Here is a 72089-nt window from a genome sequence, read left to right as displayed (position 1 = left end):
TGACATGCGTAGTCCTCCTTTCCTAAGGCTACGAATCCCTCTGGTTTCTGCATGTAGATGTATTCCTCAAGTTCTTCGTGTAAGAATGCACTTTTTACATCTAACTACTCAAGCTCAAGATCGTGGAATGCCACAATACCTAGTAAAGTCCGAATAGAACTGTGCTTCACAACTGGAGAAAATACTTCAGTAAAATCAACACCTGGAGTTTGACTATATCCTTTTGAAACAAGTTTGGCTTTATACCTGGCTTCTTCAACTCCCATCGTACTTTCCTTTCTCTTATACACCCACTTGCAGCGAACAACCTTCTTGCTCTTTGGTAGCTTCACTAGATCCCATGTAGCATTCTTGTGAAGCGATTCCATTTCTTCCTGCATAGCGATCATCCACATACCAGAGTTTTCGCAGGTAACCGCATCTGAATACGTCGTAGGTTCTTCTTCTGAATCAATCTCTTCAGCCACATTTAATGCATACACAACTAAATCAGTCTCTGCATATCTCTAAGGGCGTCTAATTTCTCTACGAGGCCTATTTTTAGCAATTGAATGTTGTGGAGGTGCTTCTGAGGAGCTAGCATCATCCATAAAAACTGGAATAGGCCCTGGAGTTTGCTCTGGTGTAGGTTTTAACCCAATCTCAAGCTCCACCTCAATACTTGACTTCTGTTGATTTCCCTCGGAGGGAGTTGAAGACGGAGACCCCTGAATCATGCTAGTCTCATCAAAAACAACATCTCTACTGATGAAGACTTTACTAGTCTCAGGACACCACAACTTGTATCCCTTCACACCTTGCTTGAACCCTATGAACACACACTTCACAGAACGAGGCTCTAACTTCCTATTATTCACATGAGCATACTCAGGACATCAGAAAAATTTTAAATCAGAATAACTAGCAGGAGAACTAGTCCATACCTCTTGTGGAGTTTTTTTTATCAATAGCAGTCGAAGGAGAGCAATTAACGAGATGACATGCATACGCAGCGGTCTCAGCCCAAAACGACATCGGTAGCTCAACATTAAGGCGTATACAACGCACCTTCTCCATCAAAGTCCTATTCATCCTCTCTGCAACTCCATTCTGTTGAGGATTATGTCGAACTGTATGATGCCTCACAATACCTTCAGTTCTACATAAAGTATTAAACTCATTAGAACAAAACTTCAAACCATTATCAGTTCGGAGATGCTTCACTTGCCTCCATGTCTGCTTCTCAATCATTGACTTCCACTCTTTAAAGGTAGAAAACACGTCACTATTTTGTTTAAAAAAGAATTCCCAAACCTTCCTAGAGAAATCATCTATAATAGTCAACATATAGAACGCACCACCTTTAGATGGTACTTTAGAAGGCCCCCACAAATCAGAATGAATGTAGTCTAGTGTCCCCTTCGTATTATGAATACCAGCCGAGAACCTAACTCTTTTCTGCTTACCAAAAACGTAGTGTTCACAAAACTCCAGCTTCGTAATACCCTGCACATCAAGAAGCCCTCTCTTGTTCAATTCGACCATGCCATTCTCACTCATGTGACCTAGACGCATGTGCCATAATCTTGTGGCATCGGAATCAGACATAGACAAACTAGCAACAGCAACATCACCTGTAATCGTAGAGCCTTGCAAAACATATAAATTGGCAGTTTTCCTGAGTCCCTTCATCACAATAAGAGACCCCTTGCTGACCTTCACAACTCCACCTTCACCGGTGTATTTGTACCCTTTAGAATCAAGAATACTCAATGAGATCGGATTTCTCTTCATGTCAGGAACGTGTCTTACATCACCAAGTGTTCGAATAGTGCCATCAAACATCTTAACTCTAACCGTACCAATACCAGCAATTCTGCAAGATGCATTATTACCCATCACAACGGTACCTCTAGAGACCACTTCATATGTAGAGAACCAGTCCCGATTAGGACACATATGAAACGTGCATCCAGAATCAAGAATCCATTCGTCGCTCTGTTTCGAATCAATATCAGACGTAACGAGGAGTTCTCCATCATTGTACTTTTCAGCAACATCAGTTTCGCCATATTTCTCTGGTTGATTGCTCTTATGATCCTCACCAACCCTCTTATTCTTATTTTGTAACTTATAACACTCAACAACAATATGGCCTTTCTTCTTGTAGTACCTACACGTCTTATCCCTGTTCTTGGATTTTGACCTACCACGGTTATTGCTGCTAGAATATCTCTCATGCTGTCTACCTCGTGCAACAAGGCCTTCATCCATGTTATCTAAACCAACGAGTTTATGCATCTTTTTTTTCGAGAAGAGTGCATCATAAACCTCATCTAGAGTCAAAGTCTCACGACTATAGAGAATGGTATCTCTAAAATTAGCATACGAAGGAGGTAGTGAACACAATAATATCAGCCCTAAATCTTCTTCATCGTACTTAACCTCCATAGATTCCAAATCAGAGACTATTTCTTTAAAAACAGTTAAGTGATTTTCTAAAGACGTACCGTCAGACATACGTTGGGAATACAAGTGTTGCTTCAAGTGTAGCTAGTTAGTCAGCATTTTCGTCATACATAATTGCTTCAATCTTAGCCAGAGTGCTGCGATAGAGCCTTACGATCAGCTCGTTGCTTTTCTTCATCAGTCCACGAAGACGACATCTTGTCAGCGCCATATAGCGCATCTTCCAGATCCATCTGTGCCAAAATAGCTCGCATCTTCACTTGTCATAACGAAAATCTAGTGTTACGATCCATCAACGGAATATCGTATTTCATAGTGGTCATGATCAAAAATAAAACAAACAAATTTTGCTATGATACCAATTTGTTAGAATCTAAACCACAATAAACGAGAATAAAAGTGATAAAGAAGAACGAACACCAAGATTACGTGGAAAACTCTTTACGGGTGAAAAACCACGGGTAGAAGAGAAGGTTTCACTATAACGAAGATTGTACAAATTTTTGGTGGACAACTTAAAACTGTATAAGAGAAAAGACAGATGTATACTCTATTTTTTGTCTAACCCTAAAATATGATGTAAGTTAAAAGGGGTGAGACCCATTAAGACTACAGGTCCATACAGTGCGGGTAAAGCTCATTGACCCAACAAGAATTCGGGCCACAAACTCTAACACACTCGATCCCCCGAAATCCTAAGAACTGAGACTGGAAGCGATTTTCTCAAGGCAAAAACTTCAACTTTCTAAAATACTTGGTTGGATCTTTAAATAAGCCTCGGCTATGTAAACATCAATATTTTGTCAAGGAATCTCCAAAATATTGTCACAATATTTTTCTAATTGTATTATCATAACAAAAAATCAAACTTTTGTATGTTAATCTTATTTTTTATATGATGATTATATACCAAAATATATAGTATCATTTTGTTCAATAATCTTTTTCTTTGCACCAAACAATTTAATGTTACTCAACAATCATTTTAACAACATAGTTACTTAGCCATTTCCATTAGTTGTGACTATCTGAGTTTCATTTTTTGGTTCATTTTTGTGACACTAACTAGTTGGATTTATTAGGGTGTTTTATATTATTTGTTGATTTTATTGTGGAGACGATACAAAAATTTGAGATAATGTGAGTTTGAGAAAATTGAAGAAAAGTTTGGTGTAGGTTTGAAAAAGATGAAAAAATAAATAAATATGTAACTAGAGAGAGTCAATCCAAGGGTGTGATTTAAATATTTTGTCAAATTAATAACTAAAACAACTAATATAACTATTATTACTTTTAAAATGTTGAGAAATATAGACTTATTAGGTAATAATTTTTTGTAATGAAATCCAATTGATCAATACATTCCCTATATAGTTCGTCTCTCGACATTGTGGATTGTGTTCGATGTTTCATATTCTCTAAATCAAGTTCGCCCTTTTACATTGAATTATAATAGTTTTTATTTTATTTTGTAACTCTTGTTGAGTTTTGTTGGGATGTTTTGTGTTCTTTGTTGGCTATAGTGCATGTGGATCTACTTGAACAATTTAGAGTTCATTAGTCTTTGGGTAGTTTTCTTTGTCTTCGTTGTTATATTTTGGTTCTTTTTGAACATTAGTATATTTTAAATGCATGTTTGAAAGAATGTTTAATTAACTACAAAGTTTGCCTTTTTTACATTAAGTTATAATGAGTTTTATTTTTATAACACCTTTTGAGTTTTATTTGGGTGTTCGAAAATCCAAATTTTGTTTTCTTTAGGCATAATGGATCCTAACTCATCATCAACGAACTTGAATTTGTTAATTCAAAGGAAACTAGCCAAAGTGTGATTGTTAAATGCATGGCCTAGATCTTTTTTTAGTAACAAATCAACTTCCATCACTTAAATTCAATCTAGATGTTCAAACTTGATACCTCGAGATGGTATCCTCTTATTCAAAACATCTCACCACCTAAATGACTCTATGCGAGTTTCGAGTTGTATTGGTATTTGTTTTGAGGAAAAAAGACGAGAAAACTCCATGAATGTATAGACAAAGATCAGACAAGGAACAATTTCATGGGATTGTAAGCCAGCTAGAGATCTCAAGTTAACATCATGCATAAGGAACAAGCTCTTCCAGCCAGACTAGTATAGATGCTTCATTGGGTGCCTACTTTATTTAGATAATTTCTTACAATGTGAAAAAATTGAGTCCATTCACTAGTAATAAGAGGCTATGCTTCACTTGCTAAGGTATCTAAAGGTTCATCCTTATTTGGTCTCTTTTTCTAATCAAGTTCTCATTGCCAGCTGCAAAGTTACTCTCATCACGACTAGAATTCGTGTCCTCAAACCTACAACATATTTAACTTTTGCATTTTTCATTGAAGTTCTTTTATATCATAGTAAACCAAAAAAAAATATTTGAGTGTTTGATATATATATAAAAAAGAAAATGTGTGATATTAAATTAAAGGGGTTTGCTTATATTTCCCTGCAAAGAGGTCCTAGCTAGTTAATTCTTGTTGTTGAAGAAATATTTTTATATTTAATATGCACCTCAAGTAACAAGAATCTTACTTAAGACACCAAATATTACATATTCGATTATCACTAAGACCGTCTTAAATTAAAATGAGGTTGGGCTAACTTCTCAAGAAAAAAAATAAGGTTGTTGTAATTGTAGAACTTTGTTTGGTTTATTAGTACAAATCAGATAGAAAATTTATGCTCGAGTGTGAGGAGTGGATCTATGCATTAAATTAGTTTTTTTGTGTGTGATTCAATAAATTTAGGAAAATTAAGATTAGGGGATTTGAACTAGGTTAGGAGAATTAAGATGAGGGGATTTGTGCGGTCAACAAAATGAACATGTTTATGAATTTAAAAATGAGTCTCCATATGTTTTTTTTAAATGACATAACGCATTTCATTAAAAAAAAAAAAAAAAAAAAAAAAAAAAAAAAAAAAAAAAAAAAAACATACATGAGTTCATGAATTAGAGCAAAAACAAACATTTGCTTTAATTTTCAAGATACAAAAATACAGCAAATGAATTACATCACAAACAAACAACTCAAACAACAATTAGTTTATAATCTCACCTAAAAATGTTAAATTACGTGACTTCATAATAATCAATGCTCCAAGTTTGACACAAACACCATTTTTTCTCATTCTTCGGGATTCGCCTCCAAGTACAAGTGAGGGAGTTGCAATCAACCGTAATACTCCTCCATACATTTGAGTGTCTTGAATTGTAGTATAAGGAAAGAGAATATTGAACATAAGGAAACTATAATTTTTTGGTGTATAATCTTGATTTAAAGAAATAAGATTAACATAAAAGGGAATTTGAAATTTTGATTATGTTAATATTTTGGAGATTATTTACCAAGATATATTGTTGACAAAGATGCAGTCGGACACTTTAGAAAGTTAAAGTCTTTGCCTTGAGAGCATCGTTTCCAGTTCTAGATTTGTATCTGTAAGGGTTTTAGAAGACCGAGTGTTATATAAACTCGTGTCATAACCATTTTTTGTCATGATGTAATTTATGTTTTGGTCTCCTAAAAAATACACTCTTCTTTGGTGGACGTAACCAAGTTTAATCTTGATGAACCACATTGAAAGATGAGTGATAAGGGGAGGGAATTTTGAAGAGAAAATGGGAAAGATAATGATGTGTCACTATATCATTGGTTGAAAAAATGATAAAAGATTAGGAGAGAGAGAAGAGAGAATTTCTTTTATTTTCTCGGTCAATCAGATTGTGCCACGTCATTCTCTCTCTCAAATTCCCTCTCCCAATAATTTCTCACTTTGAAATATGTGTAATTCTTTATTATTTACGTCGTCTCCCGTATTTCCGTTATAACAAACTAGTATTAGAGCAATGTTAATTCGATTGTTTGTTTCTTCAATACAGTTGACAACAATAAACAATAAGATCGATAAGTTTTGGAAGAAAATGCAATGTGGAAAATCAAGATACAGACTCTACTGAAACAACATGGCTTATATATGGGGGGTCACTAAAGTTACCGACATTAGCAGAAATAATCGCTAAGATGGTCATTCTAGAGGAGAAGATGATGTGACAGATCAAGATGCGTGTTCTACTAAAATAATATGAATTATGGCGTCGTTGAAGTTGTCAGCATAAGCAAAAATAACTGTTGCAATGATCATTTCGATGCTGTATGACAGATCAAGATTCAGACTATATTGAAATAATAGATTTATGTGGTCATTAAAGTTGTCGGTAGTAGAATAAATAATTGTTGAGATGGTCATTCTCGAGGAGTAGTATGATAGATCAAGATAGACACTCTACGGAAACAACAGGTCTTAAGGGGTGGCTAATGTTTTCGGTAGAGGTGGTAAGAACCGTTGAGATGGTCATTTAGGAGGAGAAGGCACATTCAACAATATTTTGTGCCTTGCAGATGATGTCATCATCGGAGTTTAAAAAAGAAGACTAATACATATGGGACATTTTAGAGTATTCAAGTAAAGATGGAGATTTTCTAAGTAGACTTGAATATTTGGGTTAACAAAAAAGTGTTGAGTTGTCTTGGAGAAAACTTTAGATCTTGAAGAGAGATGATAGATCATCTAGACCACTAGTATTGACTAATGCATCTAGGTTATCTCTGATATTGACTAATGCATCTGGACCACCTTTAGCATTGACTAATGCATTTGGGTCACCTCTAGCATTGATTAATACATCTAGACCACCTTTGGAATTGACTAATACACATGGTCCATCTTTGACATTGACTAATGCATTAGGGTCATCCAATATTGATAATGCATCTAGGTCATCTGATATCAACGAATGCATCTAGGTCATCCAATATCGACGAATGCATCTAGGCTATCCGACATCGACAAATGTATATGGGTCATCTAACATCGACGAGTACATATCGGTCATCCGACATCGACGAGTGCATCTGGGTCATCCGACATCGACAAGTGAATCTGGGACATCCGATATCGACGAGTGCATGTGGGACATCCGACATCGACGAGTGCATATGGGTCATCCGACATCGACGAGTACATATGGGTCATCCGACATCGACAAGTGCATCTTGGCCATCCGACATCGACGAGTGCATCTTGGCCATCCGACACCGACGAGTGCATCTATGTCATCTGACATCGGCGATTGCATGGGTCATCCGACATCGGAGAGTGCATATGGGTCATCCGACATCGGAAAGTGCATCTCAGCTATCTGGCATTGATGAGTGAATATGGGCCATCCGACATCGACGAGTGCATCTAGCAATCCAACATTGACAAATGAATTTTGGATCACATAGAGAGGAGATAAAATATATGGACATTGATTAATGCATTTGGACACTTTGGAGAATTAAAGTCAGTGTGGAGATTTGTTGAGTTGTCTTGAATTGGTAGTGCAAGGAATGAGAATATTGAACAAAATGAAACTACATTTTTTTGGTGTATAATCTTGATTTAAGGAAATAATATTAACATAAAAGAAATTTGATATTTTATTATGTTAATATAAATAGGAAAATATTGTGATAATGGAGATTAATTACCAAGATACTAGTGTTGACCTAGTTGAAGCTTATTTAAAGGCGCAGTCGGACACTTTAGAAAGCTTAAGTTTTTGCCTTGAGAGTATCGTTTCAGTCCCAGTTCTGTATCTGTTAGGGTTTTAGGAGACCGAGTGTTATATAAACTCGTGTCATAACCATAGTCTTTTATGATGTTATTTGATCTCCTCAATAATACACTCTTCTTTGGTGTGGACGTAGTCAAGTTTAATCTTAGTGAACCACGTTAAAATCCGTGTTATTCTTTTATTGCTTACGATATCTCCTGTATTTCTTTTATAACACCTTAAAAAAACTAAATGTTGAGAAATAAATCCTTGTGGAACCGACCATATTGAGAAGGTCTAGTATCGATAGAGTATTTGAAATTGGGGAAAATATTTGTATTGACAAAATACAAGAAGATTGAGAACGCATTGCGATGAAAATTGTGTCAAAGAAAGCTGAATCTTAATAGGATAGAGAGAAATGAAATATTAACAACATTATCGACTATAAGAAAAATGGAGCGAACGACTCAAAACTAGACCTAATGAGCGTATCTAGATCCAAATCGACACAAGTTCTATTGAGAATCTCCCAAATGTCACCTTTAATTGATGTCTAAAATATTTTATTTTATGTTTGTGTTATTTTATGTTTTGAACTCATAACATTTAAGTAGTGCATTTTATCAATATTGAGCTAAACAAGTTTTTTTTATGACAATTGGTGTCATAACTTGGTCTTGAATAGAATGGAACTCATTACAAATATATTAGACAAGTTTTACCTAAAAGACTAAATGTCTAACTTCGATTCTTATTAAGAACCCTCTAACTACCCCACCAAAATAACCCAGTGATAAGAGACGACTTAAAAGACCAAAATGTCACGGGTTCGATTCAATCTGGAAGCGCTTTGAATTTAAGCGGGACATGATTGTGGAGTGTCATTCTAGTTCTCCTTTAATTACCTAAAAAAAGAACCCTCTAATTTACAAGAGGTCATTATAGTATTCAAAGTCTAGTTTAAAATAAATGACATAGACAACCTTCTTTTTTCATTCAAATTTGAAGATTCCAAGACGATATAACAATAGATAAAATGAACCGAATTTGTGTTTAAAAAATAGTCCATTTTAAGCCGAACATAACGGCCAAACAAAGTGCAATGAAATAAGAACCAATCAATGAAGAGAATAGAGGAATTTACAGGCTGTGTATTGGATAACAAGAACTATCTTTTTCTACTTTCCATTGAACATGGACCATCAATCGGATCACAAGATTCATTATTAGGGACCTCTTCCTCTAATATCACATATATATTTTAAATATATAGATGCTGCTCTCATTTGTAGATTGTTTAAGGCCTTATTTGATCTGAGTTATTTGAGATTGAGATTCATTTCAAATAACAAAATATTTCAACATGAATTCAATCATTTAAATTATCAAACAAAATCTTATTTTTTCTTTAAAAAATATCTGACTTATTTTCAAATAAAAAAAATATTTGATCAGTTGTCAATTCAAATTATCAATCAAAATACTATTTATTTCTTTAATAAAAATACCTGTATACTGAAACTAATAGAGCGGAACTGAAAAACAATAACATATATAATTAAAGTCAGGATAAGAATTATCACAAATTATTAAAAAAGATAAAACATCAATAATATACTAAATTAAAAAAATGCATTAATCCATTAAACACTTCTCAGCCAACATTGTAATAATGAAAATCTCAACGTTATTATCATTTTTAAAATAAAAAAAAATAAAAATCGTTTAAACACAATACCAAAATATGACATAAAAAAAATTATAACAACTTTATCCAATAGGTTATCATACTCGTAGATTCTCAAAAAAATAAATTAATTTCCCGACCGATTCCACCAGCTTTTCAAAACAGATCTCGTAAATCGTTATGATAATAGAATTATGAATGATTTGCATTGGAAAAGACGAAGATTCGACGATTTCTCTACAACCAAATTGTTCACCATAAAATAATTGCGATGATAACTCAAATATATAGAGATGTCATATTACCCGTATTAATCCAAACTTTTCAACAACTATTCAAAGACTTGAGCATGTCCTCGTTGTAGATGTTTTATTGCAATCTAGCATATCCCAACTTTTCTAATACTTGTGTACCATCTTTGGAAATACCCAGATTTTTAAACCAAAACATCTATAAATATATTTGAAAAAATATTTTTTTTTTCATTATTTTATTTGAATATTAATTTAAATAAAATAATACTATGAAATGTACCTTAATTATATATTTATACATTTAATAACATATTTTCAAATGCAATGAGCTATATCATTCTAAACTAATGTATCATTAATTTGTTTGGTCATGTCTCTATCAAAACAAAAGCTTAGGAACTTTTACATTGCAAAGCTTTTGGTAAAATAAACAAAACCTATATACAATATTATTTATGATTCACATTACAACAGAGACATCAAATATTCGATCCATGTACATATTTCTGTATATATTTCCTATGGTCCATAATCTGATGTGGATGATAATGCACAAAAAAGATGACAATGAGTTTTATTGAAAAACATTTATATCTTTAAATAAAGTTAAAAGTATCTGGGGAAAAAACAAAAAACAAAAAAAATTATTAGTAGGAATTTAAAAAAATTGTATTCTAGTTCTTTATAAAATCAAATCATTGTATTATTGTTCATTAAATTTCAACTCAAAACTAAATAAACACATTTATAAATATACAATTCATAATACTTACGAATTTCGATCTAATACAAAAATAATAACCACAAACAATAATACCAGCATTATAAAGATACACATTAAATGTACATTTCTTAATAGTAATACTAGTTTTAATTTCCAACGCAAGTAATACCAATAATATAAAAATAAGCATATATTTTTTTAGTATAGGAAACTAATTGTAATACCAAATTTCTACCATAACATATATACATATATATATATATCTAACTTAGAAATTATAAAAAAAAAAATAAGAAAAGGTATACTAGATCATTATAAAATCAAACCTTCTTTCATTGTTGAACTAAATTCCAACTACAACTAAACAACTTTAAAAAAACTCGAATTATTTAATATATATAATTTAAATCGAAAAAATAATAAATAATTAACAGGAATTTTTATGCAATTTATCACTAGGCAGACACATATATCATACAATCCTAAATCTTTCAATAAAAGACATGACAATAGTTTAAAAACTTGTTAAGTTCAATTAACGAGGAGAAAAGAACCAATCAAATGATAAAAAATAGTTAATTGAAGAAAGAACATAAAGGAAGATACCTTCCCATAATGGATCAGATAGAGAGCTTCATTATGTAATTTTTGGGCCATAGTTATGAAAATTTATTGAGATTGTGATTTCACAATATGGATTTGTTTCATTAATTAATATATGAAATATTATAACTAAATCGTTGATTAGATTGTTGGTCAAAATTTGATAAGTTTACTTAGGCGCAACTAGTTTTACCGGTTAATGTTACGTTAATCTTCTTTAAAAATAATTATGAAAAGAATGAATATAAAATTTGAAAATCTAACATACAAGGCTTAAAATATAATTTGTCACAGTAACTAAGCTTTAGTATATGGTTAAAAGTCCATTTCATGCTAACTAAACCACATTCTGAAAGAAAAAAAAATAAAAACAAAATAACTTAAAACATAAGATTTAAATCTCCTAAATAATATTATTCAAAATAATGTTCAAAAAAGTTTGTGCATATACAATTTGTACAGCTCATTTTTAAAGTGTATAAAATATTAGAATAATTAGTTAGAAACCAAGAGCCACCATAAAACACTAGTAGAATAGAGGTCTTCTGTAACGACTACTAGTAACGGCGCTCGAACACTGTTACTAATACATTTTATCTGTAACGGTTAAATTTAACCGTTACTGTTATCAGAACATCAGTAACGGCTTTCGAGGACCGTTACAGATAAAAAATTATTGTAACGGTTATATAGATATACCGTTACAGATAATAGCAATTTAAAATTTTATTTCTGAATTATGGGTATCTGTAACGGTTTCTCAATAACCGTTACAGATACGCCTGCAGTTAACGTTTCTGTAAAAGGATATTAGTAACGGCTTTATTCATTAACCGTTACCACTGTATAATCTGTAACGGTTTCTCATTAACCGTTACTGATACGCTGCCGTCTTTCCATATTTTCTTTAAATATCTGTAACGGTTATTGAGAAACCGTTACAGATACGCCTTCAGTTACCGTTTTTTGTAAAAGGATAACAGTGACGGCTTTCTTCATTAACCGTTACTACTATATTATCTGTAACGGTTTATCATTAACCGTTACAGATACGCCTTCCGAAGTTGAAAAGACAGTTAACTATCTGTAACGGTTTATCATTAACCGTTACAAATACGCCTTCCGAAGTTGAAAATACAGTTAACTATCTGTAACGGTTTATCATTAACCGTTACAAATACGCCTTCCGAAGTTGAAAAGACAGTTAACTATCTGTAACGGTTTATCATTAACCGTTACAGATAGTCTTAATAAACCCCCGCGTTCTTTCTTCTTTCTTTTCTTTCTTTTCTTTTCTTCCTCCGCGCTTTCTTTTCTTCCTCCGATCTTCTTCCCGATCATCGTCGCCCGTCCTTCAAGTCGCCGCCTGTCCTTTCAAGTCGCCGCCAGGTCCGTTCAACTCGCCGCCGCCCTTCCGTTCTAGTCGCCGCCAGGTAAGTTTCTTCTCTATCTTAATCCTCCGCCGATCGATCAGTTTCTTCCTCCGCCGCCGATCAACGAACTAATCTGCCACCCGCCGATCAATATCTTCATAAAGGTAAGTTCAACTCTCTCATTCCTTGTAAAATAAAGTATTATTATGGACAGCAATATATTGGTTAAACATTTGCTGATTCTGTGTTTGCAATATTGCTTATGCTTAATATATAATATTGAATTAGGTTTTCATTGCTGATTCTGTGTTTGCATTGCTGATTCTTAATATATAATATTGAATTAGGTTTTCATTGCTGATTCTGTGTTTGCATTGCTGATTCTTAATATATAATATTGAATTAGGTTTTCATATATTAATAGAATATGTTAATAGAATTCTGTTTGCAAATCAAAATACTATATAAGAACAAGAAAGACAAGCAAAACCTTATTTTTGGGTTGCTAACAATCTGAAGGGTCGCTTCTCCTTTGATTCCAGAGTTTATTATCTTAAAACCCAGTCAAATTAATATGGACTGCAACAAGGGGTTGAGTTTAGCTTAAGATATGTCTACTACATCATAAACAGACATCATGAAATATTCCTTGCAAAACCACCAGGACATACTAAAACGTCAAATCATTACACATAGAATCCCTTTTCTAGTTTCAATTTGTCATGCTTCCTAGATATTGATAGAAATAGTCTATCCTCAGTGAATAATGATCAAGTAGAATCTTCCTGTATATCCAATCCTCCTGTGAACATAATCCAATTTTTGTTTTGCAGAAATTCTGAATTTCCCGTTGAACTGTTGAATTCGTTCTTCACTACCGTTTGAATGTTATAATCAGGTATTCAATAATGTTACTTCTTATATATGTTGAACTATTGAATCAGGTTTTCATTATCACTTTTTGCGTTTGAACTGTTGAATCAGGTTGCATCCATTTCAATTATATCGGGGTTTGAATTTGCCATTGTCTTTGCTGCCGCGGATTTTAGTTTGCACTTCAAAATTCAGGTTAGTTCTTATTTACAATCAATGTTAGATTGTTAGTAGATTATTCATGTTAGGTTAGTGGATAATTTGTATGTTAGGTTATATAATATTGAATGCTAAATTAGATTATTTGATGTTAGATTTAGGTAAATTATTTGAATGTTATATTATTGGATTTAGGTAGATTAAGTTAGATTAATTTGCATTTTAGATTATTGCATGTTTGGATTATTAGATTAATTGTATGTTAGATTATTGGTTTGGTAGATTAAGTTAGATTAATTTGCATGTTAGATTATTGCATGTTTGGATTATTAGATTAATTGTATGTTAGATTATTGGATTGGTAGATTAAGTTAGATTAATTTGTATGTTAGATTATTGCATGTTTGGATTATTAGATTAATTGTATGTTAGATTATTGGATTGGTAGATTAAGTTAGATTAATTTGTATGTTAGGTTAGATGGAAATCCCAGACAAAACATGGATGACTATACTTCGTACCGATCCTAAATATAGTGAGGGGGTTGACAAATTCATAGAATTTGCTGAAAGGTCTACGGGTAGATCATCGATTGCATGTCCTTGTGTAAGGTGTGCAAATCGAGTATATGAGAATAAGAGTGTTGTTAGATCCCATCTAATTGTATACGGCATAAGACAAAATTATGGTTTTTGGTATTTTCACGGTGAAAAGAGATCAATTGGACGTCAACTTGTAAATGATGTTACCGAGAATGTGGAGGAAGATGAATCAGATGATGAAATTGAAGACGAACCGATCAATGAACCACCAAATAACGCGACTACTATCATGGAAGACGAACCTGTTGAAGTTTGTGAGGATCATGTAATGGAAGATATTATTGTTGAGGATCATCTAATGGAAGATATTATTGGTGATTTGTACCCTAATGTCAACATTGATAATGAACGGTCGAGTGAAAATGAGCCTCCCGTTGATGATGCTAATACGTTTTACAAATTGTTGGACGATTCGAAACTACCTTTGTATGAAGGTTCTCGCATTTCCAAAGCCTCAACTCTTCTTAAACTTCTTCACATAAAGAATGTAGGTCAGTGGACAAACACGTCATTTGATTTATTGTTGAGTTTATTGAAGGAGGAAATACTGCCAATTCATAATCAACTACCGAATTCGTATTATGATTGCAAGAAATTCATTAAAGACATGGGCCTATCGTACGAAACAATTGACGCGTGTAAGAATGATTGCATGCTTTTTCGTAAAGAGGATAAGGATTTGCAGCAATGTAAAGTTTGTGGGCTTTCTAGGTGGAATGTCAATAAATCTAATGGTACAATTCGAACGAAGGTGAATGGTAAGTATATACCCAACAAGTCTCTGCGCTATTTTCCATTAAAACCGAGGTTGCAAAGATTATACATGTGTTCCAAAACTGCTCCACACATGACTTGGCATAAAGATAACAACCCCGAACATGATGTGTTGAGGCATCCTGCTAATTCAATGACATGGAAGACCTTTGATAACTTGTACCCAAATTTCTCAATAGAACCTCGAAATGTGCGACTTGGTTTGGCTAGTGATGGTTTTCAACATTTTGCTAGCGGAAAAACATCGTACAGCATTTGGCCAGTTATTCTCATCCCTTACAACGTCTCTCCTACCACATGTATGGATAAAAACAATTTTCTTCTTTCAATGCTCATTCCAGGACCAAAAAGTCCCGGTGATTGTATTGACGTATTTCTAGAGCCACTTATTGAAGAGTTGACGGAATTGTGGAATACCGGTGTGAAGACATTCGATGCAAGCAGAAAACAATATTTTAATTTACGGGCAGCTCTTATGTGGACTATTAATGATTTTCCGGCTTATGCAAATTTGTCTGGATGGAGTACAAAGGGTAAATTGGCATGTCCGTCTTGTAATCAGAACACCGCGTCTTTGAGGTTAACAAATTGCCAGAAGGAGTGTTACATGAATCATCGACGATTCCTCCCGTCTAATCATCGATGGCGCAAAGAGACCGATACGTTTGACGGGCATACGGAGCATAGAGATCCTCCTGTACTATTATCGGGTTCCGAAATTCAATTGCAAGCGCGAGATCTAAAGGAAATTTGTTTGACAAAGTACCTGCCTAAGAAAACGAAAGTTATACATGAATCCCGAGGTGATAATTGGAACAAATTCAGTATATTCTTTCAATTGCCTTACTGGAAATCTTTGATGTTGAGACATAATTTGGATGTAATGCATATTGAGAAGAATATATGTGATAGTTTGTTGGGAACTTTAATGAATTTCAAAGAAAAGACCAAGGATGGAATTAAAGCAAGGAAAGATTTGGTCATAATGAACATAAAACATTCCTTACATCCGGTTGAAGTTGATGGTGTTCTTCGGTGTCCGCCGGCCCCCTATGCATTGTCCTCAGAACATAAGAAACGTTTATGTCAGTTTTTGAAAGATATTAAAATGCCCGACGGTTTTTGTTCAAATATTGGGGCGTGTGTAAACATGGAGGAGAAAAAAATATCAGGATTGAAGAGTCACGATTGTCACATTCTATTACAATATCTCCTTCCACTAGCTACACGTGGCCTACTTCCCGATGATGTGTACGATGCCGTGGTGAATTTAGCAAAGTTCTTTCGGTTGCTTTGTCAAAAAAGTTTACAACGCGGGCAATTGGAAACATTACATGACGACATTGTCTTGACACTTTGCAAATTGGAGAAGATCTTTCCACCTTCTTTTTTTGATATAATGGTGCATTTGCCAGTTCATTTAGCTTTTGAAGCTTGTCTTGGAGGGCCCGTTCAGTATCGATGGATGTATCCAGTTGAACAATATATGAGCACACTCAAGAAATACCTTCGAAACAGGAACTTTCCAGAAGGTTCAATCAGCGAGAGTTACCTTTTGAATGAGAGTATGAGCATGTGTGCCCGATATTTGGACGATCAAGAGTCAAATGATGAATCCATAAATACAAGTACAACATTCTCCATTTTCATCACTATGGAAGACTTATCTAATGGCACATCCTACACATATGAACCGGGTGATCGTGAGCGTGCTCATTGGTACATTTTAAAAAATTGTCGCGAAGCTGAAGAATATTATAAGTAAGTCCATTAATGTCATTATGAGGTATGATTTAAGAAGGTAATAATTTAATCTGTCATTTGCGCAGCGATTTCGTTCAATCATGCCCTCCTAATATTTCCAATGAGGCTCGGGATAAACAATACGTTAGATATTTCCAAGAAAGAGTAAGTAATCGTCTCAAAAATTTTCTTTTTTTAGTATATGACAATTAGTTTAACAATAATTTGTAATGAATATATAGGTGGAGCAACTAACCGATCAATCCGATAGGACAACGAATCTTAAGATTTTAGGACGTGGGCCTACATTGTATGCAAAGAAATATAACTCGTGCAAAATAAATGGGTACAAGTTTAACACTGAAAAACATGACGAGAGCTTGACTACCCAAAATAGCGGGGTTTTGGTTGTTGGTAATAATGGGACCGAGACAATTAACTACTATGGAGTAATCAATGAAATCATAGAAGTGATATTCTTTTGTGGAAGACGAGTGATTCTCTTCAAATGCAAATGGTTTGATGTTTATCACAAAGATCGGGGCATTAAAGTTGATAAGTATGGTTATGTTAGTATAAATATCAACAGGATTCTACAGACTCAATTAAATGAACCATTCATAATGGCAAGCCAAGCACAACAAGTCTTTTACTCTACAGATATGGCATCAAGGCTTGAATGGAAAATTGTGACACCAATAAATCCCCGTTATTCTAATTAAGGTTGAATTATTTTCTATGAAGGGTTACTTGTAAATTTGTCTTATAAACATTACATTCAATATTTGCAGCTATCATGGCACCTAAAAGAATGCAAGGTAAGAGTTTAAACAGCGCGCTACACGACCTTATACAAAGGACCGAGGAGCATTCAGAAGATCCCGTGCAATTGTGTAACTCTGTCGGGGAAATTGATTTGGACCTTGATGATGTCATGAATGTTGATAGTGTACCAAACACTATCCCCGGTGATGATGATGATGATGAGACACAGCCCCCGTCTGAGGAGCAAGATGGAGGTACTTGTGTTTTTGCTTAAGTTAGTTGTTGTGATCCTATATAATTTTTTGTTTAATTTTAGGATCTATTTCGAGAAGGAGACGGGGCAAGAACAAGAATAAAGCTGTTGGTAGATTGCAAGCGGGGCAAAAGATGACTCTTCATTTTAACCCTGTTGATGGTAAACCAATGTGCGAGAATAGGACAGCTTGGTCGAGGCATATTGGGAGTGTCATTCGAGACTCCAATGCACTACCTCATAGGACTTTGCGTTGGTCGGACCTGAGCTCCACACAGCTAGATCACATATGGATGGCTATCACGGTATATAACTTTTTATATTATTAAGTCCATTATGTATTCAACACAATCTATAATCGTATTTTAATGAAAACTATTTAGGATCGTTTCGTGGCTGTGGGGGATGACATCAACAAATATCGAAGACAAAGCTTATTTCAAGCCAACAAATTATGGGATAGATGGAGATGTCATTGGAACACCATGTACATTAAATCCCGTGAAGGTGACGAGCAAGCGATTAGGGCAAATCCTCCTCCCGAGATCGAAATTAGTGATTGGAATTATCTACTTGATCGTCGCTTTCTCACGCCGGAATTCAAGGTAAATTAATGTGTTTATAAATAGCTCTTACATTAATCATTCATTAAACACAAATGTTTTTTATTTGCAGAAAACAAGTGCTGTGAATGCGCAAAATAGGTCGCATGTTGTGTACAAGAATCATGCGGGCAGCATCTCATTTTCGCAAGTGGAGAAGCAAATGGTTCGTTTTATCATTGAATAACAAAGTTTATAAAGTTATTAAGTTTTTATTAATAATTAAATTTGTACAGGAGAAGACTACCGGTACGTCGCCTAATTTTGCAGAATTATTTCTGCACACTCATACAAAGAAACCGACTCTGCAAGATCCAAATCCGGAGGTTCCCCCTATTATTCAAGAAAAAGTGGTAAGTCGTGTTTATTAGTTATATTTCTTTTATTTATTTTATGTATGTATAAAATCGAATGTAATTTGTGTTTGTAGACTGCCTTGCGAACTGCTATAGAAGAAGACCCGAATAGAAATGAATTGCAGTTGGCTGAGTGCGCATTCGGGTCTCAGGGACATGGGCGAGTTGTGGGTTTGGGCTCCGGTGTCACACCTAGATCTTTTAGACCTGATGCTCGTGGTGGTACTAGCACACAGCGCGGTGACACGCAAAACGCACTTTTACTTGAGGAGATACAGAGGATGCGAGAGGAGCGTGAAGCTGAGAAGCTTCAGTCACGGAGAGAGCGCAAAGAAGCCTTACTCGAGCGTCAAATGGAGCGTGAGGAAGCACAAAGGCAGCGTGAAATGGAGCGCGAAGAGTTATTGATGCAGCGTGAAGATGAACGTGAAGAAGCTCGAAGAGAGCGTGAGAGAATGCGGGATGAGATGCTTGAGATGAGAGCGACAATGAACTTCTTATTATCCAGGATTCCCCGTGATCAACTTCCACCTGCCCCTCCCACTCGAGATGATGCCCCTCCTACTTAGAGATGATCCCCTTCCTCGTGATCGTCGCTTTCCCACTTCACTTCTGGTCAGTTGAAATGAAATTTGAAATACGTTAATTAATGGTTTTTGTGAATTTGTGATATGATTGTAGTTTTTGGATGGATTATAGTTTTTGGATGGATTGTAGTTTGTGGATGATTATTGTTTTGAATTAATGATTGTATTTTTGGGTTTTTAGTTATTGATGATTGTAGTTTTTGGTTATTGGTTATTGGTTATTAATGATTGAGATTTTAAATAGGTAAAAATTTGTAAAAAAAAAAACTATTAGGGTTTAGTAACGGTTTAAGAAATAAAAAACCGTTAATAAAATTCTAACTGTAACGGTTTAAGAAATAAAAAACCGTCACAGAAACAACACCAGAATCTGTAACGGTTTTCGAAAACCGTTACAGATAAAATCACTCTTTTAGTAACGGTTTTTAGCCGGCTAAAACCGTTACTGTTGTGCCATTACTATCTGTAACGGTTTTATAAAACCGTTACAGATACTCGTGTTGTTTCTGTGACGGTTTTTACACGGCTAGAACCGTTACTAAAATTCAATGACTATCAGTAACGGTTTTCGAACGCCGTTACTGATACCTGTGAAGTTTCTGTAACGTAATTTTTTGTAACGATTGGTAACGGTTTTTTGTGCCGTTACAAATAAGTTTCAGTAACGGCGTTCGATGCTTTCAGTAACGGTTTTAGCCCTTACTAATACCTTTTTTCTACTAGTGAAAACTTAATATATATTTATATAATGGAACAACCCAACTAAATAAAACATTAATTTATGAGTCAAGTTAACTTATTTGAATACAGTTAAATAATATAAATGTTAAAATCAAAAGGGGATGTAGCTCAAATGGTAGAGCGCTCGCTTTGCATGCGAGAGGCACGGGGTTCGATCCCCCGCATCTCCAATGTTTTTGTAATTTTTTTTATTAAACACATTTATTTTATCAAGAAAATTTTTACAAACATATTTTTCTTTTTGTCCTGTTAGTTTGTTTCTTATTTGAGTTGTTTTTATATTGTTTATAATGTTTTGTATTTTATATATGAGCTCAAATCACATTTTCCCCCGAACCCCCGCATCTCCAATGTTTTTGTAATTTTTTTTATTAAACACATTTATTTTATCAAGAAAATTTTTACAAACATATTTTTCTTTTTGTCCTGTTAGTTTGTTTCTTATTTGAGTTGTTTTTATATTGTTTATAATGTTTTGTATTTTATATATGAGCTCAAATCACATTTTCCCCTTTGAAAACAATGAGAAAAAAGTATGACTGAAAAAGAAGATGCAGAACAAAGCTATATAGAACAAAATATGAGAGTCAAAAATGAATACAATATTATTAATTCAAATGAATAATAAAAATGTCAGTTTGATATGGGATGGATGTTGAAATATATTAACAAATATATATTAGACAGAAGTTAAATATAAATAAATATAGGGCAAATTACTTGGGCGGCCCTCGAACTATCTCGATCGCTCACTTTTGGCCCTTAAATTAATTTTTGAAACAAATCGCCCCCTCAACTTTTATAAAGGTCACCAGTGGCCCTTCCGTCAACTTTTTAGTTAAACCTAACGGTTTAAGTTAAAAATATTTTTTTTTTATATATTATCTTTAATCTTTTATTTTATATTTATATATATAATTATTAAATCGCTTATATATAATATTATATATATATATATATTATTAAATTTATATAATTATTAAATCTTTTATATAATAAATAAATAATATATATATATTATTTATTTTTATCTATATATATATAATTAATGATTAGGGATAATTCATATAATTTTTTTTTAAATTTTGTTTTATATATATTAAAAATAATTTATTAAAAGTAATGGTAACCTTCTAACTACTCAAATACTTTTAACACTTAAATTATTTTTTAAAATATATATTATATAAATATTATATATAAATTAGTTAAAGATAATATATATAAATTATATATAGATAAAAATAAATAATATATATATTATTTATTTATTATATAAAAGATTTAATAATTATATAAAATTTAATAATAATATATATATAATATTATATATAAACGATTAAATAAAATATATAAAAAATAAATATATATAAATATAAAATATAAGATTAAAGATAATATATAAAAAAAAAAATAATATTTTAAACTTAAACCGTTAGGTTTAACCAAAAAGTTGACGGAAGGGCCACTGATGACCTTTATAAAAGTTGAAGGGGTGATTTGTTTCAAAAATTAATTTGAAGGTCAAAAGTGAGCGATTGAGATAGTTTGAGGACCGCCCAGGTAATTTGCCCATAAATATATTAGTTATAACTGATTGACATGACATAGAACATGGGTATCTTCTTCCTTTTATTCTGTTTTAACAATTAAATTATTTAATTTATTAATTAATTAACTAATTAAAAATTCAAATTATATATATTTTCATCAAATAATAGTTTTAATAAACACTCATTAAAATCCATAACAAACAAGCAACAAACTCGAAGATTGTTTTGTTTGACTATTAGAATTGGAATGACAATCAGTTTGATAGTAGGCTAGAATCAAACTTAAGTATGATTATTAATATTGATATTTGAAATATAAATGTGATCAATCTATTTATTCTTAAAATAATTATGATAATCTTATATAATATTTATACATTTTTACAACAAAATTATTTTATTCTATTTTAAAGATTTTAGCATAATATTTTGTCAATTTCAAATTACAAAACATATACTCAAAACGTCCTATCATAATTCAATAATCTAACTAATTCAACAAAAATATTCAATAACATATTTGGGGAGGGAACAAGTAGGCTAACCACATTATTCCTTTGCAACTCGGAAGGAAGATGGAACAAAATGAACATATTAGTTGCTCTCTACATACATCTCACCAATGTAGCCCAGTGGTAAGAGACGAATTTATAAATTAGATTAGAGTGTATTTAAAAATTAAAAAAAAAAACATCTCAATGGACTTGAAGAAAATGAAAGAAAAAAAAATATATGTAAGCTTGAAGGATTCGATTTACAAAATTGTCCCGCTCCCACTTTTTCTACCTAACATATGCGGAAGATTCTTTATTGGTTGGGGCGACTTTTCGATCCTTATTGCAATAGTAGCTGATTCTGTAAGAGAAAATAAAAATTACGTCATTCAACAATCTACTATTATTATTTTTAACAGTTGAAATAGTGTGTAAGCGATTCGGTTCGATTAGTTTTTTCACTGAAAAATTCATCATCAATTTTTCAAAATCTTCGTCCGTCGGTTAGCGATTAAATGTCGATTCGGTTTGATTGGTTATAAAATTTGTTCAGTCGGTTTACCAGTTTAATCGTTCAAAATAACAAATATATAAATATATATGTGATATAATAAATAAAAAATAAATAAAATAATAAATTGATAATATAATAAAAAAATAAAAAAATAATATCAAAATTATATGTTATCAGTTTAATATATATGATATAATAAAGTAGAAAGTAAATAAAATAATAAATTGATAATATAATAAAAAAATGAAAAACTGATTCAATAAATTTTATATGAATAAAAGTTTAATAAATTAGAGAACAACTATTTAACTTAAAACAAAATATGTTAGAATATTAATTAAATTAAAATGAGTTAAAAAAAATTAAATATATAAAATAATAAATATGTGTCAATCAAGATTGGGACCTTTCACAAAAAAAAAATCGGGTTAAAATGACGTATACTTAAATAATATCTAAACATGTATTTATACGGTTGGTCGATTTATTTGTCGGTTATCTAAACTGCTAACTGAATCGGCCATAGTTGTAAACTGATCAAAACTCAGTTCGATTTTTTTACTGTTCTTTTTTATCAGTTTTGTTTACACCTAGTTGAAATATATATCTTCATTCTCAGTTGTTATCTTAATGTTAATTATTTTAAAATAATAATTATTTATTAAAAAATATTATTTAAACATAAAAACTTAATAAATAAAAAGATACCCATAAATTATAAAAATACTCAAATAACCATATCAAACCAACCTTAAAAAAAAAAAAGTAAAAGTCAAATAATGGTAATCAAACATCCAAATAATCTTTTAATTTCAATATAATCTTACATTATTTACAATATTTTTTATCATCGCACCACTCAATCTATTAATTCAAAATACTAAAATATTTTTATTTTTATTTTATTATTATAATAATACCATCTAAATAATTTTATCAAAAATAATCTTTATTTTTTTTTTTAAAATTATCACCCATTATTAATTTTTAAAAAATTTATTATCAAAATAAGTAAATATCTAAAATCTCTTCCTCTCTAAATATATATATATATATATATGTATATATATATATTTGGGATGGGCTTAATTCCCCACAACCCTAAACTCAACCTATTGACTACATGGTCTAGGTTTATTGATAATTTGGTTAACTAATTTTGATTATTATAAAAGAAAATAAAAATACTTAATTTGGTTAATTAGGAATGTGTTTTTAAACCCAAACCCAAATTTTTTATTTTTATTCTTATTTAGATTTTGTTATATTTAGTAATGATTCAAAAACATCTTATTTCCAAACCTATTAACCATAAACTTATTATTTTTTCATTCCAAAATGGTCAAGTAAAGTTCACTTAATATTTCTTTTCAATCCTATCTAGCTCCTTAAAAATTGTTTCATCCTAAAAAATTATTAAAATTTATTTGGCTCCTTTTTAATTATATTTATTTTTATTTTCTTATTGCTCAATGTGTTTGTTAAAAAAAGAAAAGAAAATAAAATAAAAAAGACATTTTCAGACTTCCGCCGCTGCTTCTTCTTCCTCTTCGCTTTGGAGCAGCCTGCCGCTTGAAGCATGAACTTGAACTGTTAATCATCTATCTCCATTTGATTCCATTTTCCAATTCCATTCTCAAAATGCCAATCACTGCTATGAATTTCCCTTCTTCTTTGACTGCACACATCTCTCTCCTCGCCGTCCTCTCCGCCGCCACTGTCTACTGTTTATACAAGTCCAGACGACTCAAACTCATCGAGAAACACTCTCAAAAGCTTAACCCATTTCACCCATCATCAAAAGGCAAGATCTTTTTCATCTCTGAAACCGGCACTTCAAAAACCCTAGCTCAAAGACTTACCCGTCTTCTATCTTCAAACGGGGTTGAATTCGATCTCGTCGATCCAATCAACTATGAACCAGAAGATCTCCCTAAGGAGACATTGATTTTGATCGTTGCTTCTACATGGGAAAACGGAAAGCCACCACAAAACGGTGCTTTCTTAGCAAACTGGCTTGCGGAGAGTGCTGAGGATTTCAGGGTCGGTTCTCTGCTGCTTAAGAATTGTAGATTCGCTGTTTTTGGTGTTGGGAGTCGGGCATATGGCGATTCATTCAATGCTGTTTCAAGGGATTTCTCGAAACAGATGAGTTCGCTTGGGGCGGTTGAGTTGGTTTCTGTGGGGGATGGAGATGTGGATGAGGGAGATTTAACAGAGGTTTTTGATGCTTGGAGTGAGAAGTTAGTTAGAGTGTTGAAAGATGGTTCTGCTTTGCCTAAGGAGATTGAAAATGAAATTGAGAATGAGTTTAGCGAATCAGATTATGAAGATGAATTTAGTGATGAGAATGATCAGGAATCTGATATTGTTGATGTGGAGGATATTGCAGGCAAGGCTCCTTCAAGGAAATCATCCAGATTGGTTGAAGGTGGTGAAAAGGTGAAGGGTGTGAAGGAAATGGTGACACCAGTACTCAGAGCAAGCCTGGAGAAGCAGGTGATGATCTTTTTCTTTTTTTGAAATTACAGTTTCATGATTTCTCCAACCATATGAATTCTAATTCTAATGTAATCGATCATTTGCAGGGATACAAAATCATTGGCTCTCATAGTGGTGTTAAACTATGTAGATGGACAAAGTCACAACTAAGAGGAAGGGGTGGTTGTTACAAACATTCTTTTTATGGCATAGAGAGTCACAGGTGAGAAGCTTTTAAGGCTTTTTTTTGCTTAGGTTTGGATGTGTATAATTGGTATTTGAATTACAATTCAATTCTGAAGTGGAAACGTTCAAATTCAAACTTAAAAAATCATATTCGTTCAGTTCTATATTAAGTCAGGAAACATATAATTTATTTGGAATTGGACCTTATTTTTTTTGGATTGGTTGGTTGTTGGTTACTTCTTTAGTTTATTTTCAATTCTGGTTCACTGATTTGAGTGTAGTTACCAAAGAATTGGAATCTTATATTGCTAATACTTTGATCTAGTGGTGTTAATTAGCAGATTTTGAGCCTATTTGAAAACTGTCACAATCTTAATCATCCCACTGAATAATCGCCAAAGTTAAAAAATTAAAGTGATTTCTTTTCGTTTGGTATAAGATTGTAGTGTGATTTTGGCTTATTTAGTATAAAGATTATTTCTAGATAATGATCCAGATTATAGTATGATTTTTGACTTAATTCGGTAAGATGTTTTGTGAATGATGATATTTGACAGACATAAATAAATGGATATTTTTTATTTTGTCGTTATACCATCATCTGATCCATTTCATATTCATGTTTGATGAGTACTTAAAGATGCATGGAGGCAACCCCAAGTTTGGCTTGTGCCAATAAATGTGTTTTCTGTTGGAGACATCATACAAATCCTGTTGGAAAGAGTTGGACGTGGAAAATGGATGATCCTTTGGATATTGTAAATTCAGCAATAGAGCTTCACAGAAAGATGATTAGACAAATGAAAGGAGTTCCTGGTGAGTTTACTGAGTTTGGTTAGATATCTAGTGGGGCTTATCAATTTATTTTTGAAAGAAACTCATTTTGCCTCATGAAGTTGCATCAATAGTTCGCTTTGCTTCCTAAACTTTATCCTTTATATTTTATTTTCTAAATGTTTATTCAAATGGAATAAATGAATTTTGTGTTTATTCACGAGCCACTTGTAGGTGTTGAACCTGAGCGGTTATCAGAGGGTCTATCACCTAGGCATTGTGCCTTGTCACTTGTAGGAGAACCTATCATGTACCCTGAGATTAATGCTCTTGTTGACGAGCTTCATCGGAAGCGAATTTCAACTTTTCTTGTAACTAATGCTCAGTTTCCCGACAAAATCAAAATGCTCAAACCTATTACCCAGGTATTCTAACCTATACATATCATAGTTTTTTTTCTAGTGATGTTGTTTTGGTTACTTAATACTGAAAACATATTGCAGTTATATGTTAGTGTAGATGCAGCAACAAAGGATGAATTGAAAGCTATTGATAGACCACTCTTTGGGGACTTCTGGGAGCGCTTCATTGTGAGTTTTATTATGCATTGAAGCTGAAATATTGATTTCATAACCTGTTCTTAGATACGAAACTTGGAAAGATTTATTTAGAGAAGAATAAGAAATGAGGGTTTCTCTCCCTATAAATCAACTTTTCTCATTTTCCATTAATCTAATTCACTAATTGCATGCATATCCAAAATTGAAATCTAAAATTTGCTGATGGATTAACCTAAATCTAATATAGAAAACCCATTTGGAAACACTTACTGTTTCTGGATATGGATTTGAATCTGGATCCAGATGAAAAACCACCAATAGTTTTTTTTGAATTTGTACTGATTATGTTCTATTTTCAAACATGATTTCATCTTGATGAGATGGATGATCTGATAGAGAAACGTGTTTTTCAAATGGTCCCGTTATGTGATACAAAATGTTCTTAGGGTTTTATACCCTAAGATGGAGGGCCATGATCACATGCATCTGACGGCTCAAATGGCCAATTTTATCTTATCAAGATAAATACAATTGAAGCTTAATGTTATGTTGGGGTGTATAATTGGAATTGAATTACAATTCAATTTTTATGTTTGGAAGAGTGGTAATGATGGAATTAAAACTTAAAATATAATATACATTTATATTGGAACTATAATTATAATCCAAATTCTTTATTTTAAAGTCATCAAACAAACAAAGGATTTAAAATTAAAACTCAGTCTGAACAAAACATATCCCAAGAGATTTTAGAGACAAGTACAGAATATTTAGAACAAGTGTTCAATTGGATTTATGCTAATTGTTATTCCTGATACTTCCGTTTATTCCAGGACTCATTGACTTCCCTAAGAGAAAAGCAACAAAGAACAGTCTACCGCTTGACGCTAGTGAAAGGATGGAATACCGAAGAAATTGATGCATATTCTAGCCTTTTCTCTCTTGGAAATCCCGATTTTGTCGAAATCAAAGGAGTTACCTATTGTGGATCGTGAGTTATTCCTTCTTATCACCCCCCTTTTCTAGAGATTGTTTGATGTTGGTTTTGTTTTTATTTGGGGTTATTAGAGTTAAATGACTAAAATGTCATTTGTATTTAATATTTTAAAATTGTTATAAAACTAAAATAAGGATATTTTAGTATTTTAGTTAATGATTTGATCGATGATGGTAAGTAACTCTTAAACAGGACTGCAACATCTAAGTTGACAATGGAGAATGTTCCATGGCACGAAGATGTAAGAGCTTTTTCAGAGGCTTTGGCTCTAAAAAGCAACGGGGAGTATGAAGTTGCCTGTGAGCATGTTCATTCTTGTTGCATCCTTTTAGCGAAAGTAGACAAGTTTAAGGTTAATGGTCAATGGCATACTTGGATAGACTATGAGAAGTTTCATGATCTGGTTTGTATTCCATTTTTTCTCACTAAATTTAGTTTTCAAATATTTCTATACCTAGATCAGAAACAAAAACATGAAGTGTTTTCAAATGGGGGTCATTAATCTCGGTTGTGCTTATTTGTATACAATAGGTTGCATCGGGAGAATCCTTTGACAGCAAGGATTATATGGTTGCTACCCCTTCTTGGGCTGTTTATGGAGCGACGGAAGGGGGATTTGACCCATTGCAAGCTCGATATAAGAAAGAGAGGCGACATCATAAATCAAGTCAGTTATCATGAGGTTAGTTATGATTTTGTCGAAGACAGTATCACGAAGTTTAGTGTCGTTTATTTAACTTAGTACCTATACTTTCCTTTTTTGAGGTTGAGCAAATTGGTTTACAAGTAGAACTGATATATTTATTGTGATTTTATGGTAATTGGTTGACTCATTTTAAACTCTTGGTTTGTTTTATGACTTAAAAAAATGAATTAGAATTGTAATAGAATTGAATGTTTATGATTTCTATAGTTTCAATTCAATTGGAATTGTAATTCAAATTCAATTTCTTATAAAAATAGAATTATTATTATTATTAAACTATTAAGGAGCTAACACTATGACTTTATAGTAGACATGGGAAACTAGTCACAATATTATCTTAGCACAACATGTCTCAACAATTTCTACTAATTAATTTTTAAATATTTAATTTTAATTGCACGGTGCCTGGTTTTTTCAAAAGCTCGATAGGGTTTATACAATGAGATTCTTTATCACCCCTCCTTTTCACGGTGGTTATGGAAAGTTTCTCAAACTATTCGTTAATCTTTTCACGAGAATTAATATAAGAACGACGAGAAGACTCAACTACATATCTCATTTTTTTTTTTTATGATGACACTCTATGTTTTACTAAATCTACAATAGAAAACCTTCATTCTCTTATTGATCTTGTTTTATATTATTTAGAATTTTGAATTTTAATTGGTTTTAAATTTGTATTAAATATAATTTTTTAAAATTTAACATATTTACTTGTAAAATGTTGCAAATTTGAAGAACATCTTTAATTTTCTTTATAATATCACTAAATAATGTCAATCCATCTTTAACAATGAGGTTAATTATATCACATGTACATTTAACATGATCTATTTTTTTTTTCCTTTTTAACCTAATAATTGTATTATTATTATTATTATTACTTGAGTTATCAAAACTTAGTGAAATGAGTAGTTTTGAAATACTATACATATCTACCCATGCTTTTAATAAATATAGTTATATTTGTACATTTATATTTTTTATTGTATAATTAAAAATAAATTACTTTTTTACAAAATTTTCAATCTATATCTATAAAATGACAATTGTTACACACATAAAATGATATGATAGTTATATTACAAAATCTCAAATATCATTAGCTATTAAAAACTTAATATCTTGATTATTTAAAATAAAATATACTAATTTCATTTTTTAAATTATAATTGGTTATATATCTACCTAATTGTGAAATTTTGTTAATTCTAGTTTTTAAAAAAAAAATAAAATTATTATATATTTAAATAATTAGTATGTAGCTTAAATGAAAGTGGGTTAATATATACTAGTTAAAAATAAGATAAATAAAATCAAAATTATTATTTTTATATCTTTATTTTTATTTTGTAATAGGACTAGTTTAAATAAAGTGTTTACATATATCATATATTAAATTTTTTCCTTTTTTATTTTTAAAAAGTACTTTTATATATATATAATAAAAATTCTTAATTTGAATTTGTTTGTTTGTTGAGAACCATAATCGCTTCAAATTTATGGGTGGGTCAACCCAACGATCCGATCCATGTAATCATTTACTCTTATATGGTCAACTCTTATATATATATATATAAGAGTAAATGATTACTTGGGTCGGATCGTTGGGTTGACCGGCCCATAAATTTAAAGCGATTAAAAATAAAATTAAAAATATTATAGACAGGTAACAAAAACTAATAAAACACTTTAACCAACTAATTTAATAACATTATATTTTAAATTCTATATAAAATTTAATAAAAACACGGCATTTATAACAATAATATATATATAATAATAATAATCTCTATCATTATTAATTATTAATTTTATATAAATATTTTCTTCTTTTATCTTAACTTATTAAATCAGAATATTATATAAAATAAAAGTAAAAAATAAGATAAAGATATAAAACACACAAAATTATTTAGTATTAAAAAAAATATTACCTAAGAAAAATATTATATTAATATTTTTATATAAAATTAAATAAATAAATAAATATGTAACTTTATATAATTATTATATATTAAAAAATAAATGAGGAGATACATTTTTTAATTAGAATAAGTTTTATATATATATATATATATATATATATATATATATATATATATATATATATATATATATATATATATATATATATATATATATATATATATATATATATATATGAGAAAAAAATAAAAATAAAAATTATTTTTATTAATAAATTTATATAATATATTAAGAAAAAATAATATATAATAATAATAATGTTTTATATGTATATATATTATTTTTATTTAATATTATGATAAGAGTTATAATTTTTTTATTATATATTTTGTTTTTTTACCGTATAAAATTTTTATATATTTAAGATGTAATTTAAAATATATATATAAATACACAAAATTATTTCAACAATCATAGATAGTTTAGCGGTTAAATGTTGGGAATGACGGTTTGAGTAATGCAAATATTGGTGAAAAAATATAATAATTCGTCCACGGAAGGTGATTCGGAACATAAGATCATGGCAAATGATGTAATTAAATGTTGGGAATGTCGGCTTAAATTAGATATTATAAAAAAATTACTAGTAAATTCACATGGGATGCACATGGAAAAGATAAAAACATAATAAATTTCAAAAAAAAAAATTATAATAATTTTAAAATATGTATTTAATGTGTCTTATACTTAATAAATAAAATTAAGATAAGAAATTTAATTATTTTTATTATATATAATTTTATATGATATCATTATTAACGAAATATTTTTATTTAATATTAGGATAAGAGATATAATTATTTTTATTATATTTTTTGTATGAATATGAAAATTTTATATAATATATATAATTATTCAAAATGTAATTTACAAAATATATATAAACACAAAATTATAAAATTATTTCAACAATAATAAGTGGTCTAGCGGTTAAAGTGTTAACATTTCATACTTAAATAAGAGTTCGAATCCGTTATAATATTTAGGTGCGCGAATTTTGGTAGATGAAGCAGAAGCAAAAATGTCGGCTTGAGTAACACAAACATTAGTGAGAAAACCTAAAGGTTCGTTCATAGAGAGTTGAGTAAAACAAACATTATTGAGAAAACTTAAAGGTTCGTCAACGAAGGGTGATTCAAAGCCTAAGTTCATGCCAAAAAGTGTAATCGAATGTTGGGAATGTCGACTTGAATAAAATAAACATTGGTGAGAAAACTTAAGGGTTCGTCAATGAAGAGTGATTCAATGCCTAAAATCATGTAGAAATGTGTAATCGAATGTTTAAGAATGTACTTTTAAAGACCGCAAAGTTCTTCCAAGGGTGAGCCAAAGTAAAAAGTGTAGTCAAATGCTTAAGTATGGTGGTAAGATTAATAATTTATCATTGAATTGAAAGATAATTTAGATGATATAATATATTTTTTTTAATATTAAAATTATTAATATATAAAATCTATAAAATATAATAAATATTTGTTTTATATATATATATATATATATATATATATATATATATATATATAAATTAGAAAAGAAATTTAAAAATATATTTAAGTAAGAATTTTAAGTTTTTAAAGTGATTCTTTTTATTTATTTATTAAAAGAAATAAATTAAGACATTATATATTTGAAATAATATTTTAGAATAACGATATATATTTAATATATTATTAATTAAAAAGACTGAAATAAAAGAAATATAAAATATTTATTAAATATAAATATAAAAATTGTAAAATAAATTATTTAAATTATTTAAATTAAAAATATATTTAACTAAATATGTATGTTAAGTTTTAAATTTATTGAAAAATGTATTTGAGATTTTTTATTATTATAAAATATAAATTAACATACTTGAAAGAATATTTTTTATTAAATATTTATAATAAATAATTTTAAATAGTTTTTAATAATTTATTATTATAAAAAAATAAATTAAGACATGAATAATTTTTTTATTAGTACATATATTTTTATTTAATTATTATATTAATTTAATTATTTTTTAATATTTGTCCAATTATCTATTATAATAATTTATTATTATAAAAAAACAAATTAAAACAATGTATACAGCCATTTTATTACCACATATATATTTTTTATATTTATATATGTATATATAATAATTTTAAATATTTTTTATATTATATTTGTTCAATTATCTATTATATTAATTTGTTTATTTTAAAAAATTTTATTATATTCAATTTACTTATATTTTTATTTTTGATTAAGGTTAATTCATACTAAATTTGGTTATTAAATAATTAAAATTATTAAAAATATAAAAAAATTAAATTAATTAATTAAATATTTTTTTTTAAAATAAATTTATATAATAATAAAGAAGATTAGATTTAAGTAAAATTTTATATAATTTGTTTAGTAATTTATCCAAAATTTAATGTTTGATAAATTTTTTTATAAAGTATTTTCGTCTGTCTAATTAATTAATTGTCAAATTTATATGATTGGTCCATATATATTATATTTAAATAAATAAATATAAGCTAGTTCTCTGGATGGTTGACTATTATTATGAATGATTATTTATTTTAATGAATGGTTGATCTAGGGGTGTTGATAATGTATTTTCAAACAAAAACTCTATAATTTCTATTTGATACGATCAGTAAAAAATAAATATATACTAATTTTATTTTTTTATTTTTATTAGTATATTTTTAATTATAAAATTAAATTAAATTAGATTAGATTCAAGAGAATATAGTTATTTAAAATTTCATTGTATATATTAAAATATAATATTATATATATAAATTAAATTAATGTAATTCTAAATTTAATTGTTTATGGTTAAAATAAATTTTATATTTAAACTTATAAATAAAAAAATTTATATTATTTAAGATTATTATTTAATAATTGTTGATATTGTTTATTTATATATATTTTTTAAATTAAATTGTTTAAGAATTAATATTTTATTTTAACAAACTATTAAATACTAAGTTGATTTAATATGTTGTTTTAGAGTTATTATTATTATTTTCAATTTTCAAAATAAGTTAATTAAATTTTTTAAAATAATGTTTCTAAGACATTTTTTATTATTGTTGTTAAGTTTTATAAATTTTATGATTTTTATTTTGTAAAATTTGTTATTAAACTTAAAAAAAAATTTAAAACTTAAGTATGTTAATTAATTAGTTAAATATTTTTAACTTGTAATATGATTTTAACTTGTATAGATTAGTATTGAAAGCAAAATTGAATTGAGTTACGATGTAGGCCCTGTCTTGTATTTATTGATTGGGAATAGTTTGATTAGGGGTGTTTAATATTTGATCTAAATAGAATATTCGACCGAATTCGAATAAACCGAATTCGAATTTCATTTTCAGTTTTCGAATCGAATTTCAAACCAATTCGAATTCAAATACGGTTTTTGAGTTTGAATTTCAACTCGAAAACCAAACCGAAAACCGAATTCATTTTTTTGTTATTTAATTTTTCAAACATAGCTCAAAAAAAAGTTTAAAATAATCAAATTAAAATATTTGATGTTGAGTTTTTAATAAAAAATTATAATTATAACATCTTCTCTTATATTTAACCATCTAAATATTTAATTGATCACAAAATATTCTATTTCTTAAGAAAATAAAATTATAAATATAAAAATCATATTACTAGTAACTAAATTAAAAAAAAAAAACTATATAATCTATTTTTTCATCATACAACTTTTTAAATTTTTTCTTTTTTAATAAACTCTCAAATAACCCGATATAAAATCAGCTCTTAGAATTGTAGTCCGACCATAATAGATTAGTCATCATATGTTTTAATTAATAATTGATGTTTGAGAATGTCACTTAAGTAACTATAATGTAAATATTTGGTATCCCCATTGCAAAAAATTGACAAACTCTTAAAACTAGTTCATCTTGAAAAAAAGTATTATGGTTTCAATCTATGTTTGGATATGGTGAATTTGGAGGTCCAATTCTAAATTAATTGTAAGTTTGATGATTTTAATCAATGAAATTAAAATGTATAAACTTTTAAGTTTTAATTTCACCATTCTCACCTAAAAATTATTATTTTGTGATTTTTCAAACATAGTAATTAGGTTAAATATCATAGTTAGGTGAAAAGTATATGAATTTGTGTCCTAAGTGGTCATGAATTTGAATTTCACCTCTAAAACATTTATAAAAAAACTGTTAAGAGTCAAATATCATTAAGAGCAAATATGTTGATGACTTGACTTTATAGATAAATTATTGGATATGGATTATTGTTTGGTTTGATGTAAAGATTATTGTTTGTATATCTTAGCCTTCAACATAATTTTTGACCATCTGTTTCCAATTATTCAATCTTTTGGAAATTACCTTTTCATTTACAAATTTAAAGTCTTAATATGTAGAGTTCTAATTGAATCCATCCCAAGTTGGACATAGATAATATTGAACATACCAATCTTATGGTTTCAGTACCATGTCTTAGTTTGAAAATACATGGTTTTGATTAAGACTGAAAACCATCAATTAATTTCTCAATACAATTAGATATGTTTGGTATCAAATGTGTGATTGATTAAGATACAATGAAAATTATGAAACCCTAATTCGTCTCGCATTAATTATTCCACCCACTATCCAATTATCATAAATGCCATCATCGAACCTAACTCAAATGTTTATAGATATGTCTCAATCTAAGTTAAGGTAAACAAAACTTTACATGAAACATCAATTAAACTATGTTAATATGAGAATAAAATTTAAATGATACTAAGTCTTTATAAAACAAATATTATAATAATTAACTATATTCCACACTATTAACAACATAGTAAACATTGAAGAATTTGGCTTAAGAAAAATGTGAAAGAGAGGGATGGAGAAAATAAAAAGGTTTTACATTAAACCTATATGGATATGCACAAATACAATCTAGTACTATGAATGATCACAGATTGAATTGAGTCGGTTTTCTAATACTTTAAATTCGATTTTAGTAGGCAGGTTATACTCTATCAAAACTTTAAATTCGACCTTATATCTAACAAATTAAACATAAAAGATAATAAATTGGTTCGATAATCTTTTTAATAATTCATATTTGTCATATTTGTAAACTAATTTTAAATAATCACAAGCAAAACCAATTACAAAAATATCAACACAATAACAATTTCAAATAAAATTTATCACTAAACAAAGGAAAAATTAAGTTGATATATCTCTCAAATTATTTAAACACGTCAACTTTAATAAATATATAAATTGGATTGGTTTGATTATTTGAATATATCGGGTCATAATATATCAATTGTTACTATATCATACCTAGGACCGGCCTCAAGGTAAGGTTAGTTAGGCGATCACATAAAACACCAACAAATATGATCCATAAATCACTATATGCATTTAGAAACCAATTAATCGAACTATCAAAAATCTCTATTTGTTTTCATTGATTTGAAGGATCATCTCTAAATAATATCTGGGCTTGATTGGTACACAGTTATTTAAAAATCGAAAAGAGAGAAAAATAAATTAATGGTAAACGATAGTTTTGAGAAGATAATGATTTTTTTGTAAAAAAAAACTTAAATATTATTGATATATAAATAAAATATAAAATAGTAATTAAAAATATAAAGTATTTTAGTATTTTGGTTACTGAATTGAATGATATGATTGATGAGAAGGGAGTGAAATAATGTTTTATTTGTTTGAGTTATTAAAATAATCTAAACTAAACAAGACACTATTATAATTTTTTGGGTTTCATAAATAAAATGATTGATCGACAATATATATATAGTTTTCATGTGTGACATTGCTATAAGTTGTTCGCTAAGATGATTTCATATAATTTATGTTGGGATAAATTTTAGGAGTCAAAGATTTCATCCAAAATCTCGTTATTTATATGAAGTGTTATTCACGGTGAAATTCTTATAAATGATATGTGTACGAAAGATGTTGTATTATGGCTAGTCGAATGTGTCACGAAAATGTTGAATCGATAACTTATTTACTTTTGCATTGTTTTAGGACGACTATTATTTGGAGTCTTTTGTAGAGTATTACTATGATTCATTGAGTGATTCCCGAGTCTTTGCATAGTTACTGAAAAATTTTGATTGATCCAGATGATATGGCAAACCTATATACTTGAGTTACTATCGAAATTATTTTTTGTTGAACAATCTAGTTTGAGAGAAATCGTCGAACTTTCAATGATCGTAGTCGTCCGATGCGTATCATTCATACTAATATTATTATGATGTTTTCTGAGATTCGTTTAAGAAAATTAGTAGAGTTAATCGTTATTCTCGAGAATTTACGAGCTCGATAATTTATTAAGTATCATTTATTTTTTCATGTCATGCTCGGTCGTTTTGTCTCTACTATATTTTTTTTCAATATTGTATTTTTTTAAAGTATATGTTATATTTGATTCATATTTGGAAGTGTTGAGATATTAATGAACCATGAATCATAATAAATGAAGTTAGGATTAAGTAAAATTATCTAATGGTCTTGATTAATTAGCCAATTAGTCTTCTTAATACGCTAAATCTTTAATGGCCATTGATCGGTATTTGCTCCCTCAAGCCGCCATCACTTTCAACAGACATGTTTGTCCCCTCCCTATTCGTGAACGTGATCCTTTCCCAAAACCCACTTCTCTCTCTCACTCTTTGTTTTTCTGGATAAGATCATATTGTTGACCCAACTCAAGATTGCCAGATCAGACCAGGAAAGAAATGATTTTTGTAATTCCTATGATGAATATTTTAGTATTTTGCGTGTCTATATGTAATATGATTTGCTACAGTAATATATAATCTCTCTTTCGGGAGAGAAAGTGAGAAAGTATCGCTCTCTTCATCAATTGATTGAATGAATTAATGAATGAATGGTGAGAAACTTGAATCTCTTCGCTTTCACTGTTCTATACTATCTGCGCCACACAAATTTGAAAGCGATCTTAGTCTTGAATCTCTGGTTCATAAATGGTGGCTCAAAACCACTGAAAAGGATATAGTTTGTCGATAGAAGTCCTTGCTGGTGAGTTTTTGTTCTTTTTCTTTCATATTTTTGGTGTTCAATAACTCCTAAACCGAAGAATCATAGATTAAGATCTGGGTTTTTGATAAATCTTCAAATATAAACGATGGGTTTTCTTTCTCTCGATCTGATTTTCAATTTCTGACTGTGTTCTTCATTGATTTTCCTTTAGTATTTTTTCTATATGGAGAATTCTGGTGATATAGATTCAAGTCTTCAAATCATTAGACACCCATCATCTTACAAACCCACCAACAGATCTTCATGGTTCGATTTGAGAGTTTTCTATATCAGAATCAGCAATGTTTTCATTAACGATTCAACTCCAGACAGTCTTACTGTTAACCATATTCCTCTAAGTCCTGAAACCCATCTGGAAGTGAATGGTGTGAGATGTGGAATGCATTCAGAAGGAATCTCATCTCAATTAAGAAGAGATAGAGTGGATAAGAAATCTGAAGAGGCTACATTTGTTAGCACTGATAGTATAAGGCTGAATGGTAGTGTGAAATTTGAGATTTTTTATAAGGAAGAGATTGTTCTTTTCGGTGTTTTAGAGATGATTTCAAGTAACAATGGTTATAATAGTGCCAAAAGATGGAGTATGGATTGTGAACCTGTAATGACAGTTGGAGGGAGTGGGAAACAAGAGTTGTTAGTGCCAACTATGGAGGTTTATATTACTGGTTCTTTCTCGGGTTCACCGGTTATACTTACTAAAACAGTTCATCTTAATGTTCGGAAGAAGAACAATAGGAGGAAAGCCTTGTTAGATTCCATTCCTGAGTATGAAGATGATAAACACATTCATGAATCTAGACATGATCATCTACAGGTATTATAAGTTTTTTTTCTTTTTGTTCTTGAATCTTCTAATTGTTGTTGATTTTATATCCTGATTCTCCCTTTTCAATCATTAAACATTGTTAGATTTCACGGGGTTTTGTCCAAATTCTCATATGATTCGCATGATATTTTTAAGACCAACACATTGTATTAAACTTCTACCCGATTTAGTCTTCTCAATCATATCACATTGAAGTCTATCTTGTTTACTTTTAAACTTTGATTCGAATGTTTTCTTTAAGTGCAACAAACCGAGTATCGCGTGCCTTTCTTCTCCTACTTGATTTTGACTTCTCAATCATATCATGTTTGTAACTTGTAAGCTTTGATTTTATTTTCTAGGGCATTTATCCAAACTCTCTTAGGATTCACCTAAATTTAGGTTTCTCAACATATCAATTGAATGATTGAAGTCTATGTTGTTTACTTCCAAACTTTGATTTTGTTCTATTAAGATTTGCATGCTATTTTTAAACCCAACACATTGTTAATAACACTTACCTAATATAAGCTTCTCAATCATATCACACTAAATTTTATGTTTTTTCCTTTCAAACATTGATTATGTTCTCAAGTGTTTTTGTCAAAGGCACATAGGATTCAAATGTTTTCTTTAAACCCTCTACACATTGTATTGAACTCTTACCCGATTTAGGCTTCTCACTTATATCACACTGAAGTCTTAAAGGTTTTTGTTAAATCCTGATAAGATTCACATGCTTTCTTTAAAAAACTAACACATTGTACAAAACTACTACCCAATCTAGGCTTCTCAATCATATCACACACTAAATTTTGATTTCGTTCTCTTAGGTCTTTTTTAATCCAAATTCTGATAAGATTAGCTTGCTTTCTGCAGTAAGCCCAACTCATTGTAAACCATTTTTTTGGTGTAGATGTGGATCAAAAGAGTTCACTAGGATATTATAAGTTATTATGATGGAGGTGCTTCCATTTGCAAAACATGTTCTTTTGTTTGGGAATTGTGAATGATTTCTTGGAATGGGAAATAGGATTGATTATCCAATATATCTTCAAGAGTATGGGCATGGCACATGTTTTGAAATGATTTCAGTAAAGACAGGTTTATCCTTTTTGTTTTCTCCTGTTCTTTACATTTTCTTTCTTTCTTTCTGCCATAGCCTGCCAAGCATGGTCCTCAGCACCAGATCCATTTATCCTGGTCCACAATCTTTCTTTTACAATATTTTTTTTTTAAAAGTCATGAAAATCAATAACAAGTTTAAACCAAAACAACATTGTCATTCAACAAAGAATAAATGATAATCTTTTGCTATTTGTCGCATGACTAAGTTGACAGATCCATACCCACATGAGAAAACCAAATGAAATCGATTATATGCATAATTCCAGTTGTTATTTTGCAGGCTGGAGAATATGGAGGCTATAAATCGGAATGCGGAGAAGAAGAAGGAGAAGAATACAATAGTCTATACTGGGGAAGAACAGATTACATGGAAGGTGAAGATGGCGAGCTTACATGGTTCAATGCGGGGGTTAGAGTTGGAGTTGGTATAGGCCTTGGGATATGCCTTGGACTTGGTGTAGGAGTTGGTTTACTTGTGCGCACTTATCAATCTACTACTGGAAACTTGAAAAGGAGATTTGGTTGATGTTTTTTTTGTTAAGTTGGTCTTTTTTCTTTATATATGTATCCTCAATCCCGGTTCTTATTGGCATAAATTTCCTTGAGGTGCAACTGCCTTTAATGGTTAGTGTGAGTTATTGAATGAATCATTTTTTTATATGTTTTAGATAATCTTTCTTTTGTTGTTGGCTATGTATTTATAATAAGAAAATGAGAGATAGATAGATGTTGCATTAATGGAACTTCATTTTGTGTGATTTAGTGATGTTTTGTATATGTATAATATCAACTAGCAATAAACAAAAATATATATAGCCTCAGCCTCACAACTTTTAACTTTGGCTGAGAATTTTTTCGGGATTTCTACTAACTCTATCGGGGAATTTGATCGTCCTTTTAGAAGATCTTAGAGCTTGTTAAGGTATGGTTTGATTTTGGGTTCTTGTTTTACCACTTTGTATCCCTCGAATTTTAAAACACTTAAAATCAAGAGTTTATTTAAATTAGAAGACAAATAGTTTAATTGAAATAATAAAATATTATTTTAAATGAATATTACTTATATATTATTATTATATAATTAAATATAAAATTATTTAAATAATAATAAATAAATGACACTACAAAAACAAATTTATATAAATAAATTATATGAATTCATTTATTTAGATAAATAATAACTCTTTTTTGAATTTATAAATATAAATTTATTTATTTTTATGAAAAATTATAAAAGTAAAATATTTATAAACTCATAAAATTTATTTTAATAAATTTAAAATTTTAATAGTTTGAAGGTATTGTTCTCCAACTCAGATCCTTTAATATTTTTATAATTGTAAAATTTTATAAATTTGAGATTTTAAAAGTACTGTTCTCCTTAACTAATTGCATGCAATATTTTCAGAATTTTATAAATGTATTTAGATTTATTTCAAGTTAAGAAATAATTAGTTTTTTATGGTTAATATTTTTAGAATTTTGTTTTTTACACATGACATTATCGATGTCATTAAAACAAAATAGGGCATTTGAAAGTGACTTTCTTCTCACTAAATCTACAAGCTTAGCTCAGTTTTAAAAAAATATTAACAAATAATTGTTCTTCAAAAAAAATTATATATATATAATATTTGTGTCTATTACTCTAATATTAATTTAGATTAAATAATACTTCATAGTAGATTAATACCATAAACTGATTTATCAATCCATCCAGTAGTGAAGTACGAACTTGATAGGATCTCTATTCTATCTCTATCTCTATCTCTATCTCTATCTCTATCTCCATCTCCATCTCCATCTCCATCTCCATCTCCATCTTCATCTCCATCTCCATCTCCAATTCTTCGGTACCCCGATATCTTGCGATACTTAATTATTCGATTAAATAATTTTAAAATTATAGATGTTACAAAGAAGAAACATAACTTTATTAAATAATAAATAACTTTAAATTATTAATATTGAAATGTAAAAAACAAAACATAATTACTTAAATATTTATGTTATAAATGTGGAAGAAAAAAAAAAACGAAAAGATGAGGTAAAAAGAGAGAAATAATAATTTTTATTAAAAGTAAAGTTGAAGATGAAAGTAATGAAAGGAGAAATAATTTTTTTGAAAAATATTAAAAAAATAAAATTAAAATATAGTGAGGATAAGAACAAAATAAATAATGTATTTATGATAATATTGGTTGTGATGGGGTATTTGAAAAGTCACGTTAAGCCTTAATAAAAATGCACAACTTTCTCATCCCCAAATCCGAACCTCCCCATCCCCAAATTCGAACCCGATCAGGTATTTTTTTTCTCACCTCGTACCCTCCCCCAATTTAAAATGCCTGAATTGGACCCAAGTACTGACACATATCAGATATATATATATATATATATATATATATATATATATATATATATATATATATATATATATATATATATATATATATATATATATATATAGTATTCATTAGCATCTTCATTCAAGAAGACAATTACCCATTGAATGATTTCATGTTGGAATCATATTAATCTAAAACAAAATTATGTTCAATAATTGCCTAACTGGCGATTATTTAAAAATATAACAACTTTAAGGATAAATATTACAATATTACAATATTCCAGTGTCTTAAAATTCAAAATGAACTCAATAATAATACATGGTCAAATTCTGATACCAACCATTTTTTCTCAGGTAAGAATTATAAGATATTACCATTAAGGACATAGGACTCTTTCAGCATCATGTTATATTACTAAATCTTCTTCTTCATTAAAAATATTAATTATTAGTTGTCTCATAAGCCATAGAACATTAGAGAGGCTGGCTGTTCTTTGGTGTAAATTCCCATAGAGCTGCGGTTTTCTGATCGTCGAGAGACATCATCTTCGAGAACTCGTTATGATCGTAGTTCAACGTGGCCTTACCACCAAATTCAGTTGGGAGATTGTCGATGTCAAAATATGAACTCATAAGCTCAACACTTTCTTTATCCTTAGGATATACAAATTTGACTTTATTGAAAGTCTTGGTGTCTAGGAAATATTTCACAATCTGAAATATTTAAAACCAAAGTACAAAAGTTAGATTTTAGACAAGGACAATAACAATAACATTTAAAACCAAAGTACAATGTTAAAGATATTTATAATGTTATTATTGTGATGATATTGAAGGTTAGATCCATCAATATTGAATGTTAAATATGAAAAATATGTTAATTTGTTTGAGATCTCTTTGTTTTTCTAGAAGAACTTAGAGCTTTCATTTTAATTTTGAACTGTGATTTTCATGTTATTTTATGTGCTATGCTTAAACGATTTTTTTATTACATGATAATTTTTAGTTATATGTTTAAAAGTAAAAAATTATATAAGTTTAAAATTAACTATTTAATTTAAAATTTAATTACGTTTAGTTAAATATTTAATTTATAACTTAAATAAATTAAGTGAAAATCAAAATATAAAATTAAATAATTAATATAAATATTAAATAACAAAAATTTAGGTAGATGAGAGAATTATAAAAGTTTGGTATTCTAGAAATTAAATAGAAAGTTTGGTATTTTGATAAATTAAACGAAAAGTTTGGTATTCGTACAAGAGGTTGATGATATGTTCGTGCATATGTTGTACTTCGGTTAAGACCAACTCCGATCTAGTCCCCGAAGATAAACATATTTTTTAATATTTGTTTTTTATGTTTCCTATGAGGGTGTTAGGCATAAGTTGTATTACCTTGAGACCCGGCCAGAAACGAATATAAAAAAATTGTGTTTTTCAAATAGGACCATTAATCTAATTATTAAGCGGGAAATATAGAACAAACCTTCCAAAATGCTTGAAAAATACGTGGAGGATTGTAAAGAAACGCAACAGCCAGCCTCTCGGGGTAGTGGTTCTGAAGAATATGGACAGTATCTCGGGCTGATTTAATAGGGACACTAGTGGACATGGACCAACCAGTGTAGTCAATTAACCAAGCCATTTGTTCTTGTTCTTTTGGTAGATTAAGAATGGCATTCTCCATAAGGTAAACTAGATGTCGAATTTGATTGTCAATTGATTTTGTGTTCTGTGTGCAATGAAAATGAAACATAAGTTTGCCTGAAAAAATAATATTTTATTTCATTGTCTATTCTACAAATTAAATACCTGTAGCCCAGGTTTCATTATCAAAACTGTTCTCCCATGTCTGTCATGAAAATTTGCTCTAAATGCTTTTCCAGTCTCACTTTCAATGGCTACTTCATCCTGAAATAACAAATAAACATTTTTTTAGTTTGTGACACTAATATACCAAATACTTGTAATTGTTTGATGTGAGATATATATTTAGAAATATTTTCAAATAATTCATTATCCATTATCAATCACTACTTATTCACATTTTAAAAATACAATAAATTTGTTTCAAATAACACCCAGTAACTCAAGTGTTAGAAATGTACATTCATGCTATAACTTCCTAAATTCAAAATAATAATAATATTTCCAAATAACCTATTATCTATTACTCAACTAAAATACTAAATTCTTAGTTTCCAAAAGATTTGCTTTGGATTGCTACATAATCTACTATCTATTACTCAACTAAAATAGTTCAAGTGGCGAGAGTGGTTCTTAAGATACCAAAGTCACGGGTTCGATTCTCTCTTAAAACGCCTTAAATGGAAATAAAAATCATGACCGTGGAGTGTTATGCTAATTTTGTGAAATTCATTAGTGATTTTTACAACTCATTCAGATACATGTAAGTGTTACCAAATAAGCCATACTCAATTTGAAAAATTAAGGTAACTAAGATTAAAGACATAACAAAAGTGACTCACCCAAATGATTTCCTCAGGCTTATAGGTTGATCTCCACTGCAAAGTATCTTCCAACATTTTCTTTGTTTTTTCAACATTCCAATTACGAGCCTCTAAATATCTTCTCAAACATTCATCAGAACAGTATTTCAAGCTACATCCAGATAATGGACCAATAGCATCTCTAAGTTCATTCACCTGTTGTCAAAAATATTTGAAAAAAAAAAACTTAAGCCAGCAGTAAACACAGCACAAGTTCTTTATGTAGCCGCGATAAATCCAACAATACTTTCTGTTATGATACCTTGGATTCGTGCTGACGCTCATCGCTTTCTGGGTCATGAAGGGAATTGTTCCTTTGACGAAACATGGTAACACACTTTTGATAGCTTTAGAAGCTGAATTCAAACAAAAGATCAGAAGATTATGTATAAGTTAATGCTTAATATGTTTGTATAAAAGTTCTTTAAATGTAGCAAAACATCCAATTCAAAGAAAATGAACTTTTTGGTTTATTTCATATTTATCTCTATTAGAGCACATTTGATGTTGAGTCTTTTTTTAACCAAAAACCCTTTTCATATTTGATTTGTTTTCAATTATCCAATCAAACAATTTTTTTATGTGTATAGTTTTTTTTTAAAGCTCACTCAATTATTCAACCAAAATAAATAGTATTAACTAAGCAAACTAAAAACTCAAATAACTATTTTTATTATTAAAATTATTTTTTCAATAAATTCAATAAAAAACCTGAACAACCCAATATAATAAAGCTCTAAATATTTAAATAACCAGGTTAATTTTTTTTAAAGTTAGTTAGTTATGTATTTCATATTTATTTGATAGTGCATAGAGCAAAATCAGAGATTATATAGCCTTGTTTGAAAATCCCTATCCATAGTTCTGGATCTGAGTTTGAACTAAGAATTTATTATTATTTTTTTTTGTCTAAAAACTTTAATTTTTTTTTTCAAATATCAAATTTAAATATTGATATAGATAAATAATATTCATAAATATACTTTATTTATATATATTAACAAATTTAATAATATTATTTTTTTTCAAATTCAGTTATGCTCTATCTCTAAGCATTTCTACACTTTTTAATTTTGTTAAATAATTTTTTTTATATTAAAAATGATAAGAATTGTTTAAAGATAATAAAAAAACCTAATATATATATATATATATATATTTTAAAAAAAAAGACTATACATTTTAATAGCAATATGAGAATTACATCAAAATTTAAGTGAAAAAAAATACCAATTACCACTTAATTTATAACTTTCAAGTCATTCAAATTATTATTATTATATATATATATATATATATTTGAACATCATTAAATGTAAGGGTAAAATGGTAATTAGATAAATCAATGGAATAATCAGTTGACTATTCAAATATCCCAAGACCAATTAAACAAGTCCTTAATTAAAATATTCTTTATATTATATTTTTGCCGACCAAACAATTAAATAAATTATTGCACTGTTATTTTTAATAATATTTAAAATTAACAATATGATATTAAATAATATAAGTCAAGTCAATGCTCATAAAAAATAATAATATATAAAAAATATATATTGCAAATCGGTAACGGTAAGACAAGAAAATGAAAAGAATACTTCATATAAGCAACAAACAAACTAACATTAATCGATTCCATAAACAAGCAAAATATATTGATTTATATTTCATATAAGCATCAAATAATCGATTCCATAAACAAGCAAAATATCATCAGTTCATACTTCATATATATATAAGCATCAAACGATCATTAATCGATTCCATATATAAACAAGCAAATATATCAGTTCATACTTCGTATAAGCATCAAAATGATCATTAATCGATTTCATAAACAAGCAAATTAATATATCAGTTCATATATAGTTCATATAATTACATCAAACGAGCATTCATCGATTCCATAAACAAGCAAGATATCGATCGTCGATCGATTCATTGCTTCAAAATATTATGAGATAAACAAGCAAGATATCGATCGATCCATTGCAGATAAACAAGCATTTCGCAATAGAATCGAGAAACAGACAGAGAATGAGAAAGAAAGTTCACCGGATCTAAAGCTAAATCGGATCGAATTCCTTCTTCGCCGCAAAGATTAAACTCTTCGTTTTCTTCAGTAGAATGCGATCATTTTCTTCAGCTCAAACATCATCTTATAGGCAGTTATAGCACGCATGTTGAATGGGAGGAGAGAGAGAGAGAAATGAAAGAAAGCTGGAATAAGAGAATATTTTACTGTTGATAAGAAATGCTAAACTAACTGCTTTTCACGTAATTAATAAACGACAGTAAGACTAGTAACATATATAAATGATGGACGGTAGGCATAAATTTACTTTTTATTCTTTTTCAATTTTATAATCTTTTGACTAAAATTTTTACTTTAATTTAAAGTAAATTTTATATATTTATTTATCTTTAAACTCATATTAGTTAACACAAATAAATGACTATAGAAACTGTTAAATAATAAAGGTTATTAAACTAGATAAAACTATTTTAAATAATAAATAAATCTTGAATAATACTGTAGAAAAAGAAACTTATGTAATTTTTAACAAGATAATAATTTTGTATTTCTCATAATATATATATATATATATATATATAAATAATGATGCTTAATTTTGAAAGTGCCCGGATTACCGGGTTGAGAGATGTGATTAATTTAGATATATATGTAAGAATAATGGATATTTGGGTCGGATTCTGGGTTGACCCATCCATAAACTTAAAACGGTTAAAAATCAAATTAAAAATGTTATAAATATGTTTCGAACTCGCAACTTAACAAAATAAATATAACTCTTTAAATATAAATCTTTAACCAACTAGACTAATAACACATTATATTTTTAATTCAACACCGAATTTGATAAACGCGAGACACTTTTAATTAACTAATCTGGGTCGAGAGCTGCGGTTAATTTGGATATATATGTGAGAGTAAATGGATATTTGGATCGGATTCTGGGTTGACTCACCCATAAACTTAAAACGGTTAAAAATAAAATTAAAAATGTTATAGGTATGTTTCGAACTCGCAACCTAATAAAATAAATACAACTCTTTAACCAACTAGGCTAATAACATTTTATATTTTATCCGTAGATATTTGATGAACACGGGACGTTGTAACAATATATTTTTATTCGTGTGCGTCGCACTCGAATCTTCTTAGTATAAACTATTTCTTTTAATAAATTTTATTTTTATTATAATAATAATTTGGAATTTGACTATTGATCTTGAATTTCAATTTCAGATTGAATTGAAATTGTTTATTTTTTTTAATAATATTTTTTTTTTTGTCACTTAATATATATTTGTGAGTGAGTTATTTTAAAAATAAATATTAAATTAAAAGAATAGGTTATGACATTGTTTTACCTATATTTATTTTCGAATTAGCATTATCTTCGATTAAATAAGGACATTATCATTGAGAATAGAACTTAAAATTTTATTTATTTTTAAAAAATTGTGACTTAAATTATTTTTGTTAATATATATATATATATAAATATATATATATACCAAAGATTGAAAATTTTAACTAATATGAAATCCACATTGACAATTTCTTCTTATATTTCTTTAATTAATCGAGATAATTTAATTAAATATAAATAATTTAGTGAATCGTTTTTATACATAAAATTAAGTTGAAACGATGACAAAGTGCAAGGAAATATATATATATATAATTAAAAAACAAGTAGTAGAATAATTTGATCTTAAAATCAAGACGTGTCTCAATATAATAGATCAATAATGTTCCATCTAACAACATCGATCCACCTTTGAAAATCCAAACAAATAACTATCTTAACTTAAACTATATATTATAATTTTGATTTTTTTTTGTAATAATATTATAAATCAAAATTAATAGTTGAATAAAACTATTTATTTAATATTTTATTAAAGATTGTTTTTAAAGATAATAAATAATTAATATCAAAAGTGTCTTCTCCTCTTTATAGATACAATTTTTCTTATTTTTAATTAATTTAAAAATCTAACTCAATACTTGTAAATCATTATTATCACTTTAATTTAATACTAGAATCTGAAAATTTTAATTTCTTAGATAATATTATTTTATTTAAACTACACAAATAAATTATATTAATACATCATTAATAGATAAATTAAAAAAAAAAAAACTTATATAATAAGAGAACTTTATATTGTTTAATTGATTTTTCTTTATAAAGAGAATGATATTTATATATCTCCATTATCTATAGTTGCTAGTCAACCAAATAATAAGTTATAAGGAAATTAGAAAAATATGAGTTGTAAAACTCTTTTTATTATTTTATTGATTTAAAATATATAATCATGTTATGTTGTAAAATAATAATCTATATATTATTATATGTTATAATAAAATTATTTTGTTAACTTTATATTAATTGATATTTTCTAAATTTAAAGTACATAATGTCTTTATTCATTCTACTAATTTTAATATAAATGAGTAATAAAAACAACCAATAGAAGTGGCCAATTGAAATATTTTGAATAATTGGGTGATTACTAAGAAAAAATAGAGTACATCATATAAGACCAATCTAAAACTAGTCAAGAAAGGTTCAAAATCATAAAATTCAAAGAATGAAAAACTTAAATACTTTTCTTTATTGTGATTTTTTTTATTTAATTATCATTTCAGTAAAACTTTTTTTTTTTAATAATTGAGATTTGAGATTTTCTTGACGTGGCGCACAAAATGGGGAGTCAACGAATAGCCTAGCATGCCATGTGATTTTTATAATAAAAATATAAAGTAAAATATAAATGGAATCTTGCTTGATCTTCTTTGAGTAATGACAATTACAATTCAAGTCATAAAACTAATTGATACAAAGTTATCATAGGCCTAGTTCGTATTTGGGTTTTCAAAATTAACCCAACCAAATCAATTGTCACTTCATTCCCCCTCTCATCCTTCAAATCAATCAAGTCATTAACCAAAATATTAAAATATCATTTATTTTAAATTATAATTATTTATTTTATTTATATATATCAATATCCTTTAAGTCTTTTTACCAAAAAAACATCATCATTTCCTCAAAATTATCACCAATTATTACCAATAATCATTTTTCTCTCTTTCCAGATTATTTAAATAATCTGGACCGAACAAGTCCATAATATAATACAATGAATAACAAAAAAATAAAATAAAGATAAATTATAGGCACTAAAACCAATATGAATCATAACCCTCAAAATGTTAAGATTTGTCTTCATATTCCGGGGAATATCATAGTTAACCTTAGTACTAAGAAGTTTGTGTTTCTCTTTACTATTTGAATTTGTTCTGCTTTGCATTATTCTTTCTTTCACTTCTCTAATAATCTTGAATGACTTTTTCAATTTTACCGACCATTGCCTCGTCCACATCTATGTAATTCTAGAATTTCTTAATGAGATTGTTTGTTGAGAGAACCAATCGGACGGTCTAGTTTTCAATTAGTAGAACCTTTTGTGCTATTTTTGTTTCTTTAATTTTTACAAAAGATGTCTTTAATTTTACAAAATATAATATATTTGATTAGTTGAAACAATTCACAAGGCAACTTTTCATTCTTTATTACTAGTTGGAGTATGACATAATGTTTGGTATGTGCTACACAAATTGCTCATATTTGATTTGATAGAATGATTGAACAATATTTCGATTAGAATTAAACTAACTTTATTAATTAAATGAAAATGAAAATTTAAGTAATAAATTGAATGAAATTTAATCTAAATAAATATAAATTTACATCAAATTTAACAAAATGAAATGTCAAGAGCGTAGAAGTATCCTTTAATGAATTACTAACCATTGGACTGATCAATCAATTTTATGTGTTTTAATTTATATATATATATATATATATATATATATATATATATATATATATATATATATATATATATATATATATATATATATATATATATATATATATATCACTAACTTTTTAGACATCATTATCCATCGTCATCTCTCTAGAATTTTAAAGGATAATTCTCTTGGATCTTTTTTTTAAACTCGGGTGATTGACTCAGGTACTTGTCAAATTCGTTGTGTATTGATTTCAGAGTTAAATGTGTTTATGGGTTAGAGATTAGTATAATCTGAAAACAAAAAGTGAAAGTGTGGAACACAGCGTTCTCAACAAAAATAAAATAAAAATTAATATGTAGAAATAAGAATATAACTTTCATTATTTGAATTTATTTGAACTACTTTACTCATTCTTGTGTTAATTATAACTCCACTTTTGAAATTAAAAAAAAAAAATCAGAACTTATGTTCACGAAATTAGTTAGTACCGGAAAAAAATGGCTTTCATATTTTTGACTTGTTAACTTATTCTCTATCTTAAATATGGACTTTTTTTTATTTATTTATTCTTAGATTTAAGTGAGACTTAAGTTAGACTTTATAACACTTAGAACGGAATAAAATGACAAATAAAGTGTGAAAATTTCTTTCTAAAATAAGTTAAAGTCATGTATTTTTATCCTTGTAATAAAGCACAACTCCCTTTTGAAAAAGTCTCTTTTCAAAAAGTGTTTTAATGCTTAATATTTTCTTTTCTTAATTTTGCAACAAAAAAAATAGGTGGCATCTCTTGAAGTTAAAACATTTTAATAAGTCATGAATTATTTATTTAATTATTTTAAAATAATTCAAAGACTTATCTATTTATTATATTATATTTTTTTGGAAAAAAAAATAGAGCATAATTTTAGAACATGTACAAAAATGTTGGAATTTCTATCATTGTTAGGTTGATTATCGGATTGAAAATACGTGATGACTTTTGAAAATAAGGCAAGAGTGGCTTAAATTTTGATAGGGTCATCCTTACCATCTCGACGGAGGTGTTGTCGAGGTCTACTGTTTCATCAACATGGGTCGACACTCGACACTATCAATCTTCTTGTGAAGCTCAAACCCAATCTTCTTTGTGTGCATTTTGGTTAGGAATTTCTTGTATTTATTAGGTATTCTTGAAGTCTTTTGTTTTTTTATTAGGCTCCTTTAATTTTGTCGTTGTTTTAAATTTAAAGTTTTCTACAAAATGAGGAAATAAACATTTCGTCTAGTGTGTTAAAATGAATATATTACTCAAAGTCTCAAAGTATGCCTTTGTTACTTTCAATTTACTGCATTTGTATTGTTGGATAGACATGTTACATGATAAGATAAGAATGTTTATTTGTTACTTCCAATCTATTTAATATATTCATGAGTCGGTCAATCATTCTATGTATAGACATATATTAAAGACCGGATTACAAATTGATATTTTAATGCTCTTCTACAATATGCACCATTTATTTTGTGGGGACTGAAATTTGAGGATAAAACGTCATTTTAAGTTTGGTCATCGTGCAATAATGTAATAAAGAAACATAGAGAAAATAGCCAAAAGAGAAGAGCAAGGTAGGAAAAAATTATGGCCACTCTATTAAGAGGAATTGGTCCCCCATTTTGTACGATTTAACCTTTAGCTTTAAGGTGGCGAAAGTTAATTGATTAATTCAAACTAATTTAAGCTATTAGGGAAACTCAAGTGACAATTAATTTATTTAGAAGGCTAAATGTCTCATATTCGTATTAGAAACGCTTTTATTTTTTAAAAAAATTATGACTACGAACTACGAAGGACCGTGCTAGATAAAAAAATCCGAATATTCATTAGTGTTCAATAGAACAAGAGACTCAAAATGATAGAGTCATGTAGTGAAATGTTTGTGTCATATTTTATTTTACACATTATTCAAAACAATTTTTTTCTTCATGTTCATGAGTAATTTTAGTTCGTCATATTATCATCTCACTTGTAGGATTCAAGGTCAAAAAATTTGAATTCTTTAATATTGATTGAAATCATCATAATCCAACAAACAGATCAGGTTAAAATTGCCCATTGAGTTTGAGGGACTGCAAATCCATTGAGTTATTAGAGCCTTTATCGTGGGTTTAGAAGCAAAGCAACAAACATGATAATGCAAAGGGAAGTATCCAAAATTATTTACCTTTGTGTCAAATCCAAAAGTCCTCAGCAAATATTATATATTATATATATATCCATTAGTTTGAATTGATTGTGCAACTAATTTGTTACATTTTTAATTAAATAATATTTTTATAAATTTCTTAAACCAATAACAAAAACTTATTCTCTCTACTAAATTTAGAAAGTTAACTAGATCGATATAGATATAGGCATCATCATCACTTACAACTTAAAAGATGTTTCTAATGACATTCGAGCAAACTCTTGCCATTAAACTATTTTAGTGGGTTAATAATTAAAATATATTATATTTTTATTTAGATAATTAGTTTTATTTTATATTTTTAATTAAATAAAATTAGCATCACACCCCACTATCATGTCCCGTTTTATTAAGAAAACTACTACAAATCCCACAATCTACATGACCCACACTTCAACTTAAAATTATTTTTATTGAGGATTGAAGATCACTCTTACCAATTGAGCTAATATAAGGATTAATAACAAAAAAAAAATGTTTTTTAAATAAGACAATTACATCATTCTTTTTTTAACGGTTCATACAAAATGATATAAATGAGAGTCGTTTAACATTAACGACAAAAACATTGCAAAATTGAAAAAAAAACATTTAAAAGAAAGCACAACACAAAATAGTAATCAATGATCAAACAAAAATCAAATTTTAACGAGCACAGAGATTTTCAATAAAACCAATGAGTTCCTCGACTTTCTCAATTGGTTTACCCAATAAAACCTCCCCGATTGTCATAATAATATAATTATGAATTAAAAGAATTAGTCCATAACAATTGTATCCTTTTTTAAATGTGAAATATATGGATATGAAATAGGTATGCTAACCTAGACTTGGGTATTGTAATACCCCAAACCCATAACCCAAACTTGGGTATTGTAATAACTAAGGGTTAGGGCAGACCCACCTTAGGACAGTCCAATGTCTCACTTAAAAAGAAAAAATCTTAGCGCCAGTAAATATGGTTGATTTGTAAAACCTAAATAATTTCATTAAACATTTTTATAGTATAGAAAATATCATGGAGCTAGTTTGAAAGTACTTTTTGGATTTTGAATTTGGATATGAGATAATGCATAATTTCACATATTGTTGAGATGAGATAGATGTAGATATAAGAAAAGTTATTTTTAAAGAAATTTATAATTAGTTTTCATTTAGATCTAAACTGAGATGTAAGAAAATAAAATTCCCTGTTAGATTAGGATGGCTCTTGAAGACTAAGTGTTGTCTAAATGCCTGGTATTCAAAATATTCATATAAAAAAATAAAAAATACATCATTGTATTTAATTTTGTGCTCTTCACTATGAGTACTAAATATTTGTTTAAATATGATTAATAAAACCCATTATATGAAATACATTATTAAGGAGATTATATTGAGATCACAATTATAGAGCACTTATTTATATTATATGTAATTATTATACATGATAAGTTCTTTAATTTGGATCAAACTACAGTTCCTATAATACATAATATAATGTTAATGTTTAAAAATAACATGATGTGCACTTGTTAAAAGTTAATCAGTTAAAAATCTTACTATATCACATTATCTCTTTAGAAAGAAAAAGATTAAAAAAGAAAAGAAAAAAAAGGAGTCATTTTCTTTGTGGATCATTCAATCCTTTTTAGCATTGTAGGGTGTCTCATTCCACTGCCCCCAGATTTGAATTGATTTGTATTTGACGCGACATTGTTTAATAGGAATATATTTGTAAACTTTAATTTTTGTAATCCGAAAAATACTATTAAGGAAGGATGTGTTTGGTAACATGAAATTGGAATTAGAATTAGAATTGAAATGTAATTGGAATGGTCAAATTCCAAGTCTTGATAGACCTTTAATATTAATAATTGGAATTAAAATTGAAATTAGAATTTCAATAGTGTAATTTTATAATTCTCAATTCCATTTTTTAAGTCGGAATTGTAATTCAAAATTTTATTTTTTTATGTTTTTTCAAACAAAATAACTTATTATTTTATCATTTAAAACACAATTAAAGTTTTCGATCGATAATATATTTTTGGAATTTAGGATGTTAAAATATTGAACTGATGTCATATTTTTATATATATATTTTTTTTTAATTTAGTAAGTTAATATCTAAACTATATATATTAATTTAAAAATTAAAATGTTGAACCGATATTTTATTTTTGAATTTAAAAGTTAAAATGTTGAACCGGTATTTTTTTTTAATAAAAATCAAAATCTAAAAAAAAATTGACCTTTGAACTTGTATAAAACCAATATTTTAATAAAAATATATCATATTTATTAAAATTATTTTTATTATATTCTTTTTTTACGAACACAATGATGGAGATTAAATTACAATTTTATAGTTTTCTTAAACATATGAATTGAATTGTAATTTAATGTTAATTCTCATGAAATTGAAATTAGAATTTTATTACCAATTCTATTTCAAATTTTACTCATCCAAACATACCTTTAGTTTAGTTGGAGATGAATCATTTATTATTGCTTATATCTTCAATTGTCTTTTATAATCAATTTTTAGTCCATATCTTCTTAATAACAAAATATATAAAGTTATCGTGAAGTTCTTTTTCCAATAAATTAAGAGGAATATAACTTATATTTTAGTTGTACGTTGTCTCCTACACGTATTCTCGTCATTTGTTTTATGAGTTTCTCAATAATAAAATAAATAAATAATAATCATATATAAGTTATCACTTTACATGGCATTTTTTTACCTTATTACTAATAGTAAAAACAATTTTCATCAACCTAACACTATTTGATTGATTTCTTCAACTTCAATTTGCTTTGAAAAATTAAATGATTATTGAATATCATACACTCTAATTTCAAATTTTACAAATTTGGGTATTAACATCTAGATTCTATTTTATAGATATTACTTTGTATTATTTTATTTTTATAATATTAAAAATAATCATTATTATAATCATTTAGCTCAAATGACTAACTTATTCATTAAATAAGGTATTATTCAGAATTTAGTTTTGTAGGATTAACTCTTACAACAATTCAGAATTGGATTTGTTGCACTCCATAAAAGAGCTTAAGATTTGAAAAAAAAAGCCCTATATGAAGGCCCCAAATTATCCCCATCAAACAGGCCCATAAAGAAAAAAAAGACAAAGTTTCAACACTTGTACATATTTATATATCTATAATAATAATGTCTGTTCTTTTGTTTTCCATTTTTCAACCTTGAGCGATTTCTCAACAGCTTCAGCATTCAGGTAAATACGCTTCAAAATCAAAATATGCATGTGTAGTAGATTATCGATTCGTGTTATTTAACCTTGTAATTTCACTCATGATCGATTGAATTTTTAGAATTCCTTCGATTCTGCAATTTTCAATCTGTCATGTTCTCATCATTTTGGTTACTGGGGAATGAAATTAAATGATTACTTGAATTTCTAGCTCACTAATCCTGTATTTTGTTCTCTTGAATCATTAAAATAGTTTAAAAAATGTTTTCTGTTCTTTTCAGCTTTGAAATAGTGTGTTGGATCTTCTTTAGGAACTTTTGGATATGGCTTCGTCTACTCTTATCTGTGACACAGAGCAGTGGAAAGACCTAAAGGTAAACTACATTAGATCTTTGTATTGTTTTTTCTCAATGTTTTGCATTTCAGAGATGAAAGACTGTCTTTTTGTTCTTTTTTTATTCGGTGCAGTCTCATGTGGAGGATGTTAAGAAAACCCACCTGCGTGAGTTGATGAATGATGCCAATAGATGCAAATCGATGTTTACGTAAGATACGATGACCCGAATTCTTTAAAAAAAAGAAAGCTATTGTGATATCTTGTTGCCTAATTGTCATAATCTACAGAGAGTTTGATGGCTTAGTTTTGGACTATTCAAGGCAGTCTGCAACTCTTGAAACGATGGATAAGCTGTTCAAGTTGACACATGTTTGTGAAATACTACTCTTGTTGTGTTGTTGTTTATGGATCTGTTTTCAATACAGAAACAAAAAATAAATTTCTGAATTTTGTATCTAAAACATTTTCATATACAAAAACAATAAGTGTTTCACTTTTGTTGTGTCTTATAGGCATCAGGTCTTAAACAAAAGATTGATAGGATGTTCAATGGGGAACATGTAAGTGTGTATGTAGTATACATAACTTAAGTGCTTTATTATTCCAAGGCACTTAATTTTTTGTTTTATTAGATTAACAGTACGGAAGGCAGAGCTGTCCTCCATTTCTCTCTTCGTGCTCCTAGAGATGCAGTTATCCAGGCTGATGGAAAGAATGTTGTTACTGATGTTTGGCAAGTTCTCGACAAAATAAAGGATTTTTCTGAGAAAATTCGAAGTGGCTCATGGGTAATGTTTCTTGGGATGTTGTGTTGTGTTCTTTCTGACGTTGAGCTAATGGTACATGGAAAAATGTTAGGTTGGAGCGACGGGAAAACAATTAAAGGATGTGATTGCTGTTGGCATTGGTGGTAGTTTTCTTGGTCCTCTGTTTGTACACACTGCACTTCAAACAGGTTGGTTTTTTACTCTCAAGGAAATTACAACTTCCATATTACCACCTTTGGTTCTTCAAGTTTGATATTCATGGCAACTTGCAGATCAGGAAGCTATTGGATTTTCGAAAGGACGTCAGCTACGCTTGTAAGTTTATAAATCTTTACATAGCTGATTTTTTTTTTCTGTATTTGCCTATCTAGAGAAATTCTCTAAAACCCCAATGAAATGAATTTACCTGCCGATTCTAACAAGTTTTTTTGTGTGTATGTTATCTCCCTTTTAAGTGTATCTCGTCACGGTAGTAAACTAATATGAGTTATCCACTTAAATAAAAATATTATTTTCTCAAAAAGTACTAGTCTCTATTTGATATGGTGATGTGAAAACATTTTTTTATATCAGCTTTTGCTGTTTTGTTAGTTATCTTAAACTGATAGTTCTTTTGAATTGTGTTTACAGCCTCGCAAATGTTGATCCAGTTGATGTTGCTAAAAGTATTGCAGGATTAAATCCTGAAACTACACTAGGTAATCTGAAAATTTTCGTCAACCAGTTCATAGAGTTCTTTCTTTGATAATTCAAAGGTTTGTAGGGCTCTTCTTTATATATTACATAATCCCTAAAGTAGTTTGCTCTGGAAAAAAAAGAGTTCGAATTTCAACCAAGTTTACTGTTACAAGTTAGTGGCTTAAGTCAACGTAAAGATCAACTTCATCAACGGTGTGAACTTATCAAGAGCTTTTTTGATGTGGGTTATTTGTGATTATTTTGAAATAACGCACTATCCAATTACTAATCAACTTATCAATCACATCATTCGAATCATCAACCAAAATATCCTCTTTTTTAAAAAAAAAATTGTTAGTTAATTCATTATATATTATACTCAAATATATTGTTTTCAAATATATTGTTTTCGAATCATCAACCAAATATATCCTCTTTTTATTATACTCAAATATATTGGGTAATAACGCACTATCCCTATTGTTTTTTACTCAAATAACGCCAAATAACATGGTTTTCATAAACTACACTAAACAAGGTTTTTTGAAATAACCACGTGGTTATTCAAATAACCCAGATCAAACAAGGCCCAAATTAGCCCTCAAAGTTTATTATGTTATTTACTTTCTCCTATGTACTTATGCTAACTATACATTTTGGTGATTAAATCGGTGTTAAAAAAAGGTGTTTACCATAAAGAAGCCAGTTAAAGAGAGTTCATAAATAAGGCATTCGTGAGAGTACCTCTAACTATGAATAGAGGTTGCTAGCTCAAAGGAAATATTTTTAGTGAAGAACTGTAATACACTCAGGCCCTCATCTGATTCTCTCTTCACACGTCTAAATTCTCTAAAATTCAATCAATTGTTACATTACATAGTTGATTGAATTTTTTTTTACTTAATATGCAGTTGTGGTAGTATCAAAGACTTTTACGACAGCAGAAACAATGTTGAATGCTCGTACATTGAGGGAATGGATTTCATCTTCCCTGGGGTAAAATTTTGTATACATCCCTTCTTTTCCCATCATAGTAGAGTTGACGTGGCATATGGGTTTAGTATGTATTATTCATCTTGATGCAATTGTAATCTTAAATATTGGACAATGTCTGCTTGTAATTTTGCAGGCTTGATGCTATTGCCAAGCATATGGTTGCTGTTAGCACCAATCTTAAGGTACAATCAAACCCCAATTCCATCTGTTTGATTGTACTTAAAAAAAAAATCTTTCAAAAAGAGATACGTTTTTTTATATTTATATAGTAGTTGTATATTTTCAATTGTTGCCCTTGCCTCTTAATTCATCTCTCCATCAATAATTGTGTGCCACATAAATTTTTCCTCTGTACATTTCTTATTTCTTGTTCTGCTATGTAGATTTGTAATAACATGTACAGCCTGGTTTGATGAATGGTTATTTGGATTTAATACACATAACCCCTTATCCCATCTTCAATCACTTCATCAACTAATTTAAAATACCCTTACTTTATTTTTATACAATTTTAAAATATTGAATAGAAGAAGGATATTTAAGTAATTTATCTCAAATAACCCAAAATTATCCACTTTTTCATCCAACAAAGTTTATATCTTCTTCAAATGATCAGATTATTTAGGAAAAAACCTACATCAAAGAAGTTCTACATTTTGTTAGTTTAGCCACCTATAGGATTTGTCTGATCTGGGGTTATTTGAATAACCAACCGGTTATTTTTAAATAATCTTGTTTGGTGTAAGAAGTGGGTTATGGGTAAAATGACCACAATGTCCTATTATTTAATATTTTAAAATGTTATAAATGATTGATATGATGGTAGGTTATTTGAACATAATCCCAAATAACCCACATCAGACAAGGCCATAGCTAATGTACTCATGTATTTATTGTTAATTATGGACCACTTCTTGTATTTTGTTCATCTCTGATTTTGATTAAGTTGTTGCTTATGATGTATGATACAGCTTGTCAAAGAGTTTGGCATAGATCCTATTAACGCTTTTGCTTTCTGGGACTGGGTTGGTGGCCGTTATAGTGGTAAAACGATGATTCTTGTGAAGAGAATTTTGCTCCATTTCTGCTAAACAAGAAGTGATATCAGCTAACTTCCTGTTATTTTGTCATACGTCTGCAGTTTGCAGTGCTGTTGGAGTATTGCCCTTGTCTCTTCAATATGGCTTCACACTTGTGGAGAAGTACTATAAATAAACCTTGTTTCTCATGTTTCATAGAGTTAATATATGGCTTTGTGACTTAAAGAGGCTACCCAGCATCACGGGGAACTTCATTTATTGAAAATAAAGACATCAGTCTTAAAAAGCCGAATTCTAATTATTAATGCCTTTGTTATACTCTTGGTTTCATATGATTGGAATTTTGATCTATTTGGTTTATGGGTTGGGTGTCAAAAGAGAAAAGTCTGGGCTAAAAATAATTGAAATAGTGGAAGGTATGAAGGTCACACCTATCCACCAGGGTAGTTTAAGTGAAAGAGTCTTCACATAAGAGGTTAAGGTCTCATGTTCGGTTCTCACTAAGAATGCTCTGATTCAAGTTGGAGGTCATGGATGTGTGTTTTCGTGCTAGCCTCCTTGAAGGAATAAACCCTTAGTGGCAACAAAAAATGAGAGAAGGAAATGTCACACCAGATTAGATTCCAGAAAACGGAATCAAATGAGTACTTGTATTCTAAAAGACAAAAAAACACCACCAAAAGATCCAAAACAAACAAGATAAATAGAAAAAAATTACAGGAAACACAATTAATAAAATACATGGGATTGTAGAATGTCCTAGAGTTTGATCAAATTAAACAAAACTTTTGCTTTAGGTCAATATTGACAGGTTTACTTTCAACCTTCTTTTCAGGTTCCTGAAGGGAGCTTCAAGTGTTGATCAGCATTTTCAATCAACTCCCTTTGAGAAAAATATTCCTGTGTGTACTCCTGCAGTGAACATCTGTTCAATTTTTTATTTTATTTTTAAATTGGTTGTCCATCTACTTGATCACATCAAATGTGGTGCTGGTTTTCAATTTGTTCAATATGTTACTCTCATTTATGTAGGTGCTTTTAGGATTATTGAGCGTATGGAATGTCTCGTTCTTAGGATATCCTGCAAGAGTGAGTACTTGCTTATTCTAATTTTTCTCTTCTGAAATATGTTTCCCTTATATAGTCAAAACTTCTGAAACATTATAGGCCATCTTACCTTACTCTCAAGCCCTGGAGAAGTTTGCTCCTCATATCCAACAGGCATGTTTACCTAACATCACATCTCGTATTTTTCTTTTTCTTTACCCTTTTATGACATGTTCAAAAGAATCCTTATTTAGGTGAGCATGGAAAGTAATGGTAAGGGAGTATCGATAGATGGTGTACCTCTTCCCTTTGAGGCTGGTGAAATTGATTTTGGTGAGCCAGGAACAAATGGTCAACATAGTTTCTACCAATTAATTCATCAGGTAAGTAATTTAAAAAGCTGACACTATTCCAGATTCAATACTATTTCATTCATTATTCCAAATAATACATGCTCTTACTACTTATAAGCTACTAACCCATAAGGGCCATAACCCTGTACCACTACTAATTATCTTATCACCCTTATAGTACTACTACTAATATATCCTACTATCCCCTCTTCTAGCCTAGCGGCAATAAAAAGTGAATGTTAACCCTAAGTTCCTGGGTTCAAGCCCGTCAGGCGCGCGCCTGGTTAAATGATTAAGTGTGTTTGCGGGCTACATACGTAATCCGTTGCCCCATTTTTCTAATATATCCTACTATACTGCTACATATACATTGATATTATAGCGGAAACTATCAAAATGAAAGAATTGACGATCATGAATCTATCTATGAGGTTCAGTTTTGATCTACAGAAATTTGGTTTTCTTAATGTAAAAAGATTACTCCATGGATCGTTGGTGTTAGAATCTGGATGTATGCAGTGTGATTAATGACTAAGGGAAGGCATAAAGTTTGATGGACCTGAATTCATTTAAATTATCTTCTTGAATTTGCAGGGCCGTGTAATCCCTTGTGATTTTATTGGTGTTGTGAAGAGTCAGCAGCCTGTTTACCTTCAAGGTACTCGGTTATTACTGTCTTATTTTTTAGTATTCAGCATTCAAAATAGGAATTGTGGAAATTTTCATTTGGAGCAAAAATACCATGTACGAATAAAAGAGAAGAATTACACGTGAACTTTGTTAACAAGATGCAAAATTTGCTATCTGTTTGATTTGTTAACCTAGATAACGGTTCCTTTTACCCAAGTTCTATAATCTCTGCGAGGTTGTCCCTCTTAATGGAATTTGGGCAATCATAATCATTATTTACGTTATAAAGCGAATTTAATTTAACATATGTTTGATTTTGTATCTTATTAATGCAAATTTATTTGTAATTTTATTCTTTGATTAGTAGTATATGGCCATTGTTGCTCTTTCATGTATAAAGAAAGTTTCCTTTTTTTTCCTTGAAATAACCTTTAGAGTTTAGACCAACGATGTTCTTGTACAGTGTATAATATTTGTTCCATGGGATTTGTATTGCAGGTGAAGTGGTAAGTAACCACGATGAGCTCATGTCTAACTTCTTTGCACAACCAGATGCACTGGCATACGGAAAGGTAATATTCCTATTTTCACCATGATCATAACAATAATTCTTACATTTTTACTTTCGACTTGATTACTCATTCTTTTGTTCGGTCCAAATGAGAGAGTGTTCTTTAATGAAAACATGATAAAATAGAAGAACAAAGACAAGTGAGGGGAAAAGAACAGATGATATTCAAGTATTCAACAAAGGATCTAAATTTATTAGTTGAAACATGACTATTTTTTGCTGTTATATTAATGAATTTTTGGAGGTTGAGCAATCTATGAGCAGCCTATTTAGAAAATTTTCAAAGTTAAAGTTCAGATTGAAAGTGATTTTTTTCATTTGATACAAGATTGTTTTCTCATCATGATTCGAATTATAGTGTGATTTTTTTTATTGATTTGGTATAAAAGTTTATTTATGTATTTTTGGCTTCAAGTACAAAGATTTTATTTTCTGAATTCACACATTATTTTATAGATCATTGTGATTTTTCACAAACATAACAAATGCAGAAGATTTTTCCATTTCATGATCCATATCATAAAATGTGATAACAAATAGGCTCTATATTTAATCTATTAGTGTTCCACCTGCTAAAAATCAAAAAGATATATAAACTCCCTTATCAATTATCAGACAGCACAGCAGTTGCAGCAAGAGAATGTCCCTCAGCATCTTATTCCTCACAAGGTGAATATTCTTTTGGTTAACATTCTAATTCTATGCAAAGGTATAAGTCATGAGTTAATGGCAATATTTTCTCTTCCGCAGACTTTTTCTGGCAATCGGCCTTCTCTCAGCATTCTTCTTCCATCACTGACTGCCTACAGTATCGGACAGGTTTGTTTTTTTTTACTCTTTTTCCTTGTCTTTGCATTAGACAGTTTAACTGAAATCACTTTATATGCATCTAACAACTTCATGTTTTAATTTTCTCCATCTATATTTTTTCTGTAAACATGGGTTACTTTATCTCGTTAAGAAGAAATTTGTTTTTCAAATGGAGGATAAATGTATTTTTTTTACCAAAATAGATTCTTACCTTCGTTAATTTCATTAAAACTGCAAAAAAATTGTTTAAAAAACTTTTGGTTCATCACATACTTTTTAACCCTACTTGGTGATTTTGTTGAAGAGCACTACAAGACATATTAAGTACTTCTATTAACTTTGTGATTTGTTTATATTAGTCGTAAAGAAAAAGTAAGAAAATAAAAGAAGAAGAAGAAGATTAAACAAAAAATTATTAAGAATTTTGATTTCTTTCAATAGATCCAATTCCAAACATAGCCTTGTGTAGATCTTTCTTACCCTTTCCTGATATCATTGTGTGTGTTTTTTATCACAGCTTTTAGCAATATATGAGAACAGAGTAGCTGTTCAAGGCTTTATATGGGATATCAACTCTTTTGACCAGTGGGGAGTTGAGTTAGGAAAGGTATATTAGGATAGTTCCTTCATTAACTTCCAATTTTGGTAAAAAAAATTGTCACACTTTGATCATTTTTCAATCTTTTTTACCCCCTCCCCACCTAATGCAGTCATTGGCATCTCAAGTTAGAAAACAACTGAATGCTTCTCGTAAGGGAGAACCAGTGAATGGCTTCAATTTCAGCACCACGACTCTTCTGAATCGATACCTTGAGGTACGCTCAAAAACATTATTATGATCCCGGAAATTAAAGTGATCTAGAAAGTAATCTGAATCATGATTAAGAATGAAAATACTCTCAATTTTAACTTAGAGATTTTCTAAAGGGATCGCGGGCAGTTTCCTCACTGAGATTAGGGTAATGTGATATGAGTTCTTGATATTTATTTCTCATTATCTGGCAGGCTAGTTCCGATGTAGGAAAAGATTCTTCCACGGTTCTTCCTAATATATAAAACAGCTTTTCGGGGTTGAAAGAAATGCCAGCAATTTTGCCAAATAAATTGAGGTTATATTACACTTCCTGAAACTTCATATGTCCTGGTTTTACTTATGGAAATAAGATCAACCCCTAAGAAAGTGGCCATGTTGAGCCTTTGTTGTTTGTTTCATTATTTTGCAATTTTCTTTGAACATTGATGTATTAATCAACTGAATCTCTTGATCTGAATTCAATGAAGCAAGGATGCTTTGGTGTTATTTAATCAATTTGAAAACATAGTTCGGGATTATAAGTAGTTATAAAAAATTTAATGGTTAATTTTCGTATATTTATTAAATATTTTGTAAAGAGCTTGTTTTAGAGTTGGATTTTTTGAGATTTTTAATTAGTTAAATTAATATAATATTTTTTTTATTTAAATTTTAAAAAATAAACTTTAAATATTTTGGTTTATTTGAATTTTCAGGACAGTTTTTTAATTCTTTTTAACTGTATTTGAAAAAAGTGTACCTTGAACCAAATTTAGAGAGACAAAGATTAGTGAAAAAGGTTTTTATTTTTTTGGATGAAAAAAATGTATTTTTTTTATCAATTTTTATGTCATGCTATAGAAAAAAGTTTGATTATTTTTTGAATAAATATGATGATTTCAGTTTTAAAAACAATTTATAGCAAATAAGCTCAATTTAAATAGAAAGTAGATAATGAAAATTAAAACATAAATTAGGATATAAATCATATAAATTTAGAAATACTAATTATTTCTTTTTTCCTGGTTAAGCATAGGGGATATGAAAAAAAATCGGAAAATCGGTAACCCAACCGAATTGATAGTTAAGCGGTTTCATTTTAACGGTTTATTGGTTAATCAGTTCTAGTGTTCCGGTTAAACGGTTCGTTTTACCTAATTTTCTAACGGTTTAATCGGTAAATCGGTAATAATTTAATTATATATTTTTATATTTTATAATTTGTATTAGTTATTTTATAGATAATATTTAATAATCTATAAAAAAAAAAATATTTTTAAATTTTAAATTATAATTTTTATTGAATTACTTTTTAAAAACACTATAATTTTAATTGTGCACCTTTAATTAATATTTTTATTAAGAATTAATTAAACACTAAAAATTTACACCTCCAATTTATAAAATTAAAATAATTATTTTAATTTATTTTTTAAAAAATAAAATCGAAATAATTAACTCTAAAATCAAAACCTAAATAAAACAATTAATAAGATTAATTATTATGATGATTGGAACTAATTAATTAAGGAAAATGGTCAAATAAAATAAATTAAAATTATTTGGGATAAATATTCTACTCATTTTATCACAAAATAATTTTTAAAAATCAAAGAATTAAAATATATAATTTAAGATGAAATGAGGTACCCATTCCATCCAAAAAATTATTTATTTAACCCAAAAATATACAAAAATAAAATAAAATAAAATAATTTTGCAAAATATTTGTAATATTTATTTTTAATATTTTGTGTATTTAAAAAAATTTAAAGCAAATGGGTGAAAGAAAAATCAATTTCAAACAAATCCTTAAGGTTTTAAATAAAAAAATAAAATTCACAATCGGGTGTAACCGAAACTCGGAAAGAAGACTACAACCGAAACTACGACCATTGGATAGGCGCTAAATTTTCATCCAACGCCTTAAGAGTGCCCGCGTAGTCCGATGTAGTCGAAGGAGCGCGCGCCCGCGCTGCACCAGATCAGCTAACGTTCCGTTAGGAAGGTTAGCTGAATCGCAATAGAGCTCACAGAACCGCGACGGAATGCTAACAGACCGCTCTGTGTCTGCATTTTCTCCTAAAACGTTGTCATTTCGTCCTCTGATCATCGTCTTCATCGCGATGTCAGATGGATAACCATCCGTAGCCATCTTTGAATTTTCAAATATAATATTTCGTCATTTTTAAATGGATTTTCTCCGTTCAAAAGGTGAAATGATCACCCTACCACGGTGATCATCTCCCCTACATATAGGATCATAATGATGACATATATTAACAAATAGAATCAAGAACAGTCAAAACAACATTAATGACTTTTGACTGATTCAATCCACTTGAAGCCCTCAACCGACTTCGGGAGGATATAAATAGTCTCCCTCAACAAATCCGAAGCCAAGAGATCCAATCTCCAGCTTCAAATCAAAAGATTTCGAAAATCTGCCATTTAAGCTCAAAACTTCTAATTTTTTGAAATTTCTATATAAGGTTCTAAAGCTTGAATCTGTTGGGTGTGAATGCGATTGAAGTTTGGCCGAGTCCTCTTGTTTATCGATTCCGTTGCACCACTATCTCACACAAAGGAGGCAACCCTCTCACTAGCATCCAAACACCACAAAGGAATTTGACCTCTACCTCCCAACAAGAGAGTAGTATCTATTTATATTATTAGGTAAGTCCAATAAGCGGGTTATTAGAGATTGGGCCACAATGTTGGGCCAACCAATACCCAACAATCTCCACCATTGGCCCAAAACAGTGCAAAACATAATCACAGAATCGCAAGACACATCATCGCCAATTTATTACCACCGAGGCAACAAAGAGAATACCCTAGGTAAACTCGTGTCACAAAGACCAGGGGCAAAGGCACAAAGCATGCGAAAATCACAAAGATCAGACGCAAGAGCACAAAGCATGGGAAAATCACAAAGATCTAACGCAAAAGCACAAAACATGCGAAAATCTCAAAGATCAAATGTAAGTGTTACGCCCTAAATTCCTACTTTCATGCACCTAAATCAAGGCAATTTCGGACATAAATGCGGAAGTTCTAGGGTGCCTATCTGACCCGATCATTGAAAAGGTTGATAGAAAATACGATCCTACGGTCTCGGTCCCTCCTTCCACACACATCTCCAACACCACGCTTCCGCTCCAACTCTTCCTTCACCTGTCATAAAATCCGCTGGCTGGATTCCTACACCACACAAGCATAGTGAGTCTACGGACCCAGCAAGCATTTATAAGAAAACTATTTAAGCCATTGCATCCATGAGGGTTTTTAAGGGTATCTCATCAATCAATCATGTATAGTTGCATACTGAGCACATATTCGGGTCCTTAGCCCGGAGAGCTGATCCTCCGGGGTGGGCATCCCTTCGTCAATTCCTCCAGCCATATTTGAGAGCATCGGACCACCAGAGCTCATCCTGCGTGGCCATCCTCTCGTATCCGTCAATTCCTCCATGATTATCTCATAGATTCCATAGCCCGTAACTCAAAACCATCCTTCTTTAGAAAACCATGGACTTGCAATGAAAACATGCTTTGAAACCATATGCATCGTTTATATAAAATACATGATAAATAGCACTGTGTGGGTTTTAGAAAGCGTATAGAAAGGTACTTGCCTTAGAGTTCCTTGTTTGCGGAATCTTCGGTCGGACCACTCGGCCCTGGGTGCCATCATCCACGGTCGTAGATCTCAGTCAAGACCGTAGATTCCTCGGTCAAGAAAAATGTGATTTTAGGACGTGACAGTAAGAGCACAAAGCATGCGAAAATCACAAAGATCAAACGTAAGAGCACAAAGCATGGGAAAATCACAAAGATCTAACGCAAGAGCACAAAGAATGCGAAAATTACAAAGATCAAACACAAGAGCACAAAGCATGGGAAAATCACAAAGATCTAACGCAAGAGCACAAAGAATGCGAAAATCACAAAGATCAAACGCAAGAGCACAAAGATCTAATGCAAGAGCACAAATATCTAATGCAAGAGCACAAAGCATGCGAGAATCACAAAGATCAGATGCAAGAGCACAAAGAATGCGAAAATCACAAAGATCAAACGCAAGAGCACAAAGTTCTAACGCAAGAGCACAAAGCATGCGAGAATCACAAAGATCAAATGCAAGAGCACAAAGAATGCGAAAATCACAAAGATCAAACGCAAGAGCACAAAGATCTAACCCAAGAGCACAAAGCATGCGAAAATCACAAAGATTAAACGCAAGAGCACAAAGATCTAACGCAAGAGCACAAAGCATGCAAAAATCACAAAGATCAAACGCAAGAGCACAAAGCATGGGAAAATCACAAAGATTGAAGGCAAGATCACAAAGCATGCCATTCCCATAAAAGACGAACCTCAAAGAGTTTTCCCTAAGTCAAAATTTAAAATCCGTTAACACAAAATAAATTTTTCAGCAGGTAGACACTTAGTACCCATATCAGCAGGATTAAATTCTGAAGGAATTTTCTCTAACTTAACAATGCCCTTTTCAACAATATCCCGAATATAATGAAACCTAACATCAATATGTTTAGTTCTATCATGAAAAACATGATTTTTACATAGTTGAATAGCAGATTGACTATCAGAAAACACAACCACATTTTTGTCAAGAAAACCAATTTCAGACAAAACATCCTTAAGCCAAATTGCTTCCTTAAAGGCTTCAGTGGCAGCTACATACTCAGATTCTGTAGTGGATAAAGCAACAATGGGTTGAAGTTGAGACTTCCAACTTATGCAAGAGCCACACAAAGTAAACACATAGGAAGTAGTAGACTTTCTATTATCCCTATCATTAGTGGTTTTTAGATAATGTCAAGCCAACATCAATAGTGGTTTTTAGATATCTCAAAAGCCATTTCAAAGCATTCCAATGAGGAATACCAGGGTTAGACATAAATCTACTCAAGCAACTAACTATATATGCAATATCAGGCCTAGTACTAACCATGAGATACATAACAGACCCTATTGCATTGGAATAAGGCACATTCTTCATTTCAGTTATTTCAGTTTCAGTCTTAGGAGACGGATCCTTACTTAACACAAAATGGGAAGCAAGGGGCACATTCACAGATTTAGCATCAGACATAGAAAATTTACTCAAAATTTTAGCAACATATGCACTTTGATTCAACACAAGAGAAAATTTGGTTCCATCTTTAATGATATTCATGCCCAAAATCTTCTTAGCATCACCTAAGTCTTTCATGTCAAAATTTTCATAAAGCGATTTTTGCACATGCATAACAGACTTCGGACATGGGCTAACAATCAAAATGTCATCCACATACAATAAAAGAAATACAGGCACAAAGTCTATATTTTGAAGTAAAGGCAATGATTAGAAGAACTTCTTTTAAACATCAAAGATTGCATGCACTTATCAAACTTGATATTCCATTGCCTAGGAAATTGTTTTAAACCATACAAGACTTTTTTAACAAACAAACATGATCAGGCAACTGTGGGTCAACAAACCCCTCAGGTTGATGAATATAAATATTCTTATCAAGTTCACCATGTAAGAAAGCAGTAGTAACATCCATTTGTTTAAAATCCCAATCAAAGTGAGCAACTAAAGCAAGCATAATTCTAACAGTAGTGAATTTGACAATAGGAGCGAAAATTTCAGCATAATCTATTCCCTCATTTTGAGTAAATCCCTTGGCTACTAACCTAGCCTTGAATATAAATTTTTCAGACTCTTGTTTCACCTTATACAACCACTTGCAATCCACTAAGGAGCAATTATGAGGTTTAGGAACAAGTTTCCAAGTATCATTGATTCTTAGGGAATTCATCTCATTATTCATAGCAACAATCCATTTAGTAGAAAACTTAGACCTCAAAGCTTCTTTGTAAGAGTTAGGCTCATTACAGTCTAGGGATTCAAACATGTTAAAAGCAAATTTAGACATATTGCAATCATTCAAATTATCATCCCTAAATCTAGAAGGCATTATAACAGTTCTTCTACTTCTATCCTTAGCAAGTTGATAGTCATGCAAATCATCAGACAAATCATTTGAATCAGACAAAATATTTGAATCATGTAAATCATCAATATCATGCACATTATCATGCTCCACCTCATTTGGAGCATTCACATTATGTTCAACAGGTTGATCAAAAACTACAGGCACATGCTCCACCTTATTAGGAGCATCATTAACAGGAGAGGGGGACATAGACAAGCAAGGAAAATCATTCTCATTAAAAACAACATCTCTACTTATCACAATCCTAAGCCCAGGTTCACTCCTATCCCAAAGCCTATAACCTTTTACCCCTTCAGGGTAGCCTAAGAACACACATTTCTTGGACCTAGGCTCTAACTTGTCAACCTTCTGATGCACATAGCCAACACAACCAAAAACTTTCAAGTTGCTCAAATCAAGAGGTTTACCTGAAAACACAAATTCAGGACATTTCCCTCCTAAGGGAACACTAGGGGACCTATTTATTAAATAAGCAGCAGTATGCAAAGCATCCCCCCAAAACTTCTTAGACAAACCAGATTACGCTAATATAGCTCTCACCCTCTCTAGAAGTGTCATGTTCATCCTCTCAGCAACACCATTCTGTTGTGGTGTGTACGGTACAGACCTATGTCTTTTAATACCCCAGGTAACACATAAATCATTCATCTGTTTATTACAGAATTCAAGACCATTATCTGTTCTAAGAGTTTTGATTCTCTTACCTGTTTGATTCTCAATCAAAATCTTTCACTCTTTAAACTTTTCAAAAACATCAGACTTATGTTTTAAAAGTAACACCCAAACTTTCCTAGAATAATCATCAATGATGGACATAAAATATTGGTTCTCTCCATGTGTAACAACACTAGAAGGACCCCACACATCAGCATGTAAATATTCAAGGATATCAGTACACTTAGACACATTTGGGTAAGAGGAGATGGGAAAACTCACCTTATGTTGTTTTCCTAGCACACATGATTCACAGAAGGGGATGGGGGACAATTTATCACTACCAAAGTGACCACCTTTATGCAAAATTTCTAGACCTTTGTTACTCATGTGACCTAATCTATTATGCCAAAGAACAGATTTATCACCAATCACAGAGTTCACAGAGTCACAAGCAGTCTCAGCATGACACACATACAGATTGTTCATCTTTTTAGCAGTAAAGATAACAAGAGACCCACGTAAAATTTTCATAACACATTTCCCCCACTTTCCCTCCAAACCATCATTCTCAAGAGATGCACAAGACAACAAATTATAACGCAAATCAGGAGCATGCCTCACATTCTTCAAAGTAAACACAGAGCCACAAGAGAACCTTAGGCATACATCACATATTCCTAACACTTTGCAATTTTTCGAATTTTCCATAGACACAAAACCATGTTCAATCTCTTTATAGTTGGAAAATAGATCTCTAAATGAAGTCACATGAAAAGTACAACCAGAGTCAACTAGCCAATCAGATTTGCACAAAGAATCAAATAACACAAAGTTTAAGCTAGCATAATCACATAGATTATTAATCATAAAAATATCACCCATATTGCCCTCACAAACATCCACATTAGCATTTTCAGTATGCTGATTTCTCTTAGGCTTAGGACAGTCCTTGATAAAATGACCAGACTCACGACAATTATAACACTTTTTAGCACTAGACCTAGACTTAGATATGCTTTTACTAGCAGGATGAGATTTCTTACCAGAACTCTCATTACTGACATTCTTTTGGGCATTCGACCTACCCTGAGGTCTACCCCTCACATGCATGACTTCCCCACCAGATTGTTTACCCCTCTCAGAGTGTCTCAAATCTAACTCCTTACTCTTAAGACCATTGACAACAATATCAAGAGTGACACTGTCTCTACCATACTTAATGGCAGACTTCACATCATTAAAAGAATCAGGAATAGCATTCAACAAGACAATAGGGGCATACTCATCAATGTTCTTATCACCACACAACTTAATATCGGAAATAAGTTTAGTGAAAATATCTAGATTATCTTCAATGTCCTTGGACATATCCAATCTAAATTTAAAAAACTTTTCAAGTAAAAACATTTTATTAGGCAGAGAAGTTTCAGTATAAAGTTCAGACAATTTATCCCACAAGGTTTTTGCACACTCTAAATTACCAATTTTTCTCATCACAGAATCAGATAAATTCAAGTATATAGAGGCACAAGCATTTTCATTCATTTCACTATTTTTCTCAACGGTATCAGTAATAGCATAAACCTGACTAACAGCTTTAAAACATTTTTCTGAATCAAAACACATTTCATTTTTTGTTTCCAAATGCTAAAATCAGTTTTTCCGTCAAACGGAACCATACCATATTGATTAACACCAGACATGCTATCAAACAAATTAAAAGCAATCAACAATCAATTGGCAGAATTTAATAAGA

At 29.7% G+C, this 72089-nt stretch overlaps 5 protein-coding genes and 1 non-coding gene across 7 annotated transcripts; 5 read left to right on the top strand and 1 right to left on the bottom strand.

Annotated features, from left to right (window-relative positions):
• Positions 1–17672: 17672 nt before the first annotated feature.
• Positions 17673–19671, top strand: LOC124930593. The gene is made up of 3 exons (XM_047470925.1): positions 17673–17844; positions 18949–19299; positions 19637–19671. The coding sequence occupies exons 1-3, from the start codon at positions 17673–17675 to the stop codon at positions 19669–19671; spliced, it is 558 nt and encodes a 185-aa protein (XP_047326881.1).
• Positions 19672–20277: 606 nt separating this feature from the next.
• On the top strand, positions 20278–20350 carry TRNAA-UGC. The gene has a single exon. It is a non-coding gene; the product is annotated as a tRNA-Ala (tRNA).
• A 3920-nt stretch (positions 20351–24270) lies between these two features.
• On the top strand, positions 24271–28648 carry LOC124932578 (S-adenosyl-L-methionine-dependent tRNA 4-demethylwyosine synthase). Its single transcript, XM_047473232.1, has 8 exons — positions 24271–25240; positions 25330–25445; positions 26049–26224; positions 26417–26607; positions 26686–26772; positions 27576–27733; positions 27932–28142; positions 28271–28648. Exons 1-8 carry the CDS (start codon positions 24383–24385, stop codon positions 28418–28420), a joined length of 1947 nt encoding a protein of 648 aa, XP_047329188.1. The 5' UTR covers positions 24271–24382; the 3' UTR covers positions 28421–28648.
• An 8464-nt stretch (positions 28649–37112) lies between these two features.
• Positions 37113–40287, top strand: LOC124932834 (uncharacterized protein At1g01500-like). The gene is made up of 2 exons (XM_047473520.1): positions 37113–38330; positions 39730–40287. The coding sequence occupies exons 1-2, from the start codon at positions 37680–37682 to the stop codon at positions 39973–39975; spliced, it is 897 nt and encodes a 298-aa protein (XP_047329476.1). The 5' UTR covers positions 37113–37679; the 3' UTR covers positions 39976–40287.
• A 1736-nt stretch (positions 40288–42023) lies between these two features.
• LOC124931495 (phosphatidylinositol transfer protein 3) lies at positions 42024–46514 on the bottom strand. The gene is made up of 6 exons (XM_047471973.1): positions 46370–46514; positions 44577–44670; positions 44294–44470; positions 43617–43715; positions 43291–43536; positions 42024–42513 (listed from the first exon to the last, which is right to left on the bottom strand). The coding sequence occupies exons 2-6, from the start codon at positions 44640–44642 to the stop codon at positions 42274–42276; spliced, it is 828 nt and encodes a 275-aa protein (XP_047327929.1). The 5' UTR covers positions 44643–44670; positions 46370–46514; the 3' UTR covers positions 42024–42273.
• A 9076-nt stretch (positions 46515–55590) lies between these two features.
• Positions 55591–64155, top strand: LOC124928832 (glucose-6-phosphate isomerase, cytosolic). Of its 2 annotated transcripts, none has more exons than XM_047469085.1 (24): positions 55591–55650; positions 55938–56000; positions 56095–56171; positions 56251–56332; positions 56476–56523; positions 56596–56751; positions 56822–56918; positions 57003–57045; positions 57361–57428; positions 58320–58404; positions 58538–58586; positions 59376–59448; positions 59546–59606; positions 60280–60346; positions 60477–60533; positions 60612–60665; positions 60746–60874; positions 61439–61502; positions 61973–62046; positions 62661–62714; positions 62796–62864; positions 63373–63462; positions 63566–63670; positions 63861–64155. In XM_047469085.1, exons 2-24 carry the CDS (start codon positions 55950–55952, stop codon positions 63909–63911), a joined length of 1704 nt encoding a protein of 567 aa, XP_047325041.1. In that variant the 5' UTR covers positions 55591–55650; positions 55938–55949; the 3' UTR covers positions 63912–64155. The 2 variants fall into 2 exon arrangements, with proteins under 2 accessions (XP_047325041.1, XP_047325040.1); XM_047469084.1 differs by having other exon boundaries at positions 55595–55650; positions 55908–56000.
• Positions 64156–72089: the final 7934 nt, after the last annotated feature.

This window comes from Impatiens glandulifera, chromosome 3 (genome assembly GCF_907164915.1).
Source record: "Impatiens glandulifera chromosome 3, dImpGla2.1, whole genome shotgun sequence".
NCBI classification, from domain to species: domain Eukaryota; kingdom Viridiplantae; phylum Streptophyta; class Magnoliopsida; order Ericales; family Balsaminaceae; genus Impatiens; species Impatiens glandulifera.
Note: the sequence above shows the minus strand (reverse complement) of the source record. Positions and strands in the feature narration are given on the sequence as shown.

Coding starts and splice junctions, on each gene's coding strand:
- LOC124930593 (XM_047470925.1), top strand. CDS start 17,673: ATGGCACCTAAAAGAATGCAAGGTAAGAGTTTAAACAGCGCGCTACAC. Junction 17,845..18,948: donor TGTACCAAACACTATCCCCG/GTGATGATGATG, acceptor GAACTGCTATAG/AAGAAGACCCGAATAGAAAT. Junction 19,300..19,636: donor TGAAGAAGCTCGAAGAGAGC/GTGAGAGAATGC, acceptor TGATGATTGTAG/TTTTTGGTTATTGGTTATTG.
- LOC124932578 (XM_047473232.1), top strand. CDS start 24,383: ATGCCAATCACTGCTATGAATTTCCCTTCTTCTTTGACTGCACACATC. Junction 25,241..25,329: donor GAGCAAGCCTGGAGAAGCAG/GTGATGATCTTT, acceptor GATCATTTGCAG/GGATACAAAATCATTGGCTC. Junction 25,446..26,048: donor TATGGCATAGAGAGTCACAG/GTGAGAAGCTTT, acceptor GAGTACTTAAAG/ATGCATGGAGGCAACCCCAA.
- LOC124932834 (XM_047473520.1), top strand. CDS start 37,680: ATGGAGAATTCTGGTGATATAGATTCAAGTCTTCAAATCATTAGACAC. Junction 38,331..39,729: donor CTAGACATGATCATCTACAG/GTATTATAAGTT, acceptor GTTATTTTGCAG/GCTGGAGAATATGGAGGCTA.
- LOC124931495 (XM_047471973.1), bottom strand. CDS start 44,642: ATGTTTCGTCAAAGGAACAATTCCCTTCATGACCCAGAAAGCGATGAG. Junction 44,471..44,576: donor AGCGTCAGCACGAATCCAAG/GTATCATAACAG, acceptor TTTTGACAACAG/GTGAATGAACTTAGAGATGC. Junction 43,537..43,616: donor TAATGAAACCTGGGCTACAG/GTATTTAATTTG, acceptor CATTGCACACAG/AACACAAAATCAATTGACAA.
- LOC124928832 (XM_047469085.1), top strand. CDS start 55,950: ATGGCTTCGTCTACTCTTATCTGTGACACAGAGCAGTGGAAAGACCTA. Junction 56,752..56,821: donor AAATTCGAAGTGGCTCATGG/GTAATGTTTCTT, acceptor GAAAAATGTTAG/GTTGGAGCGACGGGAAAACA. Junction 59,607..60,279: donor GGCTTCACACTTGTGGAGAA/GTACTATAAATA, acceptor CCTTCTTTTCAG/GTTCCTGAAGGGAGCTTCAA.